Here is a 56,838-nt window from a genome sequence, read left to right as displayed (position 1 = left end):
AATGTCCTGCCTGTCATATGCATTTCCATACCTCCTCACACACGTACAAGCACAGACACACATCATCCGTGTGGTCTGTAAGGCAATGCTGAGTTGTAGACGCAAACCAAACTAATTAACAAGCAACCCGGTTCACATCCTCAGACTCAGTCACTGTTAGATGCATTTCTGAGGTGGTACAGGCAGGGGCGTAGCACCAAATTCTGGGCCCTGTACACTCTCAATGTCAATGGGCCCCCTACACATGGCATTGTACGATGCGGGTTAGCAAAGTGAAAATTCAATTTTGAATGAAATGTATTTTTTTAATTATTTGAATATAAACAAATATAAACAGTGTTTAAATAATAAAATCAGATTATAGTAATGACTGGTTCTTTCATTCACCACCTGAATTGATGCATTTGGCCTACTTGTGCTCAAATACCTTTAAACCTTAGGCTACATCGGTTTTGTGTACTAACATTTTGATCCATGATACTGATGCAAGTTTTAAATGAAAAACATTTATTTTTAAATAGGAGAACACAAGAACACGAGAGACAACTGTACCCTCAGAAACCAGGTTAAACTGATGCTACCAACTTTCTCAGTTGGTCGCATCAGCATTTGATTTCGTCGCGGTTATTTTTTTATTTTTTTTGCTACATGCCATGGGATTAATCAATGCATGCCGATGAATAGTGGTTTTAATGGACCAAAGCCAGCAAAGGCTTACCATAAATACCTGTAATATATTAATTATCATTGCCAAATTTCAGGATTTTCATGGATTTTGGACAGTAATTTTAATCTGTAATTTTAAGAATTTTACATTTGAATTACATTCAATCTATCTATTTACATTTGAATCATAATCTTCTGTGTCTGTCATTTTTCTATTAGCATCATATTTCTATCTTTTAAAAATCATTAAACATTCAAATGTACATTACATTTGAGTATTACAACAAGCTAAAACAGATTTTTCGTTATCAAATTTTATAAGTTAGTTCAAAAATCAGAAATCTCACACTCCTTACCTCCTGCATTTTGTAATAATTTGTTTCCTGAGACATTTTCATTTTTATATTTTTATTCATGAATTCGTAATTGGCGTGTTCCACCATCAGTGTGCAATACGCGCGTGACGTCTATGTGTCTTGCGGAAGAACACTGTTGCCGGAGCTACTTCTCTCCATAATGTCTATGGCGAGTCACGCAGTCACTGGGCAACTTCGCATCCGAGTCAACCCCGGGAATCCGGGATAAAAAAATAGTCCGAATATAAACACTTTTAACAGGCGTACTGTAGTGATTCAGGATAAGTCAAAAACACGGTTTGGAAAATGGATTCATGATGTAGCCTACTCGTTCGTTTTGAACATAAGTTACGGACTGCAGTCTGCAGCAGCTGATACAACGGTCGGTCTTCTTTTGCGCGAGCGTCCACTCGTATATATGCGACGCGACCACATCACATACAATTTTAACTCGCACAATCAAATTCTCAAAAAAATGGTCGCATATGAGACCAATTTGGTCGCAGTCTGGAACCCTGCATTAGCAGCAGCTGTCTGGAGTTGACTAAGTTACGTTAACTTTAATTGGATGTAACGTTAGGTGCATATAGCAAACTCAGTTCACCTTTTGGGAAGAAAGCAGTCATCAGCTGCTTCCCCGCATTCTGCCTCCCATCTTTTTCTTTCATCTCTTTTTTTTAAAGCCCGATTTGGGCTTTTTGCACAGCATGATCAGATCAGGCTCCCGTTACAGGCTCTAGTCTAGACTCACTGCGTTATTACTTGTTTGCCGCCCGCTGCGTCTATGGGCGGTCGACGCGTTGCGGACTAAACCATTTGGAAGGGGGTCCAGAGTGTCTGGCACAGTGGCACTGAGTTCATTTTGGTCAATATTTTTTTTAAATTATTATTAATGACATCAATTGGAGGGCCCAATTAATTCTAATTAGGTTTTAAAAAAAAATTTTTTTAAATTGGTGGGATTTCAAAGGGCCCTCTCCCTAGACGGGGCCCTGGGTAGTCAGGTCCACTTTTCCCCCCACTACCACGCCCCTGGGTACAGGTCAATGCTCTAGTTGTTTATGGTCATTATTATTGTAATGTTATGAGCTTTGAGACATAAGGAGACACTGTGCACGTTTATGTGCTTTGTAGGAGACGTGACTTTGGAGATGCTCTGAAATGAGGGGGGATCATGCGATTTCAAAGCTAGCTTGCTATTGCTAGCCTCTCTGAAATTGCCTACCACACCTTTAAAAGTGTATGAGTCAAACGGCTGACGTCTAGTAGTAGACTGTTTATTGTTTAACTATACACAGGTGGTTTACCAATTTTGGGGGGATAGTGATAGTTATTAGTTGATTGTAATGTAGCCTATTGGTAGTGCAGTAGTTTATATATCCTGGCTAAACTCAAATTAGTTGTTTCCACATTTCTGTGCACTATTTTAGGCTACATAAGAAATATGTAGGCCTACCTCAAAGAAGGTATTTGCTGTCAAAAGTTCAAAACCTAGCTTATGAATTTTACCTTTGAAGCAGGATTTCTAATGTGATTTAGTCTTTTCTATGATGTAGGCCCTGTCTCTGTGATGGAGGTTTGATTTCACACCATACTTCTGTGAAAATTTATATTAGTTCAGGCCAGAGTGTAATGTCAAATGATGATGTTTATAAATTACCAAACAGTTCTATTTAAAGAGCTTAAACCCATTTGTGCCCAAATTTTTCTGAATGGTTTCATGCATATAGTCGTGTTAATAATGTCCTTTGTGAACATGTTCTGCATTTATTTCCTCAGGTTTTTTTTTTTCTTCTTGAAAATCGGATTTGAATGTGCGGCAACTATAGTTGCCGGTGGGCACCCCATCAATGTTAAATATGAATAGGAGGAGAACATTTGGCATCTATCTCAAAATAACTGCTTTCAACAGCTCAATCTTTATTCATAAACACATTTATTGTGTATAAAAGTCGAAGAATGTTTGATGCGAACCCAAAAAAGTGGAATCTATAGCTTATAATGTCTTGAATATAAAAACACAACAAACAACAAATCCATTTGTCTTAAACCTTGTGTGGTGTTTGGGGTTTTTTTGACCCACATTTCTAACTTTCATTTATGGGGATAACATGGATAATTTGACATGGTTTAATGTAAGATTTTTGCCAATCTTTTGGAAAATGCCGTTTTAAAAGCAACAAATTATCACTTTAACCAGTAGATGGCTGCAGAGCTCCACTATTTGCGATTTGCTGTTTGACTAAATGAAAAAAATATTTTCACAAGTTTTTCCAGTTGTATTCATATCTAGATATTATGAAATCACAATTATAACAATAAAAGTAACTTTTTTGTACTGGAAAAAAAACTGTTTTTCAATAATGTTATAGAATCAAATGATTTTTGTCAATGGACAAAATTCATCCTCAAAATCAGAAAGAACTTTTCTCTTTGTAACATCCTGATCAGGTTTGATTCTAATCATAATGTAACATTATTGAAAAACTGATTTTTTTTTTAGTACAAAAACTGCTAAACTTTTACAAAAAGTAACTTATATTGTTATAATTATGATTTCATAATATGTAGATATGCATATATCAAAAATGTAATTTGTTACAAAATGTAACAAATTACATTTGTACAAAATTTGTTACAAAATTACATTTTGTTGCCTGGGCTCTCTGACACCACAAAAGCCTGTAAACCTCAAATGTAAACCTCAAATGAACAGCGCACAAGGGTTAAAGTGGTAGAGTGCAGAACAAAGTGCAGCCATAACAGGGCATTGTGTATCAAAAAGTTAAATACATATAAATAGATTGAAGTAAAAATTATATATATGTATATGTGTGTGTGTGTGTGTGTGTGTGTGTGTATATAACAAAAAAAAACAAATGACAAAATGGCAAAAAACTAAAATAACAGTGCATACAAGGGTAAAGTTATTAAACAAGTCCAATAACCTTGAATTATTAACCTATTAACACAGTATACCCCATTTCCCCATGATATATGTACTTACAAGGCATTTGCCCACCGCTTGGACTTTTGACTAAGTATACAAAAAACTATAGATCTATTGTAAGATTTGTTTTGTTTAGAGGATTCTAGAGACCTTCATGATTGTCTAGATATATATATGTCAACAAAAAATACTTTTTAGTAATATGAAAATTAGCTTTCTTTGGGAGGGTTTGACTTCGCCATGCTTCCTGGAAGTAGGGGTAGGAAGTTGACAGCCTCATGTGACAGGAAGGAAGTGAATACCTTTTTTTTTTCTTGAAATCCTTTATTTGGTTGTTTCCTTGCATGACATTGCGACATACAACATGGAAAACATCTAGAAAAATACTCACACAAGGAAAATGACGACTATACACTGCGGCAACTATAGTTGCCGGTGGGCTTAAATGGGTTAAAGAGCTTTAAAACGAAATATCTACTATCTTAAATGGTCCCGTTTTTCTTGTAGAGGTTGGGAATTAGGCATATCACCGGTTCATTGGGTTGTCATTACCTGCAATCTCAGAGTTCACCTTATGAGGGCAGCAAAACTTACAAAATGAAGAACGATTGGGAAAATACATAGGCTGCTGTATATATATATATGATTATGATTATGATTATTATGACAATATGATTATGTGAAAGTTTATTTAAAATGTCCATGTATTACACTGGATATTAGATGGGCAAAATGGTAAAAAGATATAGCAGATGCAAAAATGCATTTAACAGTTTCTGCTCTTAATAATATTTCCAGAGCATTTTCAGATGAATTATGAAGCTACTTTTCCAGTGAACACTGAAAGATCTGCCTCACCATATTAACATCACGACCTGCTGAACCTTTCCTGGCTCAGACGCAGCATCTCCTTAACTGGCCTCATACATGAGTGTGTCCTTCGAGGCTGCTGCATGACTCAGGGTTTGCATGCTTGACCCAAGAGATGCCCTTAACATGACACATGGTGTTAGCATTTGCATTACCAGCAGTCAACACCAGTCAAGACAAAAGCCTCTCTAGTTTTACTTTTTATTTTGCTTTTTATTTATAACAGAGTTCCGTTTAATTTTAACTTCATACAGGTACATAAACTTTAAAAGTCCAATGTTGAATAGTAAGGAAACCGCATGGCCTTTACATATAATATGTGTAATGGAAACTTGTGGTTTCCTTTGAACAACTCCATCACTCTTTGATCAGTGAACAATGTCTGCAAAGATCTCACAGATAAAACAGGAAGCCCACAGCAGCAAATTAATGTGTTATACGTCTCATATGTAGGAATGTATGATTCCAGATTATCCAGGCAGTTGTGGTGCATCTCAATTTGTGTAAGTGTAGTTTTACTATTTAAACTATATCAGTTGTACAGCCACAGTAGACTGTGAAACCTGAAAAAGTGGCATTAGGAATAAAACATGTTATGATCAATAAGTTATGGCATGTTTTTAGAACCCGTTCTCATCCCAAGGCGACATATACTGTATATATGGGCAAGAAGGCGCCTCCTAGTGGTCTAAACCTAACCCTACCCAAGACCTAAACCTATACCAGTACTCTGAGTGTGTTATATTGACGCTAAAGGGTGGCATGTGGATGCATATGCATTGGCAAAAGCGTCAGCCTTGGGATGAGAATGCGTTGGTCTCCATCAGCTCCATCTGCGCTGTTATCACAGTTGAATCTGGTGCCAATGTGACTGCAATGTTTTTTCAATGAAAACTTTTATATCGTTATCGTCCTGTCCCACTCTTCAATATCAGCAGATCAAAGAAAGGTCTTTCTCTTAGTATCATTAACATCAGTCATTGGGACGAGGGGGTCTATTACTGTGGAGTGAAGATTTTCTCTGAGATTGAGTTTGGAAATTGAGTATTTTTGGCATTAAATGTATCATCCTTTAACTCTACAGGTGATCTCTTGTTCTAGCTGAAATTCATTTCTTTCTGATTTTTAAAAAAGAACATAAATTTACTGTTTGTACTGAACTTGTCAGTTGATTAAAATGAAATGTATGAATTACTTTTTATATTTAATAGGAGTGTAATAATATATTGTGTCACTACATATCGCAATACAAAAATGCAACAATATGTATTGTGGAGACTGGAGAGTGACAATATGTATTGTCTAGTTCACCCAAAATAACTTTCTTTGTGAGGAAAAAAATTCAAGTTCTCAGATTTTTAGTGTCAGCACTACATTAATGTTGAATGTAATGTATAATAATGCATATGTGTGCGTCCTGTTAATGCCAAATGTCTTCCAGAAAAAGTGGCCTACATTGTTTTAAACATATCTGAGTGACAGAGTGCATATTCGTTTAAATAATTCTGTATTTTCAGCTTCAGAATCATTTTATTTTGGTGTCACCATTGTCCTGATGCCAACAGTAAAAGTACGAGTAATGCTTTCAAGAAATTTTAAACCAAAAAAAAAACCCAGAGAGGTAAGTGTCAACGCATTCTCACCCCAAGGCGTCACCTTTGACCATGCTTCAATATTTGACGTTTTAGGCGCCCTTTAGCGTCACTTACATGACGCGATCCTACGGCGTCATCTAACTGACGCTAAAGGAAAGCGTCAGTTAGAGGACGCGGTTAGGTTTAGGTGTGGGGTGGGGGTAGGGTACACGCGATCCTAGGGCGTCATCTAACTGACGCTAAAGGGCGCCTAAAGCGTCAGATATTGAAGCATGTCCAAATGCTTCCCAAGGCCAGTTAGGTGACGCCTTGGGAGTGAGAATGGGCTGTAAGTGTTACTTAACTGACGCCTTGGGAAGCATTTGGACATGCTTCAATATCTGACATAACTCTTCATTTATAATAGGTAAAAAGGCAGTCCTTAATGAGTCCTTAATGATTTATATAAACAAAAAATGATTTATATCTTTGTCTATTTATAGCTTTATCTTCCATTCCCAGGACCACATGTCCATCCATATTGAAATTCCTGATCCAGAGGTAAAGTAAACTTTATGTACTTATCAAATCTCTGAAAGACTTTTTTAAAATACAAAATTTTCTAGAAACAAATGTTTCGGAGAAGCTTGTCATTTTAACCTGTCAATAACATCACAAAAACTGCAACTAATATACAGTACTTAAGTATTTTTTTTAATCGCTGTAAAATCACACCATATTGAGAGCTTTAATTTGAACAGATTTGAAAATGTGTCCAATAAAACAATAATTCCAAACTTTGCACTTATTGTATCTATTTATTTATTTTACAGAGTCATACAACCAGTTTTTGAAGCTCGAGATCAAATCAGACAACCATCACAATCAAAAGACAATCATTCTCAAATGAAACATCCTGGTCAAAAAAAAAAAAAAATAGGTGCAGTAATATAATTTACAAAAAGTTAGACACTGCCAGTAAATGAATTAGCAAATTTAAGTTGCACTACATTTTTTTGTATCTAATAAATTCTAGATATTTTTGTACTCAATAGTATGGTCAGTGGGATTATTGATTTGGTTGAAAACACAAACAGTGTTTGTCTTGAGGTGAACACGGTCCCCATTCCTTTGAACTCTTCTGTTTTTTCCCTCCTTAAAATGCAATGCAGCATAACTCAATTCCACTGCATCATGTTCCTATGAGAGACAGATTTGATAAAAGGAAAATGTTTTTTCATGTTTCAAATGTTTTTTTCATGTTTTTTTTGTTTTTTTGTTTTGTTTTTTTTTTGAAAATGCAGAAAGTTCAATTTCAAAAGCTACTCTCAATGCTGCGCTTTATTTTAAAAAGATAGTCCACCATTTTTTCATTTTAAACTATGTTATTCCCTTAACTATGATGAGTTGATGCATACCTATGTCGTCTCAGTGCGTGCACTCAATCGCTCTGGCGCAAGAGACGCTTTGATAGCACTTAATTAGCCCAGTTAATTCAATATGGGCCAGAGAAGCGACCAAACACCGCCACGTTTTCCCTATTTAAATACAGTTACACAAGTAGTGTAACTCGACCTAGGACGGTGACACAAAATAAAACGTTTTGCTTTATAAGCGTGTAAAGAGGATAACTATATTGTATGGCGGAACACCACTAACTAGTGAATGAGAGACAGCTGAGGAGGGGAAACAAGGATAACAAGGGGGTGTGTGTGATAATGAGGAAATAGCGTAATGTGTGAGTGGGAATGAGAGTAAGAAACAGGATCATGACACTATCCCTTTTGCTAGAAGTTAGTTGTTTTCAGGCAGGAATAAAGCCTTTCTCGCTCACTTTCTTTACAATGAAAAGAAGAATTGAAAAAAATAATCATATCTAGAGAATGGCGAGTGCAAGCACTGTGAGTTGCCCTCCATTAAAGTGCTTCACGCTCGTCTCACATATCGCGAGTCGATCTGGCTGAGGAGCAGGAGATGGGTCCTTCCTTTTCTTTCCTTCTCTTTTCAGATCGGGTTGTCCTTCTGTCTACTGCTGACGCACATCTGTGCACAGAGCCGTTGCAAGGGCTGTGCGAACTGTGAAACCGCACAGGGCCTCGCGCCACTAAGGGGCCTCGCAATCCAGCCGGGTTCCCCCCTCCGAAAAAAAAATTCTGATTGTTCGATTTTTTTTATTTATTTTTTTGATGTGTTAATGGAGGTGTTTTCAGGGCAATCAGATAATTTTACAAAAAAAGATAATGGAAAAAAAGTCGAATGCAAAGTTTGCAAGCAACAGTTTGCATATCGCTGCTCGACTACAAACATGGCATTTCACCGAAAATGGTGAGCTAAAGCCTACATGACTTTAAGCCAGATTTAAGCCCGATTTGCAAATTGTTGAGCTCGCCGACAGGTCAGGGTGTTATCGTGTGCAAACTGTGGGGGATTAGCGGGTGATGAACGCTCGCCAATCTGTTAGTATGAAAGAGCCAATAATGCATCAAAGATGCTCGCAGACGCCTCAGGGCATTTAAAACTATGTATTCGTGTCTCAGCCGCGACGCTTCAGGCTCTCTCTGTATGAGAGTATGTCAGGAAATTACTTTCCATCACTTTCAAAGAGTTCTACTGATGATACTTGTGGCTCTGAGCATGGGTATTTCTTCCAAATGGCTAATCGCCAGACGCAAATAAGGGTAAGGGCACACGCAAATACTTTGTTTCCTTTCTAAAATCCATGCTTATGGTAAGCACAAGCGCTGATTGCTGCGTCCACTTTATAAAAGTTCCTGTCCCTCAGGACGATTTACATTCCTAAAAGCATGGGAGCAGATATTGTCCACAAAAAGGGATTGGAGGCTCCATCCCATGGTAGTCAATCAGATTTGGGAAAGATTTTACGAAGCAGAGGTGGACCTCTTCACTTCACGAAAAACGTCCCCTGACTCCTTCAGCCCTCCCTGGGTCTGGACGGCATGGCCCCATACCCACGAGGTGTCTAAACACATTTCCACTGATCGCCCTGCTCCCAGAAGTCCTGGCTAAGGTCCATCAACAAGGCTCATGGCTATTACTGATATGACCTCGTTGACCGACCACAGTCTGGATCTAGAATAACATTTCTTCTTGGCGGCTCGCTGTGGGTGATGTCGAACAGGAGGTATCTTAGGGACCGGCTAAGAGATGCTGGACTTTCAGTGGATGTAGAGACCATTCTGAGTGCTAGGGCTCCCTCCACTAGAAGATACATGTGTATCGTCCTTAAGTGGTGTGTCTTTGAAAGGTGATGTACTATACATTATGCAGACCCAGTCCACTGCCAGATTGTTTTAGTGCTGGAATTTCTGCAGGAAAAGCTGTCAGCAGGCACATGTCCTGCTACTCTCTGAGTACCTGTGGCCGCCGTCTCAGCTTGCCATGCTCTGATTGACAGGGTTTTAGTGGGGAAACACCCTCTGATCGCCCATTTCAACCCCATTTGAACCACTAAAGTCAGCGCCGGTCAAGCTTCTGACTCTACATATGTTTTTCCTTATGACTATCTCGTCACTAGAGAGGGGATTTTCAGGCTCTGTCTTTTTCACCATCTTGCTTAGACTTTGCCCCTGGGCTATTTTGCAATCTCACCCAACTTCCAAAAGTTCAATTTTCGACCCCACATTTGGTCGTTCTTGAAGCCTTCTGTCCTCTGCCATTCACTACGCTGGAGGAGGAGACACTTCACTTACTGAGTCCAATTCGTGCAAAATAGTCAGAGTAGCTGTTAATTTGTTCTGGGGGCTGCCACAAAGGAAAATATGTCGCATTGGGTGAGGGATGCTATTTCTCTAGCCTATAAGGTGTGTGGTCAAGCTTTGCCTCTAGGCATTAGGGCTCATTCTACCAGGGGGGTTGCATCCAGCAAGAGGCGCCCCCTTGCAGCAAGTATGTGAGGCGGCAGGCTGGTCCTCTATGCACACATTTATTAGATTCTATAGTTTGGATGTTCACATACTATGGGCTCTCAAGTCCTTGAATAGACATCCCAGGCTCATGTCTGAGGCCGTTCTCGTGTTTGTGCGCACACACAACACAACCTTGAGGGGTCTAGACACTTCCAGTGTGGCAGCATTGGTATTCTTGTTCCCCATAGCGCTTAAAATCATGCACAGCATTGAGAGTAACTTTTGAAAGGGAACATCTCGGGTTACTTGACTGAAACCATGTTCCATGAAAAAGCAGGGACGAGCTGCTGTGCTTCATTGCCGCACTGAGATCGTGTTCAGGACATTCTTTAACCCTCCTATTATCCTTGGGGTCAATTTGACCCCATTCAATGTTTAACGTCTGTAAAAACATAATTTTATTTTTATTTTTTGCTTCAAATTTAATGACTTGTCCTAATTTAATGGGGACAACTCTGAAAACATAAAATTTACCTGCTAATATTTTTTCAAAGTCCTGTACAAATTTTGTAGCATCGGTGTTCCTTGGGGTCAATTTGACCCCAGGCTCTTTTAGTTGTATAATAAAACAGAAGAAATATTGAAATTTCACACACATTTGTTTTGGTTGTTATATTGAGGTCATTATAACATGTTATAATTTGAATTTATAATGTTCATTGTAATTTTACATATTCAATATCATTTTCAAAAAACGTCCCTCTGTTTTAGGGCCCTAACCAAACATAACCATATCTGTAGTATTGCGAGAACTACTAGTAGTTCACATGACATGTGACATAATTCTCAAGATAACTAATAATTCTTCCCTGTGTATTTGGGAGGGGAAAACATCATTTTTGTGAGAACTTGGATGTTTCCCGTGCCATGGGGGAGGAGAAAAAATAATTTTTGTGAGATTGACCCCAAACATAACTCGTGTTACTATCCTTGATAAAATAAATAGTTTTTCTTTCCAAATTTTATAGATTACAAAAATCTATACTTAGAAATATTATAAAACAAAATAAAACACCAGATGTATTTATACTTTTCCAATTTTAGGTAAAATCAGTAAGATTTTATGTTGATTTGTAAATTTGTCCATAGTCGTACAATGGGTATTCTGGATGTGTAAGGGGTTAGGTGGGGTTAGGTGGGGTTAGGTGGGGTGGGGAGGGGGGTGGTGGGTGGATGTCAACTTAAAACGTTACTTAAGTAGTCAACAAAGACATAAACTAACTAAGACAAAACTTTGTAAAAAAAATACACATATTGTGGAGGTTTAAATTACTGGGGTCAAATTGACCCCAGAGGGTAAAAAGTGTTATCAGATTTGAGGGTAACAGGAGGGTTAAACAAAATTACCTGATGAGCGTACCTGTCACACGTTTATTTATAGACCTTATATGCACCAGAGAAACGTGGGCACCGTCATCTTTAGAATATTGTCTTTGAACTTTCGTTTTTGGCGGTCGTCTTGCGGAGATTTCTATATTTCTATGGCATCGCTGTCGAGGAGTAATTAGCTGGTGAAGTGGATTTACTTATTGTAGAGTTAACAAAAGTTATCATGAGCATTGTAATATGTATCATAAGCATTGTAAAGCAGATGTCTTAACAAATGTCGACCAGGATTTTTTTTTTTACGAGCAGTTCATTCATACCTATGCAGGATCACTGTGAAAAAAGTCAAAAGACAACAAGTGTAACGCTGAAAAGGGGCTTATGACTAAAGGTCGCCTCTGATGTGCACATTCGAAAGACATCAGCCTCAGAACTTATTTAAGCCAAATTCTTTAGTGTGTTCGCCACACACGTTCACAACAGTCAAACAAGGACGTTTTTCCCTTTAATCGATTTCTTTTGATTATTTTAATTTCTTCTATGTAAAGCACTTTGAATTGCCATTGTGTATGAAATGTGCTATATAAATAAACTTGCCTTGCCTTGCCTTTAACACTTAAAATCAAGTGCAGCAAATCATTCCCGCTATTTCAGGTACCAGGGTTACAGTCAAGTAACCCGAGATATTTTCTGTGAGGGGTTTAGAGATAGGGTTAGTGTAAAGGAATAGAATCTAAAGTCCCCATAAAACATGAAAACCCAATGTACTGTTTGTAATGTAATGTACAATTTGTCCAAAATTTTATTAAATTAGAAAATTAAAATTCAATAATTGCATAAAACAGTATCGGTAACACTTTACAATAAGGTTCCATTTGTTAACATTAGTTAACTATTAGTAAACATGAACTATATAAATACTTTAATTAATTAATTAATTAATACTTTTAATTAATGTTAGTTAATATTAACCTCAACATTTACTAATACTTTATTCAAATCAAAAGTTGTATCTGTTAACATTATTTAATAGACCTGAGCTAACAATAACAAGAAACAGTTGTCCTTTTATTAACTAACATTAACAAATAAAAAAATAATACTGTAAGAAATCTATTGCTAATTTTTAATGTCAGTTATTGCTAATTTTTAATGTCAGTTATTGCTTATTTTTCAATGTCAGTTAAAAAATAAGCATCAACTAACATTAATTAATGGAAACGTATTGTAAAATGCTACCATATTATCATATTAAATACATGAAACAATTAATTAAAATTCATTTATCATGCACACCTGACTGGTGGGGTGTTCTTTTTCAGTGTCTTCTAGCCCTTTTTCTGGTTAAAAGACGAAAAAACATATGTTATAATGGAAGTCTGTGGTATTAAAAAAAAACAACAAAAAAAAAAAACTTTGCACCATGTGGTAATTAAGATTTGAATAGGTCAGACTTACCTACAATTGTGTTTTACCAGCCATTATACAAATCATTTTAGGAGACAAATGAAATCAAAACACTCACCTTTGTTGCAGTAATATTTTTCCTTTTTATGACTTAAAATAGCTTGTGCAGTAATCACAACCACACAGGCACCCAGTAATACACCCAAGATTATCACCATAGGATCAATTGGCTTTACTGTAGAACAGTAAGACAAAATGCATTGTGTAGTATGTGATGTACATTTATCATTTCAAGACTTGCATGAATATACTATTACATGCATTTAAATATAACATTTGCTTTGTGGTATAAACAGACATTCCCCATATTCTGTGAATTGCCATAAAGAGATCGTCAAAGAGCACGTGCAAAAAATGATATTCTTTAAAAAGAGCAACTCCAACATTTATTATGAAACTAAATATTATAATGTTCCATACAAAATATTAAAATGCCTGAAAAGAAAATAATTAGGCACTTACCCATATTTAATTTTGTCCCATTTCCAAACAGAATTTTTCCACAAGTGACTACAGCACAGTAATAAGCGCCAGTGTCCATTGGGCTCACTATGTTCTTGGACAGACTGAATGTGCAGTTCCGAGCAGAATCAGTCTCACAATGATTACTCTGATTCTGAGTGTAGAGGATTTCTGATTTTCCGAATTCAGATCTGAACCAGAACATTCTGATATCTGCGGTGTTGTATTCAGACAGCACAGAGCACATCAGGGTTACCGTGTCTCCAGAGTGGACAGTCTCTGATTCGGGATGCTGAAGAACAGACACGTGGGGTTTATATTGGTTGTTTTGTGACCCTAAATAGACATGGAGACAATTTATGCAGGGGATTATATCTGAAATATACAAAGTCACAAGTCAAATCAAAATGTCTTATTTTCTGATGATTTTAGAATATAAAATAATTTAGAGTATAATATTGCACATAATCATATGTAACAAATAATCTCTCAAATAGACTCTCTGTTCATAGTGTCCAAATGTATTTGTTTACTGTGGATTTTTTTCCCTTAAAATAATGGTTGTAAGAAATACAATTTAATTTGATTCTTTAATAAATTTACTTGAGGATGAAACACATACCTTTTAAAGCTAAATATGTGCCTTCAGCAAAAATAGTTTCATATTTTCTCCAGCCACAGTAATACATTGCTTCATCAGATGAAGTGACATTTGAAATCGTTAAATGACATTTGCTTGAGTCTGTCTCAATGCTAAAACGTGAGGATTCAAAAGGGTTGAAAAAATTTGGGGTTTTGACTAATTTCTGCACCATTGCAACTGCTTGTGGTTGTTGTCCAGATTTTTGCTTGTACCAAGTAATTGGATCACTGTGATCTTCCAGAAAAAAGCAATGCAGAGTAACATCATCCCCAATAGAGACCAACATTACTGGATCAGGTTGAGAAACAACCTCTGAGAGTGTTGAGTCTATAGGGAGAAAAAGAGTCAATAAAATATTGTTAATTCCTCTGTATGAAAAGGATTTATATTAGTCTCATACTTCAGAAAACTAAGTCCAAAATACTTAAACCATGGAATTAATTTATGAGATGCTTATTGCTTAACATTATTATTTTTTTTTCAATAGGCAAATAAATACAATAGGCAACAACAACAGAATAGTTGAAAGTAATAAATTCTTAGAATAAAATCATTGCGGAGGACAAAAATTATTATGTAGAAAAGATCTATCCAGGGAAAAAATAGTATTTAAATAAGTATCTGAAAATTTGAGGTGACTTAACATAAATAAAATCTCTGACAATCAGGTAATGTACTTACACATCTCACTTAGAAGCATGACAGAAATCCAAATATTCATCATCTTCACCACAGTCTTTGGCTTGTCTTGATATACTGCAAGATTATACTGTACACCTCTGTCTTTCTTTTCGTGACAGCACAGACTTCCTGTAACCTTTTCTTGAAAACATGTTCACAGACCACAACAATTGAACAGCCCCATATAATGGTAAAAAATTGGATAACTGCTAAATTAAGACAATCTACAAACTACAAATTAAAACAATGGGATGGTCAACTAAATCACTTTGATTTTGTGAGAATTGCAAGTGTTTATTACAACAACAAAAAAATGAAATGGTTAATTTATTTAAGATGCTCTTGTTTCAGGGTAATTATACATTTAAGCACTACTGTAAGTAATGTTAAAACATTTTACGGTTTACTATACTGCCCTACAAAGCAAAAAGGCAGTAACTGCAGTTTTGGTAAAGCATTAATTATTACAATTTTCATGACATTCAAGACATCCTTTGTTATGTGACAAAACATCTTATCTTAAATGCGTGTCGTTTTAGAGAAAAATGGTAGTCGTTTGTAAAGTAACTGCAAAAAGCCCTAGCAAAAGTCATTTTTCTCAGTTCTGCACTCTGCGTAGTGACTGCCTTTTTGCTTTGTAGGGCAGTATAGGGTTTGGGATTGTTGCATGTAATTATGCATAATTTATAGTAACTAGTGCAATGCCCATGACAAAATCATTTTTTGTGTTTTTAGTATTGTTGGTTTGGCATGTTTGAGTTGCTTAATAGCCTAGGCTACTATTATTACACAGGCGCCTAAGCTCTGAGAAAACGATAACGTTAAGCGCACCCGAATAAAACATGATATTCTGAATTAAACAGTCTAGATTTACCAACCCGATCTCACGACCAAATCGTACGAATTCGACGAATGATTAAAAAGTGGCTAATTCGTAACAATTCATACGACCTCACTCGTTCGAATTAATACGATTTTGCTAAATCGTACATATTTTACGAATTGGCCAATTCGTATGAATTCGTACGAATGACCTACCCCTGACCCCGCCCCTAAACCTAACCATCACGTGGGTTTAGACAAATCGTACAAATTAGTACGAGTGAGGTCGTACGAATTAGTACGAATTAGACACTTTTTAATCATGCGTCGAATTCGTACGAATTGGTCGTGAGATAGTGTTGGATTTACAGGTTCAGTTAAATCGCTACTTTTTTTTTTTTTTTTTTTTTTACAAAAAGAATCTGTACTTTTTCAAAATGAATCACTACTTTTTTCAAAAAGAATAATGTAACAAAATAATTAATAACGTAAAAATTTTAAAACACTAATAAAAAGAATCACTACTTTTTTCAAAAAGAATAATGTAACAAAATAATTAATAATGTAAAAACTGTAACATTGTAATAAAAAGAATCTGTACTTTTTTCAAAAACAATAATGTAACAAAATAATGAATGTAAAAAAATGTATAACACTGTAATAAATGTATAACTGCATTGTAATAAACGTATAGGCCTAATGCTGTAAAAAAGTATAAATACATTGTAAAAAAAAAATAACTTAATTACATTGTAAAAATGTATAACAAATAAAATTATATTGTAATATAATAACACTGTAATAAATGTATAACTGCATTGTAATACACATATAAATACATTGTAATAAATGTCTAAAAACACTCATTTATAATAAAAAAAAATTACAGTCATTTTTTCAAAAGAAACGCTGTATACTTTTTCCTAAAAAAATCGCTACTTTTTCCAAAAAGAGTTGTTACTTTTTTCAAAAAGAATAATGTAACCAAATAATAATGTAACAAATGTATAATCACAATAGTGTAACATGTATAATAACACTTAAATAATTGTATATTGTTACATTATTATTATAATACATTTCAAATACATTCCAATTCGAAATATATTCCTGTAAGCTAGATCAACATTTGAATACTGATCGAATTCTAACATTTCATCATGTTGTCGAGCTATATAACATTTGTTTTATGTACATTTGCTCACCTGTCTTATAAAGTACGTGCAAGAGTGGTGTCTCATCAAGATAATAAATGAAGTTATACATTTATTACAGTGTTATAATAAATGTGATTTTTTTTTTGGTATTTTATTACAAAAATCTTACATAATAAACGCTGGAAAAGTGACTCCTATGTGATTTTGTGAGAAAGGGTTAAAATTCAGTCTTGACTTAGGCTCCGCCTCCACCACTGTGCATGGCTGAAACACTAATTTTGGTTTCTAGTGTTTCAAAGTCTGCTATTTGTTAGCCTGATCTCAGTTTCTCAGACAGGCCATTAGTATTTGTCATTTTCAAGAGAGAAATAAAAACAACATTATATAAATGAAGAGTTCAGATGCAAAAGCCTCTAAGTGTCATTTGAAATTTTCTTCTAGAATGATCATTTTTATCAAGCTTGTATATTTTAGTTAATTACTTTTACTTAAATGGGGATGAAGATTACCTATGAATTGTCATTTAAGTGAAATCACTGAACTTAAACATACAAGCTTGATAAAAATTATCATTCTAGAAGAAAATTTCAAATGGCATTTAGAGGCTTTTGCATCTGAACTCTTCAAATATATGATAATATATTATAAACATAACACTAGCAGTGTTGGTAAAAAGTCTGTCATATATTATGAATGTCATTAGTTCTGACCCCAAAACACACTAAAAGAGAGCAAAACATGATTTTGTGTTTCTTGGGACCATCAAATGTAAATTTCTGTTAAAGATACGAAATGCATGCATGTTTTAAAATATCAACTTGTGTTCGGGGTGCGCTGTTGAAGTGGCCTTGCATGTGTGAATTTTTGTTTTTATGTGCATGGCCTTCAGAAGGAATCTGTGCAGGAGTGCATCTGTGCTTATAAGTGTGTGTGTGTGTGTGTGTGTGTGTGCGCGTGTGTGTGTGTGTGTGTGTGTGTGCGGTTTTGCAGATCATGAGACCTGTTAAAGCGATTTCATTGTACCGCTCCTGTCCTCCTGTCACCCATACCTTCGCTTAAGTTTCCCATGACCACTCATCTCTACCGACTAACACCATCCTCAGTGGGTTTCTCAGTAAACAACTCACTTGCCACAACAACTTTTAAAGTTTCCACAGGATGTACAGCTATATTTTTGTCACAGTTAAATTTAGTAGTGCTCAAATACATGCTGTAATTTAAGGCAAAAGTAATCTCTTAGAAGCACTTTTTATAGTTTTTAATTAGAGTATTATTAGACTGTATGGGGTAAGTTTAGGGTTAGTAATTAAAAAGTTAATGACTATAGTCATTAGTAGAATATCTGTTGGGGGACCATCAAAATAAAGAGTTAGTAGATATTAGGCAGACAGTCTACTAATACTCTAATGAGAGTTAGTTGACATGCACTGTAGGTGCAACGTTACTTAAAGTATGTGTTGAAAATAAGAAAAAAAAATACATTTTTACCATTATTATTTGTCATTCGCATGTTGTTGACAATCCGGAAGGCAGCTTGTGAGACCTTACCTTTCATTAATGATGCCTAGGTTTCCAAACCATGCCAGAGACAAGAACTGCTACTCAATAATGCAAAACAAAGGTTAAACTATACTGCACCATCATACCAGGACTAGTTGTCACACATGGAACATGTTTGTCACATAATTGAATATCTTTTCTGTAACTTTTTTTTTCTAGCATTCCAAAATCCATGCATTTTGTGAATTATGAAACTCATTATAGTTACATAGTAACACAAACCCACCACAATAGTGTCCATTTAGACCAAAATAAACAATAATGTTTTTTTATATATTTTAACCCATTCAATTTAAACATTTTAGGGGTATTTTTCCTACGTAGAGTTGGGGTAAGTTTTCACTTTTTCATTTTATTTTAAAAGAAATAAATGAATACAACTTACAATTGTGTCATTTTGCAGTCATCATGGCACACTGTAAAAAAAATATTGTGATTTCAACAGTAAAAACCTGATAATTTGTTTACAGAAGTTTCCTTGCTATATACGCTAAATAACTGTGATATATGGTACATTTAATAAATCACCGTTAAATTTTCAGTTTTTGGAAGTGAAAAAGAACAAGTCATTGTATAATTTACAGTGAAGAAATTCCCCGCGTGACACGACATTTAATATTTTGTTTTTTGTAAGTAACTGTTTATTCATAATTTTCTTAGTGTTTTTCAAATCAGTTATGTGCATTAGGGTTTAATGTTACATTTAATGTTGTTAAATTAATGCTAAATTAATAAATTTCAACATGTTACCATGATGGTGTTTAATGTTTGTGTGAATGGCACTGTGCAGTGTCTATAAATTTGAAAAAGCTTTATTGTGGAAGAACTGCTTATGATAAGCATATTGATCATTCGACTCTCATTACTGCTGTGATTATTGGCTGTTGGTGTATATGGAACAAAACAAATATTATTAATTCAAAAGGTCAGTAAGTTAACACTACATCACATAATAAAATACAGTTTGTTGCTGTAAAATTACTTTAAACATCTGTAAAACCTAAAATGCCTAAAATAAGATATTTTATACCTAAAAAAATAAGATATTTTAAAGAATATTGGTTAACAGACAGATTGTAGCCATTTACTTGCATAGTATTTTTCTTTTCCTATTGTGGAAATCAATTGCTACAGTCGACAATCCAGTCTGGAAATCTCTAGCGCCATCTTTTGGTGCAATGTCTTTTATCTGTCCTGACAAAACCAATTTTTATTTGCATTTAGACAAAACAAAACAAAAACACATAGTAGATGGCTTCGATGTAGATAGTTATAGGCCTAGGTTTTGTTTGTTTTTATCATGTCTCTGGGGTGTCTTTCTCATCGCAAATTGCACCTTCGTAACATGTTGATTCTTATCTTGAACTTGACTAAACTCACAGGATATGATTGAGGATTAAAGGGCGTGTGTTAACGTTTCCTTTGCAGGTAAACATTAACTTTCTTTACTGTAGTACAGTTGGTCTTATCCACGCCCTGAGAACATAAATCAGCCAAGGCTATATATTTGTCAAATCGCCTCACCCTACAGTGATATTTTTTTTCTTCTGGAATAGATCTCTTAGCTCATTTCCAGCTCCAGAGAGGTCCATCATCATCATGTTGTTCAGTCAGTGGAGTCTCCTCCTGACCGCGTGGATGTTTCGGCCACCGCAGGTTTCTGCTTTTAACCTGGACACACAGAACGTGATAAAGAAGCGTGGAGAAGCAAACACTTCGTTTGGGTTTTCTATGGCCATGCACCATCAGCTCAAACCTGCAGAGGAGCGCGTGTGAGAAACATTTTCTTTTAAGCGAACACGTGATAATTGTTTAAATAACTGGATATATATATCCAGTATATATACATGCATTCGTATAGGCTACAATTTGTAGCTATGAATTTTAATAATTAGATATTGTTAAAATTCAATATTATTAAATTCTATAAAATCTATCTATCTATCTATTGACATTACTTGCATCTTCAGATTGCTGATTGGAGCGCCTCGTGCTAGAGCATTTCCCGTTCAAAATGCCAATATATCTGGAGGTCTGTACAAATGCAAATTCACAATACAATCTGATGACTGTGAACGCATTGCTGTTGATACAGAAGGTTTGTTGTGGTTTACTTGATTTATGTTTTGTTTCTTTATTTCTCAATCTTGTAATGATCAAACACTTTTTTATTATGTGTATTATTTAATAATACAAGCAGTTTAAGTATCCCTAAACTCACTTTTCTATACCGGCAGCTCGTCCTAAGGATAGGACAGGAGTAGACTATAGAGAAAACCAATGGCTAGGTGTTCGTGTCCAAAGCCAGGGCCGAGGAGGCAAAGTAGTGGTAACGTGTGCTTTTCAGTTTAACTGGTTCTAATTTATTGTGAAACTATTTTAAGGTGACACCTCAAAACTCTGTATTTGTGGACATATGTTATCATATGTTTTAATATGTGTAATGAATATGCTCTGTTTTATTTAGACTTGTGCCCACAGGTACCAGGATTGGAGTTTTACCAACCAGCGGTTATTGGGTAGATGTTTTGTCCTGGAACAGGACCTTACATTGGTGAAGGATGGATTGAGCACAAGATCAATTTGTAGGAATCGGGAATCAGATAAGCGCAAGTTTGGATACTGTCAACAGGGTCTCTCTGTAGCGTTTTCCAAAGACAGCAAATATCTTGTGTATGGAGCTCCAGGAGCCTATGACTGGAAAGGTATTGCAAAGCTTTTTTTATTTATAATGTTTTACTTCACACTTACATTAACAGGAAAGTCTGTAATATTGAGTATAACCTCACAACCTATCGTTTATAATGATGACTTCTCACACTTAAGGCATTGTGCATATGGAGCCTGTAGATGACTTCTCTCTAGAGATCTATGAAACAGGAGATCATAACCAACAACAACACAAGCTTATTCCTGTGGACATCAGCAGCTTTTTAGGTGATCACTCATCACAGTCAACCTGTGTACCAGAGGCCAATCTATAGCACAATTGTCTAGAATGCAGATCTGTTCAAAATAAAATATTACTGTAAATCTTGATGCAGTAGTTAGCAATACATTAGCAATTATAAAATGAGGAATACATTTTTAGTCATACTGTAACTTACTAGTGAGTATTAGTGGACTTCAGGGGAAACATTTAATGATAAAATAAGTATTTTATGACTCTTAAATCTGATAGCATCTATTTATAAACAGTTTTCCTTCTGTTATTTCTCAGGCTTTGCTTTAGATACTGGGATGAACCTCACGAAGAAAGGAGAGTTGAATGTTGTGGCGGGGGCTCCACGCTCATACCACAGTGGGGAGGTTTTGTTGCTCAGACCGGATGAAAAGGCAGAAATGAGAAACTTGAAAGCTGAACATATCCTTCGAGGTCCAGGTTTGGCCTCCTCCTTTGGCTATGACCTCGCTGTTCTTGACTTAAACGCAGATGGGTGAGACAATTATGACTAAACAGAATGTGATTGTAAAGTTTCTTATGTAATCACAGGTAGTTATTGTTTTACAAGTTTAGTCTTTATTGGAAATGACAATGTTCTCATTGACTCAGGTGGGATGACATTGTGGTGGGTGCACCTGAGTTCTCTGCGAAAAACATGGATGAAGATGTTGGAGGGGCCGTGTACATTTACATCAACCAGGCCAATGGACAACGCTGGAACCAAATCGAACCAGTGTGTCTGTACGGGAAAAGGGACTCCATGTTTGGACTAGCAGTGGCACACATTGGGGATATAAATCAAGATGGATACCAAGGTTGAACAAAACGTTTTATATATACTTCAGTCTTGAGCCTCAGTTTTATAGTACATCTGATAGATGATCTTTTCTGATGAACAGATTTTGCAGTGAGTGCTCCCAATGAGAATAAAGGGAGAGGCCGAGTGTACATATATCATGGTTCAGCTGCAGGCTTTCATAAGAAACCAGAGGTCCGTGAAAGGACTTGCATAATTATAAACTCTACAATATACATTTTTATCATTTATTTTGCTTTAAATTTAAATTATATTTAAATTATATTTTTAACACTTTTTAATTTCATAATATTATATTTACAAAATATTACAGATTATATGTTATAATATTTTATATCATATTATAATAATATAATAACTTTTTTCAAAGTGACTTCAGAGTGTTAAAACAATCTCTGTTTACAGGTTTTAGAGGCTGGAGACCACGGTATTAAATTGTTTGGCTATTCCATGGCTGGAAACATGGATATGGACGGTAACGGCTATCCAGACCTTGCTGTGGGTTCACTTTCAGATACTGTGCTGATTTACAGGTTGGATGTTTTCCACTCTGCTATATATATATATATATATATATATATATTCAATCTTTTGCTTTCAAAAGATCATTCATCGCATCATATGAAGTGTCTCATTCATCATATGAAGTGAAAAAATAACCAGACACACCCAACAAATATACTTTCATTAAATATCATTTTGTAGGATCTGTACATTTTAGAATTCTAAATGAATTAAGTTAATATTATTAATAAATAATATGTTCTTATTTTTAAGGACTAAACCAGTGGTAAACATAGAAAAGACGCTGACATTAACACCGAATAAAATTGACTTCAAGGCACAGGACTGCAAGAGATATCCATGGTGAGAGAACAGCAAAATCTATCACTAAGATTAACACACACACACACACACACACATATATATATATATATATATATATATATATATATATATACACTACCGGTCAATTTTTAGATCAGTAAGATTTTTTATGTTTTTAAATGAAGTCTGTTCTGCTCATCAAGGCTGCTTTAATTGATAAAAAAAAAAATGACAAACAGTAATATTGTGAAATATTATGACAATTTAAAATGACTGTTTTCTATTTTAATATATTTTAAAAAGTAATTTGGAAGCTGAATTTTCAACATCATTACTGTTGCTGATTACACATCATTTTTCAGTGTCACATGATCCTTCAGAAATCATTCTAATTGCTGATTTTATGCTCAAAAAACATAAATTATTATTTTCAATGTTGAAAACAGTCGTGTACCATTTCCCCCCAAAATTCTATGATGAATAGAAAGTTCAAAAGAACAGCATTTATCTAAAATATAATCTTTTCTAACATTATAAATGTCTTTACTGTAACCTTTGATCAATTTAACTCATCCTTGATGAATAAAAGTATTTTCTAATTTCTTTCCCCAAAAAATAGTAAATAAATTCTTACTTACCCCAAACTTTTGAATGGTAGTGATTAATGTTACAAAAGCTTTCCATTTCAGATCAATTCTGTTCTTTTGAACTTTCTATTCATCATAGAATCCTGAAATAAAAATGTAAAAAAACTGTTTTCAACATGGATAATAATCAAATGTTTCTTGAGCATCATATTATAATAATTTATGTAGGATCACGTGACACTGAAGACACTGAAGAATGATGCTGTAAATTCAGCTTTGATCACAGGAATAAATTACACTTCACTATATAGTCACATATAAAACCGCTGTTTTAAATTGTAATAATATTTCACAATACTACTGTTTTGTTTTTGTTTGTTTTTTTGTTTTGTTTTTTGAATTTTTATCAAATAATTGCAGCCTTGGTGAGCAGAAGAGACTGTATATATATATATATATAAAATCCTAATTTGAGTTACAAATATTAACACACAGTTATATACATATGTTATACACACACACACACACACACACACACACACACACACACACACACACACACATATACAGTATAATTTTAAAAACATATTATTTTTTTATCGTTATTTCTTTTTGTTTCTTTCATCTATTTTTTTTTGGGGGGGAAATCTTTTAGCATTATTACAGCTCAGTCCTGTTTCACTTACACTGCCCAGCCAGCTGCATACAATCCCAAACTGAGTGAGTCTATTTTCTGTTCTACATACTGCATTAAATATCAAAACAAGAATGAATGTCCCACAGCAATCTGTCATTCCAGCTGGGTGTGTTTGATTAGTTATTATAACTTGGCAAGTTGGCAGACAGCAGCACGTCAAAGCGATTCCTTGAAATTTTTGCATTTAATAGTCACCTTTCTGTAGGGATCGAGTACAAGCTAAAGGCTGATACAGTGCGCAGAGAGAGGGGTCTTCCTTCACGAGTGGTCTTTGTGAATTCTGAGTCTGCGCAGGGAGACCTGGAACTGCCTGGCCAGGGCAAACGAGAGTGTGTCCAGACCAAGCTCAGGCTGCTGGTACTATCTACTCATACTCTGATTTGCTGGTTTAAAGAACTGAAAAGTGAGAATGTATGATTAAAAAACATTGTACTGTGTTTTAGGGAGATATCCAGGACAAGCTGACCAGCATTTCCATCAGCTTATCTATTTCTTTGCCATCTGACAATCCAAAACAGACAATCAGAAACCTCCCAGATTTGGAGCCAGTTCTAAACGCTCTACAAGAAAACACAACCAAAGCAGAGGTATATTGCCATATCACTTCCTTTATTTCTGTAAAATCCCAGTGTCTCAAACACAGCTTTCTTTTCCACAAACCTCTTATCTCCCAGGTCACCTTTATGAATGCCGACTGTGGAAGTGACAACATCTGCCACAGTAACCTGCAGCTCCAGTATACCTTCTGCACCAAAGACCAACAACAAGAAAAATGTGACCCTCTATCCATGTAATATAATTATCTATGTGGCTTGTGCAAGATTTAGAACAGCACACTACTATTTTTATTTTATTTTTTTTTACATTTCAAAGACCATATGATTGATATTTGGGCATGCACTTTGTAGCCAAAGTTTTGTTGCTGTAACTGATCATCATCATGATTTTAAAATCATGATTTTAAATATATCGGAGGTCTAGTGTGCAAATCCATTGCATCAAGTAATAATCATATTGTGTAATGCATATTGCATATTAGCTAAATATTTGGCAGGTGTTTGGCCTTCTTGTGATATAGACTTAAGAAGCCTTCCTTGGAATTGCTGAATTTGGTTGTATCTTTGCGTGTTGAAGGGAAAATGGTGTTCCTGTCATTTCTCCTGGTGATGAGAACGTCGCCCTGGAGGTCACTGTAACCAACATAGGAGGAGAAGATGCACACCAGAGTCAACTGTCTGTGACGTTTCCAGAATTTCTGCACCTATCATCAGTCGTGCCAAAGAAGAATAGTGTGAGTGTCCTATTTCATTAAAAAAATATTCTTACCAACTTTATATCAACAAGTCTGATCGTGTTTTGCCTTTTACTGTAATATTTGCATAATGCTCTGTTTAAAAGGAATGCCATATAATTCAAGCATATACTTGTACACTCGAAAAAATAGAAGGTTGGATTAAAAAAAAAAAAAAGTCTCAAGTTGTTCAATACAGCTGTGTAAAGTTGTATGGTACATGTTAGAATGCCAAATATAAGTTAATGCATTCATTGTTTTGGTTCTTAAAATGTAAAATTTTACAATGTTGCTCACTGTGATGTTCTCATTCTGTCTTATATTTATCATTTCACTCACTAAACACTGACTGGACAAACACTTGTCAAGTAAACCTGACAAAACACTCGATTTCATTCAAGTACATTTTTAAAAGTAAATTCACTTGATTATGCACCTTTTTTGTGTACACTGTTTCAGATTTTGCTTATAGATGTTTTCAAATATCATTTGTTTTTGATTTTATCACTGTGTAGGAAGCCCAGGTGCAGTGTAACCCCAATGAGCACAAGACACAGGCTGACTGCCAACTTGGAAATCCTTTTAAAAGAGACTCGGAGGTGTGAAGAGTAATTCAAATTCTATCAACCCCTAAAGCATGCTTTCACTATAATCAAATCTGTCAGTCTCCTAATCTAGGTTATTTTCAACACTTTCAGGTTTCTTTCTACCTGATACTAAACACGGAAAGGCTTTCCTTGAAAGTGACAGGCGCTAATGTGACTATGTCCCTTAAAACGTAAGAAGAGTCTAGCTCTGATGGTATCTTCTAGGTATCTCTAGTTTAACATTTAATCACCTCTATACATTTATCGAAGTGTTACTATAGAGTTTTATTGCAAGAAAAACAGTTTACAAGCTAATGAAGTTTTAGTGTGTGTTTGTTTCTCCTGGTAAACCCTGACAATGATTCACAGGTGGGTGTAGAGTTAGATGATAAAATACAAAGTTTGATTAATATATAAATCTGTGGAAAGTCCCATTAAAGGATTAGTTCACTTATTTAAAAAAAAAAAAAAAAAACTTTTGCTGATAATTTGATAATTTACTCACCCCCATGTCATCCAAGATGTCCGTGTCTTTCTTCCTTCTTCAGTCGAAATTCAAGTTTTTGATGAAAACATTGCAGGATTTTTTTTCTCCATATGATGGACTTCCAAATGAGGTCCAATGGTCCAAATGAGAGTTTCAGTGCAGATTCAAAGTGCTTTAAACAATACTAGACGATGAATAAGGGTCCTATCTAGTGAAACGATCGCTCATTTAAAAAATAAATTAAAAAGTTTAAGTTTTATAAGCACAAATGCTCGCCTTGCTCTGTTCTGTGATGTGCATTCGTGACTCTCCTGTTCGAACTCGTTCATCAAAATCTTTTTTCGAGTCATTTTGTTCATTTCGTTCGTTCTGTCATTTGGACCTTGGAACGGTTGGGGCCCCTATGGAGAAAAATTCTGTAATGTTTTCATCAAAAATGTATTTTCGACTGAAGAAAGAAAGACATGGGGGTGAGTAGATTTTCAGCAAAAGTTGTTTTTTAAAAAAAAAAGAGAACTAATCTTTAAAACCTGGAAACCCAATATGTGTTCATGTTAATTTTTTTAATTTTTTTTTTTTTCAATAGGATTAGCATTCAAGATATTCCAATAATTGTTGCAGAAGCAAAAATTATCTTTGAACTGCATCTGAATGTCACTGGGTAAGTCTAATTAATTGTCTTAAAAAAAAGATAATGTCTGCATGAAAATGTTTGCATTTTTTTTCGCCTTTTTTTCGCCTTTTTTATTTAGCCAGAACGCATTAAATCGGTCAAAAGATTTCAAATTAATGTTGTTCCATTGAACTTTTGTCATGTTTTTGGTTTGTTCATGTCATGTTCCATGTCTGTCATGTGTTTCCCTGTTTGTCATGTGATCCTGCCATGTGACTTGCATTTCTTAAAAACACAAAAGCATACTGAATAGTTGTTTTATGATGTATTTTGTCTTTGCAGTGTTGCCAAACCTTCCCAGTTGTACTTTGGAGGAAAAGCGAAAGATGATAAATCAATGAAATCAGAAGATGATATTGGCTCTTTGGTCCAGTATGAGTTCAGGGTTGGTGTCTCAGTCCCCCTAATTTTACAGTGACGAATTTCTCTGTTTTACTATTCATTAACTGTAATTTAATCCGGCATAATCCCTTGCTACAATTGCTAGTTGCTAGGTTTACAAAATGAATGGTTATAATAATGAATGGTTATAATAAATGTAGATATTATCATATTTATATCTCCAATCAAAAATAATTCAGTAGCTTATCACAAAGAGTGCTATTGCATTTATGTCTGTAAATATACAGTATTTAGATGTATATTATACTCATTGGGTCTAGCACAATTAAAAGCCTGCTGATTTTGTGCATTTTGTGCTTGTACTTTCATCAGATTATTAACATTGGTCGGCCTCTAAAGTCCTTCGGTTCTGCAGTGCTGAACATTCAGTGGCCAAAAGCAACCACGGAGGGAAAATGGCTCATGTACCTTGTGCAAATCAGCGATCTAGGAAAGAATATTATTCACTGCACACCATCAGAGGCTATAAACCCACTCAGATTTATCAAGGTAATTCCTTTATGGGATATAAAGTTAAATAACTATCAATTATTAACATCAGCTCCCGCTGGTTCTACTTTGAAGCTTTTTGTATTTGATGAATGATAAATTCTTGAGACTCCGACATAATATGACTTCTGGCACTGTGGGAGAGGTCACTGATTCTATGTGCTCACTTCTTAGGCGTCATCCAGAGGAAGGCGTGAACTAGAGCGTGAATCAGGCCAGAAGGCTCTTGCCTCCACTACTGATTTTTTTCCCTTTTTGGGCAACAAAAGAAAGTATAAAACTCTGGTAATTTCACTTTACACGTGATTTTATACAATTCCACTGACCACTGCTTTATTTTCATTTTACTATTATCACTAGTTATGTACTATATCTTGTAACTTTAAAACGTATATCAAAGGTTTTAAAGTAGAGTTCTTGTAAATGTATCTCTACCTTTCATGTTGCCGCCCCAGACGTGTGCTGACGACTTAAAATGTGTGGAGATAAAGTGCCCTCTTGAGGCACTGGACAGCACTGCAGGCATCGTCCTTCATGCTCGCTTATGGAACAATACTTTTCTTGAGGTACACTTGCTGACATTCTTTATTTAGTTCTGCACTGTAAGACTTAACAGTGAAATTTACAGAATGAATCGATGTTCATTTGAATAATATTGAATGTTTATTGCACGTAATAGAAAAAAATAACTCGAACTGAAAGATACGTTTTATTTTCAATTCAAATGACAGCATTTCATTTGGTTTAGTAGAATGAAATGCTACAGCATTTCATTTGGTTTAGTAGCATATGTGTAAAAAATGCTGCTTGCTCAATCTATGTAGATTAATACAGCATATTCCTTAATATTTGAAAGTTGTGGTAGCATATGCATGTGTGCTATTTCCAGATAATAATTTACAAGATTTTTTTTAAGTGTTAGTTCACCCAAAAATGAAAATGATACTCTTGCTTGTTTTTAAAAGTAAATTCACTGTTTTATTATTGTTTTATTATTGTTGCATTTTTGTGTTTAATACTTACAATAATACCTCTGAATCTATGCCTATGCCTGATCTACCCTCAATCAAATTAATTTTTAACACAGTTCCAGTAGTGGGATTGAATGTGAGATTGAATAGGTTCACTCAACAATAACGTCCACAATGGTTTTGGACACCCAAATGGCTGTTCCCTCAAATAGTGCCCTATTTAAATTTTTTGGGCTTTTAGTATAGGCTATGTTCCTTACTCTTATCTAAAAGCTAGTGTGCTCCAAAACAATGATTCCCATTTAGACGACCAAACCCAACAACCCCTGCAACCAAAGTCATATACTTTGAATGACGTTACCACTTTCTACTCAAGGAACTTGACAGAAATGTAGTGGAGTAAAAAGTATTATATTTGTCTTTCAAATGTAGTGAAGTTAAAGTAAAAGGTTTCCAGAAAAAATAAAAATACTCAAGTAAAGTACAGAGACTCAAAAAGTGTACTTTAGTACAGTACTCAAGTAAATCCACTATGTTACTGTCCACTGGCAACAAATGTATTATAACTAAGATAATTGACCACATGGCTTCTTTTACAGGAGTATAACTTGTTGAACTACTTGGATATTGTACTGGATGCATCTCTGACCCTTAATGGGACTCAGGAGAATATTGGGATTCAGCCATCCAATACTAAGGTAACGTGTCATGTAGATATTCTACTACATCATTCTATTTGATGTAGTAGTAGTAGTGATTAATAAAAAGTGTATTAGGCAAAGCTCACTCAGTGTTTTTATGACTGATATAGGTGAAGCTAACTGTTTTCCGTGAAAGCAAGCCTGCTCTGCTCAGTCGAGTCCCGTGGTGGGTCATTCTGCTCAGCATTCTGACAGCACTGCTGTTTCTAGCTTTGCTCTTCTACTTGTTATGGAAGGTAAGGTGACTATTTTCATACAACATCTTAATTAAAACTAATATTTGATTTACCAGAAGCAATTAATACTGTTACATTTTAGATACAAATAACAATAAAAAATAATAAAAAAATAATAAATAATAATAAATAATAAAAAAAAACAAGTGTAGTTTTTAAAAAGGTGTTAAATACTGCTGTTTTTGAATGAACCGTGTTGTATTTTTTTGTGCTCCTCAGTTTGAATGCTTTAATTATTCCACATGTGCCAAAGAGAAGAGTGGTTAAAAATTAAGAGAGGAAAGTATGACCAAACAGAGGTGTGTCTTTTTAAAGATGGACAAAAAGATGGTCTTCTGATTCTGTGGAATTGTTTTTCTGCACAGGTCAACAAAAAATATTAGCTTTTTTTTGTAAACTGTTTTTTAATATTGTCTATAAATAAATAAAAAAAATAATAATAACTGAATTATCAACAAACAACAGATGTCTTACAAAATAAAGTTGTAAACAGCATATTGAATCACTTAGGACAGGTGATGCTACTCTGCACATTATTGGGCATCTTATGATGTTAATCATACATCTGATTATTTAATGCAGTGAAAGAACAAATTACTTCTACATAGTAATGTGCACTGTCTTCACTATTATTGGAAGCACAATAATATTCCCTTTTGTAATGTGATGGATTTGACTGTAATTCTGGACGTCTCATGGAGAAGGAGGTGGGGGGGTGCTCAGGAACATCTTCAGGGCAGGTGTAAAGATGAGAATGGTGCCAAGAACAGATACAGTGAGGAATGCCCAGAGGAAAATCCTGTCCAGCACCTGGGCCACAAACTTCCAGTCCTGTACTACCTGCAAGAGCCAAAGGATTCACTAACACTTTACAATAAGGTTCCATAAGTTAACAGGAACTAACCATGAAAAATACTTTCTAAGTATTACTAAGTAAATACTAAAGCGTGTATTAATCTTGGTTCATTTCAACCACTATATTATTCAAATCAAAGTTTGTATCTGATAATATTATTTAATGGAAGTGAACATGAATTAACAATGAACAGTTGCATTATTATTATTAATGCTGTAACACATGTATTTCTCAGTGTTATTTAGTGTTAGTTAATGCAACTATTGGGACCTTATTGTAATATGCATTGCATCATAACTGTCACGACTGGCATAACCCTTGATTAGCATTAACATTTTTATTCCTGACTTTATCCTTTGCATCAACAGTATATGCAAGAGGAACCTTATTACTGCAAAACATCATTAACTTTATAAAATAATATATTTTCTGGCCAAAATATATGGTAAATATATAAAGTATTCAGTGCAGCTTAAGATTTTTTTTTTTCAAACAGAAAATAGTTTTATACATTTTTTTTATATTTTTTATTTATAAATTTTCAAATGCCAAAATATACTACAGAATGTTATTGAATAAAGATTCGATTAAAAAATTTTATAATTTTGGGCAAATGCAAATTGCACTTTTAAATATGTTTAGGACAATATAAATATATTTAGATTTAAACACTATACTGTTAAACTTGTGGTCATTTTTATGTTTTTAAAATATTTTAGTGGAAAAATTCTTTAATAGATAAAGGTGAAAATAACAGCATTTATTTCAAATAGAAATCTTTTATGTCTTTACTGTCACTTTGAACAATGTATTGCATCCTTTCTGAATAAAATGTTTATTTGTTTGTTATTTGAAAGTTTGTGACAACTGAACTTAAACTATAAGGTATATCTAAAAATAGCTTTGTTTCTATTAATATTTGCAGTCATTCATTTTACATTCATCTTAAGACATTTTCAAGTCCTTACCTCTCTAATAAAATGCTCCTTCTTAATGTGACTTGAGATGTAGTGAACCGAGTTGGTGGCTTGCTCCAGCATATTGATCAGAGCCTGCCCTTCTCCTTCAGGGCCTTTCTTGTTCCTGGGTTTCAGGTCAGGGCTGTGGGGCTCCAGCTCTGGGTTCTGATAGCGGTCCGTGTTCCCCCTCATGCAGAGCAAATGTGGCAGTCGCTGGAGGAACAGCGTACGCACCCATGGAGACATCGGATGGTAAGAAGCTGAAGAGCGGTGGTGCACGTTGATGACAAACACTGTCACGATGATGGAGAGAGTGACAAAGATCATGATAAAAAGCAGGTACTCCCCAATCAGCGGGATGACCTTAGAGGAAGAAGGGATGATCTCATCAATGACGAGGAGGAAGACGGTGAGAGACACCAGGACGGAGGTGGAGAGGGAGACCTTTTCCCCTTCGTCGGATGGAAGGTAGAAAACCAGCACTGTTAGGAAGGACAAGCCGAGGCATGGAATAATAAGAAAGAGTGTGTAGAAGAGAGGAAGACGTTTCAGGATGAACGAATACGTGATGTACGGGTAGAAGAGGTGGCCATCTCGCCGGCTTCCTTTGACCCCTGTCGCACTGAGAATCTCCCATTCGCCATTATCGAAGAAGTCCCTTCTGTCCACCTGCTGGTTGAGGAGCACTAGTTCAACCATGTTTCCATCATATGTCCAAGAGCCAAACTTCATAGAGCAGTTCTGGCGATCGAACGGGAAGAACGTCACATCCATGGTGCAGGCTGATTTGTAGCTAGAAGGAGGGGTCCAAGTGATCATGCCATTGTGCCTCACAATGACTTTGGTCATAAGTGAGCCTTCAAAACGTCCATCAGCGCTAAAAGTGAGTGGAGAGGAAGACATGTTAAATATTCCAAATTGATGAATTATTGTTGTATTAGATAGCCACACAAACTTACTTCTCATATAAAACAATGTCTGGGAGCCAGACGGTCTCTGACGGGACTCTGATAGAGGTGATGCCACTATAATTATCAGGGTTCCAACGCAGTTTATAATCCAGCCATTCCTACAAAGAGTTTCTTATGACAAACATATCCAATTTTCCAATGTTTGTTTCATCATTACATTTAGTCTTTTCCATCATATGCATGTTTCTAGAAATAAACACATAATATGTATGTTTGGGGATTTGTACCATCAGAATTTGAAGAAATTATTTTATATTTTTCAATATTTTAAATAAGAACAGAACACTTAACTTGGTTTAGGTATTTATCTGCTAAAATTATTTGACAAAAAAGGGTAAACAACAGCTACAGGTTTTATTCTATGCAACAGCAGAATGCAAAGAAAAGCTAAATGCTCACAGGAAAAAGCATACATTGACTATAACATAATTTGTTGTTTACATTATCGTCCCCTTGAAATTATAAGGTTGTGTCTATGTTCTGAGCAGTTTTGAGATATTGAGCTTCAAAGTTTTTGCACTACATATAGGAAAATTTATATGGGGAACAAGTTTCATTCAAACATGAAAATAACAGGGACCCTAAATGTATTCTAAACATACAAAATCCTCTCAAATTTCTAAATGGGGATTTTTGGATTGGGTCAAATGCAGATAGAACCTTCTAATTCTAAAAAAAAAAAAAAAAAAAAAAAAACACTTTTCACTTAGAATTATAAGGTTCTATCTGCCAAAACATTATTTGAACATTAAATTAAAAAAATAATGTTGTAACAATGTCTCAACATGTGTTAGAAAGTAAAATTGTATCCTTTCTATGACATTTATTTAATATTTTTTAGCACTTCCATGTACATTTCAAATTAAGCTAGGTAGGTCTAAATATTTTCCCCAGTGCATAATCTTCATTTTTGAGACCAATTTGGTTGGTAATTAAACACATTATTGCAGAAATTATACTTTAATCTTTCTTTTGCTTAGACAGAAAGCAGCCACATCCGAGCAGGACTTTATTCCAGCAAAAGTGGGCCAGGTAAAATGGCTTTCTCTCTTTCAATATTGCTGAAATAACATGCAAACGTTTATTGTTGTAATTAAGACCCCATTAATTAAATTGTTAAATATTTGACTTATAAGCCTTAATATGGTAAAAATTAAGACATTTTAGAACTTTAAAAACTGCAAGAAAATCGACATGCTTCAGCAAATTAATTCATAAAGTTTAATAATCATTGAAAAATTATTCACTAACTATATAATTGTCACAGTCTTTGTCTGCACCATTCTGTCTTCGTCAACTTCACTACACTTCCCAGCATCCTCTTGTCTCCACACCTGAACTCACTCCCTCAATCATCCACCTGTTCATCGTCCTGATCATCTGTGTCACCTGTCGTCACATTGTTAGTGTTCATTTTGTATCTGTATTTAGTTCTCTCTGTTTCATTCTGTGCTTGTCGGTTCTTGATTATGTTTCATGGATAGTGTGTGTAACCTTCTGTCTGTCTTCCTTGTACCTGTTTGGAGTTTTTGAGTAAATGTTTTGTATTGGAGCTTTGCGTCAGCCTCAGCCTGTCTTCATTCCACACTACACTGTGACAGAAGAACTGACCAAACATGGATTTCCCTGCAGTAAGTCTAATGTGCCTTGAGCAGGGAAACAGCTTTCTTGAGGAACACCTGGAGGTTTTCCTGGATTTGGTAACTCAAACCAGTTTCCCAGATGACTGCCTCTGCACGTGTGGGACTGAACAACACCACTCTAGCGCAGTTGTCTGGGGAACCATCTCAAGGAAGTTTTGCCCAATTTGTGGAGTGGGTGCTGGTATCCTGCGGATCATCCTTCACTGTCGATGATGTCACCAGCCCCACTCCAACGCCCAAGACCGTCCAGCCAGAGGCCGCCTGAAGGGTCTTCACCATCCTAGCAACGCTCTCAGCCTGCTCCGCCCTGGAAACGCCCTCAGCCTGCTCCGCCATGTCCCCGTTCTTCTCTGCCCTGGTCATGCCCTCAGCCTTCTCCGCCCTGGCCACGCCCTCAGCCTGCTCTGCCACGTCCATGTCCTGCTCTGCCCTGGTCACACCCTCAGCCTGTTCTGCCACGCCCACATCCTGCTCTGCCCTGGCCACGCCCTCAGCCTGCTCTGCCACGTCCACGTCCTGCTCTGCCCTGGTCACACCCTCAGCCTGTTCTTCCACGCCCACATCCTGCTCCGTCCTGGTCACGCCCTCAGCCTGCTCTGCCACGTCCACGTCCTGCTCCGCCCTGGCCAAGCCCTCAGCCTGCTCTGCCACGCCCTCGTCCTGCTCCGCTCTGGTCACGCCCTCAGCCTGCTCCGCCCTGGAGGCTTCCTGCTCTAATTCAGCCATGCCCTCGTCAGCTTCCAGGGCGCCCCCCCCCCCCCCACCCCATTGATGTTCTACGGCACAAAAATGTGAAAATGTGACTCCCTTTTTAATCACTCTCTCACTCACTCACACACATTTAATTTACTGTAAATCTATAGCATTATGCCTTTATGGGGTTTCTTCTTGTCTTCAAGGAAAAAGCCGGCGACCCGACATATAAAGTTGATTCTGATTGGTCCTGCATTCGAAGTGCTGATTGGCTCATGCAGATAGAACCTTTTTGTTTTTTCAATAAAAAAGTCCCACAATGAACACAACTTAAAAAAAAAAACACATCATATAACGAAAATAAGTTGTCACAGAATAAGAATATGTGAATAACTCAATTTTGACAAATGTCAGATAGAACCTTATAATTCCAAGGGGACATATGTCATTGGTTCTATCTTGGTTTTGCATGTGTTCATAATTTCTTTGTATAACATCAAGGCAAAAAATACTTTTGACTTGAATATAACCAATTAATTTATCTGTTCAGCAAATTATTAATTTACCATGCAAAACGTTTTTACAGGGATGTTTGAGGTTATTTACCTGCCATAGCCACACATTAGTGGTCATGAGTTGGTTTTTCTCATCCTGAATTCATAAAAAGAGAAGAATGAAAGAAAACACCATAAACAACTGAGATATAGACCTTATGCACCAGAGAAACGTGGGCGCCGTCATCTTTAGAATATTGTCTTTGAACTTCCAGTTTCGCGGTCGCTCTGTATTTTTCTATGGCATCGCTGTCGAGGAGTAATTAGCTGGTGAAGTGGATTTACTTATTGTAGTTAACAAAAGTTATCATGAGCATTGTAATGTTTATCATAAGCATTGTAAAGCAGATGTCTTAACAAATGTTGACCGGGAATTTTTTTTACGAGCAGTTACCTGTGCAAGATCGTTGTCAAAATACAGACCGGAAGTCAAAAGACAACGAGCGCAACGCTGAAAAGGGGCGGGGCTACATAAGGTCTATATACACTGTAAAAATGAATATGCTTTATCTAATCAAAAAATTGTGGCAACAGATTACAATCAATATTATTAATTAAATTTAACAAACTAGAATTGAGTAATAATTAATCAAATTAAAAGTTAACCATTTAAAATGAGTAAAATTTACAACAACCAAAAAAACATAAATTGAAGTCAATATTATGGTGATCGGTGTTTGTTTTAGGTTTGTTTTAAAATGAGTTTTCTCCTTAAGTGATTCTATTTGTTAACATCAGGTGTCTTCAATGTTGGCAATATAAAATAAAGAGTTCTTAATTAATCTTTGATCTCTGTCTGTTAGTGAGATATTTTTATTATTTTTTAGTGTAAAGTTCACTCATTTTAAATGGTTAACTTTTAAGGAATAATTTCATTAACTATTACTCACTTCTAATTTGATAAATTTAATCCATCCATCCATCCATCTTCTTCCGCTCATCCGGGGCCGGGTCGCGGGGGCAGCAGTCTAAGCAGAGATGCCCAGACTTCCCTCTCCCTAGACACTTCCTCCAGCTCTTCTGGGGGGATACCGAGGCGTTCCCAGGCCAGCCGGGAGACATAGTCTCTCCAGCGTGTCCTAGGTCTTACCCGGGGCCTCCGCCCAGTGGGACGTGCCCGGAACACCTCCCCAGGAAGGCGTCCAGGAGGCATCCGGAACAGATGCCCGAGCCACCTCAGCTGACCCCTCTCGATGTGGAGGAGCAGCAGCTCTACTCTGAGCTCCTCCCGAGTGACCGAGCTTCTCACCCTATCTCTAAGGTATCGCCCAGCCACCCTGCGGAGAAAGCTCATTTCAGCGGCCTGTATCCGGGATCTTGTCCTTTCGGTCATGACCCAAAGCTCATGACCATAGGTGAGAGTAGGAACGTAGATTGACTGGTAAATCGAGAGCTTTGCCTTACGGCTCAGCTCCTTCTTTACCACAACAGACCGGTACATCGACCGCATTACTGCTGAAGCTGCACTGATCCGTCTGTCAATCTCCCGTTCCATCCTTCCCTCACTCGTGAACAAAACCCCAAGATACTTAAACTCCTCCACTTGAGGAAGGATCTCTCCACCAACCTGAAGTGGGCAAGCCACCCTTTTCCGGCTGAGGACCATGGCCTCGGATTTGGAGGTGCTTATTTTCATCCCAGCCGCTTCACACTCGGCTGCAAACCGTCCCAGTGCATGCTGAAGGTCCTGGTATGAAGGGGCCAACACGACAACATCATCCGCGAAGAGCAGAGACGAAATCGTGTGGTCCCCAAACCTGACGCCCTCCGGCCCCTGGCTGCGCCTAGAAATTCTGTCCATAAAAATTATGAACAGAACCGGCGACAAAGGGCAGCCCTGCCGGAGTCCAACATGCACTGGGAAGAAGTCTGACTTACTACCGGCAATGCGAACCAAGCTCCTGCTTCGGTCATACAGGGACTGGACAGCCCTTAGCAAAGGACCCCGGACCCCATATTCCCGGAGCACCCTCCACAGGCCGCCTCGGGGGACACAGTCGAATGCCTTCTCCAAATCCACAAAACACATGTGGACTGGTTGGGCAAACTCCCATGAACCCTCCAGCACCCTGTAGAGAGTATAGAGCTGGTCCAGTGTTCCACGGCCAGGACGAAAACCGCACTGTTCCTCCTGAATCCGAGGTTCCACTATCGGCCGTATTCTCCTCTCCAGTACCCTGGCATAGACTTTCCCAGGGAGGCTGAGAAGTGTGATCCCCCCTATAGTTGGAACACACCCTCCGGTCCCCCTTCTTAAAAAGAGGAACCACCACCCCGGTCTGCCATCCCAGAGGCACTGTCCCCGACCGCCATGCGATGCTGCAGAGGCGTGTCAACCAAGACAGCCCCACAGCATCCAGAGACTTGAGGTATTCGGGGCGGATCTCATCCACCCCCGGTGCCTTGCCACCGAGGAGTTTCTTGACTACCTCGGTGACCTCAGCTAGGGTGATGGACGAGTCCACCCCTGAGCCCTCAGCCTCTGCTTCCTCAATGGAAGACGTGACGGCGGGATTGAGGAGGTCCTCGAAGTATTCCTTCCACTGTCCGACGACATCCCCAGTCGAGGTCAACAGCCGCCCACCCCTACTCTAAACAGCATTGGTAGGGGACTGTTTCCCCCTCCTGAGGCGCCGGACAGTTTGCCAGAATCTCTTCGAGGCCAGCCGATAGTCCTTCTCCATGGCCTCACCGAACTCCTCCCAGGCCCGAGTTTTTGCCTCCACGACCACCCGGGCCGCAGTCCGCTTGGCCTGCCGGTACCTGTCAGCTGCCTCCGGAGTCCCACGAGCCAACCAGGCCCGATAGGACTCCTTCTTCAGCTTGACGGCATCCTTTACTTCCGGTGTCCACCACCGGGTTCGGGGATTGCCGCCTCGACAGGCACCGGAGACCTTACGGCCACAGCTCCGAGCAGCCGCTTCGACAATGGAGGTGGAGAACATGGTCCACTCAGACTCAATATCTCCAGCCTCCCTCGGGATCTGGTTGTAGCTCTGCCGGAGGTGAGAGTTGAAGATCTTTCTGACAGGAGATTCGGCCAAACGTTCCCAGCAAACCCTTAGAGTACGCTTGGGTCTGCCGAGTCCGTCCAGCCTCCTCCCCCGCCATCGGATCCAACTCACCACCAGGTGGTGATCAGTTGACAGCTCCGCCCCTCTCTTCACCCGAGTGTCCAAGACATACGGCCGCAGGTCAGATGAAACGACCACAAAGTCGATCATCGACCTACGACCTAGGGTGTCCTGGTGCCACGTGCACTGGTGGACACCCTTATGCTTGAACATGGTGTTCGTTATGGACAAACTGTAACTAGCACAGAAGTCCAATAACTGAACACCACTCGGGTTCAGGTCGGGGGGGCCGTTCCTCCCAATCACGCCCCTCCAGGTGTCACTGTCGTTACCCACGTGAGCGTTGAAGTCCCCCAGTAGAACAACGGAGTCCCCAGTTGGGGCACTTTCCAGCACCCCTCCCAGAGACTCCAAGAAGGCCGGGTACTCTGCACTGCCGTTTGGCCCGTAGGCACAAACGACAGTGAGAGACCTATCCCCGACCCGTAGGCGCAGAGAAACGACCCTCTCGTTCACCGGGGTAAACTCCAACACATGGCGGTTGAGCTGGGGGGCTATAAGCAAGCCCACACCAGCCCGCCGCCTCTCACCATGGGCAACTCCAGAGTGGTGAAGAGTCCATCCTCTCTCAAGGAGTGTGGTTCCAGAACCCAAGCCATGCGTAGAGGTGATTCCGACTATCTCTAGTCGGAACCTCTCAACCTCACGCACAATCTCGGGCTCCTTCCCCGCCAGTGAGGTGACGTTCCACGTCCCTAAGGCTAGATTCTGTGTCCAGGGATCGGGTCGCCGAGGCCCCTGCCTTCGACTGCCGCCCAATCATCTCTGCACCAGCCCCTTACGGCTCCTCCTGCAGGTGGTGAGCCCACGGGAAGACGGTCCCACGTCGCTTCTTCGGGCTGAGCCCGGCCGGACCCCGTGGGGAGAGGCCCGGCCACCAGGCGCTCGCATACGAGCCCCAACCCCGGGCCTGGCTCCAGGGTGGGCCCCCGGCTGCGCCATACCGGGCGACGTCACGGTCCTTGAATATATTTGCATCATAAGGGGTTTTTGAACCGCTCTTAGTCTTATTTATTTATTTATTTATTTATTTATTTAAATTTAATTTAATATTGCTTGTAATCTGTTGCCACAATTCTATTGATTAGATAAAGCATATTCATTTTTACAGTGTATGTGAAATTCAATACATGAGATTGTTTTGCATAACTCAAGTCTAAATTCTCATTTCCAAAGTATGTTGTAATACACCAAAAAAGAGCACAAAGAACTACAGAAGACACACCAATAAAAAAATAAATAAATAAAAAAATTGATTTATATTAATACCTATTTTTCTTAGATTATGAGACAGTTGAGTCAGAGTGGTGTTAAGAGTGGTGACTGGAGCCCACATAATAATAGCTGTCTTTATTTATTTGCCATAGCCCTCAAAATCATTGGCCATATCTTTTGATAAACATCCAGCAAAACCACTTTCAAAGCCATCTTCTGAATTACAAGGCACTTGGGCACCTGTGCCTTCAGGCAGTTTTTAAATCAAAAACATCAAACAGACACATCTGAGCCCTTATCAAGTAAATCGAATTGCCAGGTGCACATGTACTGTAACAACAGTAAGTTGGCGTCATCTGTTTTTATTATCATCATTGAGAGAAACAATAAGCCCTAATAGTGCACCTTTGTTTATTATTACCGATTTGTTTTGTCGACACATTAATAAAATGCACATTGAAGCTGACTGATTTCACTCAGGACTGCCAGAATCATACATTGAAGGTTTTGGTAACACTTTATTTTGATGGTCCCATTTGAACGTGCTGTTGACTATAAGTAACTTTGCAACTATATGTCAACTTACTATCATTAGAGTATTAGTAGACTGTCTGCTTAATTTCCGCTGACTCTTTATTGTGATTCTCCTCCAACAGACACTCTACTGAGTATAACTTTGCAACTACAGGTCAACTTATTCTAACCCTAACCGTAGCAGTCTACTAATACTCTAATGGCCACTAATACTCTACTAATACTCTAATGGCTGCAAATAATGTGCTCTATGGATAAAACCTTGGTTTCACTTTATTTTGATGGCTCTTTAACACATTCTGTGCAAATCATACTGCTTTTGTGTATGTGCATTTGTTTGAACTAGCAATCACGAGATGAAATTAATACCTGCAGTATTCACTTAGCAAATATAATTTCTTCAGGCTGAATTCTTGTCAATTTATTTTGTATAATTTAATAACAAAAGGTACACTGAGGGAGTGTGTGCACTCTGTTAAAGATGTGAAAGCACACTGGATCTCTGCGCTCTTAATAATTCAGACTCCCATCATATGAGTCTTCAGAACAGCAAAACCCTTTCAGAGAAAGAGCAAAGCAAAATAAAACCAGGAGAATGTGAAAAAAAGTTGGAGGAGGGGAGCAGCAGTAAGACAATATTTCTTTTTATAGACTCTAAGGAATCAGATGCCCCTAATATATGCCTAATGTAGAGAGATGTATTGACTTCATAAGTAGCATGGACAGCTCCTGCTTCGGTATTTCAGCACCATGGACAGATACCAACGGCGTACCGTCACAGTTAGGCTTCCAAATGAAGTTTAAAATAGCTGGATCTGTATGTTTGTCTTACCACATCCACTAGCTGAGATATCTTCAAGCCAAAGCGGACCTTCACAGAGTGGTTTGCATGCAGAACAGGCCTGACCCAGCGCTGGTACCCCTGAAACAAGTCCCTGAGCAGAGCATCTTCTCTTTCTGCCAGAGATACAAACTCTCTAGCTGCTAATACACACAGATAATACATTACATTATTGATATATTTTCTACAACAATCAGTAATAAAATTGAGAGTCATAGACTAATAAGTAAACTAACTGTATGACACACACAAGGACATACAGAAACCAGACACTTTCATAGACATAGCAGTCAGCAGAAGTCCGCTTACTGCGTCCTTCACAATTTGTTTACTGACCTCAACTGAGGACAAGTGCACTCATCAGCTACATATAGCAAACAAATAGAATTTTGAAATACATTATAGTAGACTAAATCAAATAATCCATCTATAAGATTTTTTATAATTTAGAATTTTCTTATTGCTGATAGAACGAAACGAACTTTGTTTAGACGCAATCGCCTCTGCCATAACGACCTATTGGTTTTCATTAAACCGAGAAAAATGGAATTTTGTTTTATTGACGATCACTGAGAAATGTTCTATTACTTACAACTGAAAAAAAAAACATTTATTATTTTCAAGGTGAAAAGGATTCATTTGCCTTGATCCACGCCGAAAAAAACGTCTAAATGTCACGTTTTTAATGAAGTAGCTTAACGAGTAAAACGTCTATTTTCCGGCGTCCGCCAGCTCCTCGTTTTGTTATGACAGAGGCAATTGCGTGTAGAAGAGGTCAACATCCGGGTATCTCTCCACTAGAACGTGTTAACGCAAACGTGTAAGTTTCACGTTTGAGGGGGTTAAACCGTGACATCTACACGTTTTCCAAAGTGGACCAACGTGATTATTTCACGTCTTGTCGTGATACCGGGTTGTTTAATATGTGCGGTATGCAAGGCATAAACATGGATCATTCTGATAATAAATGAAGAGTTCAGATGCAAAAGCCTCTAAATGCCATTTGAAACTTTCTTCTTTAATGATGATTTTTATCCAATTTGTATATTTAAGTTCATGAATTTCACTTAAATAACAATTAATAGGTAATTATCATTGCCATTTAAGTGAAATTACTGAACTTAAATATACAAGCTTGATAAAAAATGATCATTCTAGAAGAAAATTTCAAATGGCACTTAGAGGCTTTTGCATCTGAACTCTTCAAATAATTAACGATTACAAATAGGTTTTAGATAATAAAATAACTCATCTCTAAAGTAACACACAATGTAGTCTATAATAACTCATAAATAAACTATAAAAAGGGTGCTAAACACACTAACATTATCAAGAAAGTACTTAACAGGGCAGAGAGACGAGGATTGGTTTGCACTTACCACACTGTAAAAAGTCGTTCAGTGCTATTGTTCTTATAACTTAATTTTAAAAACTATATTTATTCAAATAAATTAACTTATTTTTCTTTCTTTGTTTTTTGAGTTTTCAAAAAGTAAAAAAGTGTGAATATTTTCGTAACCTAATATTTTCTATAATAAAATTAATTTAATTGGACTTCACAAAAAATTGATTTTACAAAACTCATTTTAAAAGTTTATATCAGACGTATCAGACGTGAAAAGACACGACCCGCCCACTACCTGCAGCAACAGAAGAACAAGCCCGGGCAAATTCTTCATTCTCGTCTGTTCCAGAAGTTTATTTGAACGAGGTTTTCTACGGAGCCGGATAATACTTCACGTACCTCATGTAAGTAATTCTTTGTATTGTTAAAATTGAGATTTTGCCCTAATTAATGTCTTTCTGCTGCACAATCGCTCTGTCGAATAGCGCCAATTTCGAATGTGCTCTAACGTTAACGTTACCTCAAACAGTTTGTTAACTTGAGCCACACAACTTACTGTATTAATCTACGTGTGTGTGTGCGCGTTGTATAAGTAATGTTATCTTTGACTGATAGTTTAATGTTTCAGAGGTGTTTGTAACTTCTTCATAAACATTGAGTCCACTGCTAACGCTGTCGAAGTTACGACAGACGCACGTAGCCACAGCTAAATTTTAGCTAAGTTAAGTGATTACTGATTATCGTCAGTTGGAGATGAATGTAAATGTGCCAGTGCAGCAGTTACTTTAACGAGTACACAATCTAACCAAAAACACATCGATGAGGGAGTACCCATTTGCAACTATGAGTGTGGGCACTGTTAGCTAATGTGGATTAGCACATAGCCTGAAATACACCCACACCGCCCGCGGTTAACACACCTCAACGGTGGTGCTCAAGGTGCAGGCCAATTTCTCCTCATCCAGCGTGCTTTACACGTGTTTGTCTTAACAGGAAAACTTTGTATTTGACTGTGGCACATTCACACATCTCACACCAACACACTTTGCAGTCATTCCAGTTGTTCCACTAATATTTTGGCAAGAGAGGTTAACTTACAAGTATTTTAGGCTATCTAACCATATTAGTCAAAAGCTGTTTTATCATGGTAAAGCATAGTTAAGGCAATTATCCGGCATAGTTCCTCTTTCACAAAATTGTATTTTATGCATTTGTATTTTACTCATAACCCAAATTTCATATTTATATTGCTCTGTAATTATTTGGTACAGATGTCTAACTTGATATATTTATATTAATTTTGTGGATGCATTTAAAAAATATTTAAGAGAGAACAGTAGTAGACATGATGTTTCAGATTATTTTCAAAAATTCTGTGATGAACTAAAGTTAACCATTCTTGTCTTGTCCAGCAGGATAATCTTCATTTGTATTTTAAGTGCATTTTTTGGTTTTTTTTGTATTTTAAATGGATTTTATCAGGCTTGTATTCAAAAGGCTAGATGTAAACTAACTTTATTTATTTTTATTGACAGATGGGATGGCCCTGTAAATTGTGCAACACTGTGGTACCAGGAAAGAGGGCCATTTTAAAGCATTATAGACTGCATCTATGTCTGCATGATGCAACATGAGCATCTATGTCTGCCGTGAGCCAGATGCAGTAGGAATCATCATTGAGGGAATACCAGTCCTTATCAATCTTGGAAACCTGGCCAAAGCATGCTGCTTCCTGCTTGGGTTGACATGCACTTAATCTTGAGTGTCCATCCAAGCTTTCCAAAACATTTGAGGTGTTTCAAACGCTTTTTGTGGGACTTGACACACTGCGCCCAAAACCAAGCCCCAAGTTCATGACCCTGAAAAACTGTCACTGCACTTGTGAACAGCTGTTTTCTTTGTCTGTTCAACATCATTGCAGATTGGACATAATGAGTGTTATGTCCAATATAACATTGGTCCAATATAACTGAATGGGACATTCAGGGTGTTGTAATGGTTTATCCTTGTCATGTTTTATCTGCACAGGTCATACTTCCTAGTGTAAAAAAGTAATTATATTTTATACACACAAAATAGACCTGCTGTTAAGCTGCTCTTTAAAAACTGGTCAGTAGGTGAGATCAATGAGATGTTTGACTAAAGATGTTTCAAAATATTCACACACGCTGTGAAGGTATTATGCCAAGTTGAGGTCAGATGGTCATGCTTGTGGACCTGTAATGTTAGTGTTAAAATGTTTCAATGTTGTGCTCACACAGTTCACTTCAAAATGAAAATTCTGTCATTTACTCACCCTCAAGTGGTTTTAAACCTGAATGAATTTCTTTCCTCTACAGGACACAAGGAAGATGTTTGAAGAACGTCAGTAACCAAACAGTTAACTTGACCCATTGACTTCCATATTAGAAAAAAATAAAAAGACTACGGAAGTCAATGGGGTCCATTGACTTAACTGTTTAATTACTGACATTCTTCAAACATCTTCCTTGTGTTCAGTAGAAGAAAGAAATTCATACAGCTTTAAAACAACTTGAGGGTGAGTAAATGAAGAGTTCAGATGCAAAAGCCTCTAAGTGCCATTTGAAATTTTCTTCTAGAATGATCATTTTTATCAAGCTTGTATATTTAAGTTCGGTAATTTCACTTAAATGGCAATGATAATTACCTATTAATTGTTATTTAAGTGAAATTACTGAACTTAAATATACAAGTTTGATAAAAATCATCATTAAAGAAGAAAATTTCAAATGGCATTTAGAGGCTTTTGCATCTGAACTCTTCAAATGATAACAGAATTTTCATTTTGAAGTGAACTATCCTTTTGAAGTGTTTTACTAACCTACTATTTACAAGCAGCTTGAAGCTGAGGTCATGTTTTGTTTAATACATGAATACTGAAGATCTTGATTGGTTATACTATCCAGCTCATTCCCACTATTTGGATATGGCATGTGAATTGTTAGAAAAATAGCAAGTGCCTGTTAACTTGATATTAAAATGTTTTAATATTATGTATGTACACACAGTAAATACTGTGAAGGTGTTCTTCTAACCTGCACTTTATAAGTTGAGGTCATGCTTTTTTTTAAATGCATGAATAGATGTTATTGATTAACACCATCCTGCTCATTTTGAATTGTTCCTTAATTTTTAAAATTTTGTAACATTATGAACACCGAACTGTACTGTGAAGGTGTTCCACTAACCTGCACTTTATTTGCTGAGGGCATGTTTTCTTGAATGCATGAATACCAATGTTTACTGTCTAGCTCATTGCTACTGTTTTGGATATGGCAATGATTTAATAAATGTTGGAAATTGACACAGAAGCATCTATTTATTTGAAGCTATTTACACTTTCAAAACAAAGAAAGGGCAAATTGATCAAAATTAATAAATCAGAACATTATCTACTTATTTTTTTCATTTAAAAGTTACCTATTTTAATTAAGTCTAATGTGTATAAAATGACATTTTCTACATTGATAGTACTCAATTTATTGGCTTTTTCTGAAAATGCTACTTAATATTTTTGCATACATTGAAATTCACATTATTAAGTTGACTTTACTCAAAATATCAGTTAGTTCACTAAACTTGAAAAAAATAGTTGGAAAATGTTGTCTTAATTTTATTGAGTTAGATCCAAGTAACAGTTTTAACAGTGCAGGCGTGGTGGCGATGATGCTGATAAACAGGGTGAAACCAACGACTGCCAACGTCATTTCGAAAGAAAGTAATTTATATTGGCGTGACAGATGACAACGCATTAATTGCTCTTTAAAAACAAGTTTTCATAGCAAGAGATAAAAGTTTATAGTTGTTATTTGCTGTTAGTAAAAGCAGAGGATGGGAGCGAATCACTCCCAATGAGAATCCATCCAGGTGCGCGCGCCCGTGCTGGAGGGGAGGAGGAGCGCGCACCGTGCCAGTTTAAAGGGACAGCGAACCAAGTAGATCCCCTCCATCCACAGGAAAAGCAGCAGTGTCATTTTTTGACCAGCAAAAAAAAAAACCCACAATTCAAGTGAACGTAAATTGCATTAACCCATTCAGACACTGTGTCCATTACAATGGACATCACATGTCAGCCCCCCTTTTTAACTTCTGGAGCATTTCACCTAGTTTAAAGCCTGCAGTCCATGAGATGCAAAAATGGATGCTTTATACCCTTACTGAGCTGAGATATTGAGGTGCACGTAGAATTTATGCCATTATAAATATCTCAATATCTCAGCTCTGGAAGGGTCTAGAGCCTCCATTTTTGCACTCAGGTCTACGTCTCATGGCCCTCTATCAGAATCCAGAGTTTCAAGAAGATTGGAGAAACTTAATTTCTTGCCCTGAAAAAAACGACAGTACCCTTGTCATTTTTGAGTTTCTCTGATCTTCTTGGAACTCTGGATTTTGAGAGAGGGCCATGGGACTTAGACATGAGTGCAAAAATGGAGGCTCTAGACCCTTCCAGAGCTGAGATATTGAGATCCCACGTAGCAAATGACATTGTAAATATCTCAATATCTCAGCTCTGGAAGGGTCTAGAGCCTCCATTTTTGCACTCAGGTCTAAGTCCCATGGCCCTCTATCAGAATCCAGAGTTTCAAGAAGATTGGAGAAACTTATTTTTTCGCACCCAAAAAAAACGACAGGGGTAACACTGTCGTTTTTTTTTTTTTTTTTTTTTTGGTCGAAATTTTGAGTTTCTCTGATCTTCTTGGAACTCTGGATTTTGAGAGAGGGCCATGGGACTTAGACATGAGTGCAAAAAAGGAGGCTCTAGACCCTTCCAGAGCTGAGATATTAAGATATTTATAATGGCATAAATGCTACGTGGGATCTCAATATCTCAGCTCTGGAAGGGTGTAGAGCCTCCATTTTTGCACTCAGGTCTAAGCCCCATGGCCCTCTATCAGAATCCAGAGTTTCAAGAAGATTGGAGAAACTTATTTTATCGCACCCAAAAAAAAAAAACGACAGGGGTAACACTGTCGTTTTTTTTTTTTTTTTTTTGGTCGAAATTTTGAGTTTCTCTGATCTTCTTGGAACTCTGGATTTTGAGAGAGGGCCATGGGACTTAGACATGAGTGCAAAAAAGGAGGCTCTAGACCCTTCCAGAGCTGAGATATTAAGATATTTATAATGGCATAAATGCTACGTCTCAATATCTCAGCTCTGGAAGGGTGTAGAGCCTCCATTTTTGCACTCAGGTCTAAGCCCCATGGCCCTCTATCAGAATCCAGAGTTTCAAGAAGATTGGAGAAACTTATTTTTTCGCACCCCAAAAAAAAAACGACAGGGGTAACACTGTCGTTTTTTTTTTGTTTTTGTTTTTTTTTTGGTCGAAATTTTGAGTTTCTCTGATCTTCTTGGAACTCTGGATTTTGAGAGAGGGCCATGGGACTTAGACATGAGTGCAAAAAAGGAGGCTCTAGACCCTCCCAGAGCTGAGATATTAAGATATTTATAATGGCATAAATGCTACGTGGGATCTCAATATCTCAGCTCTGGAAGGGTCTAGAGCCTCCATTTTTGCACTCAGGTCTAAGCCCCATGGCCCTCTATCAGAATCCAGAGTTTCAAGAAGATTGGAGAAACTTATTTTTTCGCACCAAAAAAAAAAAATGACAGGGTGTTACTGTCGTTTTTGTTTTATTTATTTTTTTGGTCGAAATTTTGAGTTTCTCTGATCTTCTTGAAACTCTGGATTTTGATGGAGGGCCATGGGACTTAGACCTGAGTGCAAAAATGGAGGCTCTAGACCCTTCCAGAGCTGAGATATTGAGATCCGACGTAGCAAATGACATGATAAATATCTCAATATCTCAGCTCTGGAAGGGTCTAGAGCCTCCATTTTTGCACTCAGGTCTAAGTCTCATGGCCCTCTATCAGAATCCAGAGTTTCAAGAAGATTGGAGAAACTTATTTTTTTCGCACCCAAAAAAAAAAACGACAGGGGTAACACTGACGTTTTTTTTTTTTTTTTTTTTTTGGTCGAAATTTTGAGTTTCTCTGATCTTGTTGAAACTCTGGATTTGATAGAGGGCCATGGGACTTAGACCTGAGTTCAAAAATGGAGGCTCTAAACCTTTCCAGAGCTAAGATATTGAGATACCACGTAGTAGGGATGGGGAAATGAAGCTTCACGAAGCAATGAGGCTTTCCCCTGACTGTTCCGGGAAAAGATTCAAAGCTTCGAGAGTGTCGGGAACAGCGCCATCGGGTGCTTATTTAAAATAAAGCAGCCAGAAACTCTGGCAGATGAAGCAACCACAACACACTACAGAGTTTCAATGTTACGTATACAAATAAAAACCTTACATTTTTGTGTTTGATTTGTTCATTTAATAAATTAATTTTCCCATTAAAGTGTGACAATAAAATATACTATAAGCTTATATGATTCAATAAGATTTAATGTAGGCCTACTCTATCTCTCACTCTGCACACACACACACACACTCACACACACATAATGAATAAGAACATTGTCTGATAGGATCATCTGCTTTAAATGTATGACACTTGGCAGTGACAGTGCTTATGTAACTGTAGGAATGACAGAAAGGTGATGAAGTTTTTAGTTATTTTTATTTAGAAATAAAAGCTGTTTCACAGTGTTGGGGTTAATGAATTATATTTATTAACTATCAAAGTACAGCACTCTCCTCAAACACCCATCAACCAGACTGAGGTAACATTGACTTGTTAAATGAGATCTGGAGTTCGAGCCTTCTGACACCCAAAGTGAAACTGGCACGTGATTGGACAGAAAGTGAGGCTTCATTTGTCATCGATCACATGACTCTGGGAAAACCAATACACCCCCGATACGGGGCTTCACTAGAAATTGTGTCGCATATGTGATACGCGCATCGAAGCTTCAGTGTCATACGTAACATCACTACTACGTAGCATTTATGCCATTCTAAATATCTCAATATCTCAGCTCTGGAAGGGTCTAGAGTCTCCATTTTTGCACTCAGGTCTAAGTCTCATGGCCCTCTATCAGAATCCAGAGTTTCAAGAAGATTGGAGAAACTTATTTTTTCGCACCCAAAAAAAAAAAAACGACAGGGGTAACACTGTCGGTTTTTTTTTTCTGGTCGAAATTTTGAGTTTCTCTGATCTTCTTGAAACTCTGGATTTTGATAGAGGGCCACGGGACTCAGACATGAGTGCAAAAATGGAGGCTCTAGACCCTTCCAGAGATGAGATATTGAGATATTTATAATGGCATAAATTCTACGTGGGATCTCAATATCTCAGCTCTGGAAGAGTCTAGAGCCTCCATTTTTGCACTCAGGTCTAAGTCCCATGGCCCTCTATCAGAATCCAGAGTTTCAAGAAGATTAGAGAAACTTATTTTTTCGCACCAAAAAAAAAAAAAACGACAGGGGTAACACTGTCGTTTTTTTTTTTTTTGGTCGAAATTTTGAGTTCTCCGATCTTCTTGAAACTCTGGATTTTGATAGAGGGCCATGGGACTTAGACATGAGTGCAAAAATGGAGGCTCTAGACCCTTCCAGAGCTGAGATATTGAGATACCACATAGTAGGGATGGGGAAATGAAGCTTCATGAAGCAATGAGGCTTTCCCCTGACTGTTCCGGGAAAAGATTCAAAGCTTCGAGAGTGTCGAGAACAGCGCCATCTGGTGCTTATTTAAAATAAAGCAGCCAGAAGCTCTGGCAGATGAAGCAACCATAACACACTACAGAGTTTCAATGTTATGTATACAAATAAAAACCTTACATTTTTGTGTTTGATTTGTTCATTTAATAAATTACTTTTCCCATTAAAGTGTGACAATAAAATATACTATAAGCTTATATGATTCAATAAGATTTAATGTAGGCCTACTCTATCTCTCACTCTGCACACACACACACACACACTCACACACACATAATGAATAAGAACATTGTCTGATAGGATCATCTGATTAAAATGTATGACACTTGGCAGTGACAGTGCTTATGTAACTGTAGGAATGACAGAAAGGTGATAAAGTTTTTAGTTATTTTTATTTAGAAATAAAAGCTGTTTCACAGTGTTGGGGTTAATGAATTATATTTATAGCCTTCTGACACCCAAAGCGAAACTGGCACGTGATCGGACAGAAAGTGAGGCTTCATTTGTCATCGATCACATGACTCTGGGAAAACCAATACACCCCCGATACGGGGCTTCACTAGAAATTGTGTCGCATATGTGATACGCGCATCGAAGCTTCAGTGTCATACGTAACATCACTACCACGTAGCATTTATGCCATTCTAAATATCTCAATATCTCAGCTCTGGAAGGGTCTAGAGCCTCCATTTTTGCACTCAGGTCTAAGTCTGAGAAGATTTGAGAAGATTGGGGAAACTTAATTTTTCGCCTCCCAAAAAAAAAGTAAGGGGTAACACTGTCGGTTTTTTTTTTTCTGGTCGAAATTTTGAGTTTCGATATCTCAGTTCTGGAAGGGTCTAGAGCCTCCATTTTTGCACTCAGGTCTAAGTGGCATGGCCCTCTATCAGAATCCAGAGTTTTGAGAAGATTGGGGATACTTAATTTTTCGCCCGAAAAAAAAAACCGAAAGGGGTACCACTGTCGTTTTTTTTTCTAGTCGAAATTTTGAGTTTCGATATCTCAGCTCTGGAAGGGCCTACAGCCTCCATTGTTGCACTCAGGTCAAAGTCTCATGGCCCTCTATCAGAATCCAGAGTTTTGAGAAGATTGGGGAAACTTAATTTTTCGCCCCCCCCAAAAAAAGAAAGGTGTAACACTGTCGTTTTTTTTTTTCTGGTCGAAATTTTGAGTTTCGATATCTCAGTTCTGGAAGGGTCTAGAGCCTCCATTTTTGCACTCAGGTCTAAGTGGCATGGCCCTTTATCAGAATCCAGAGTTTTGAGAAGATTGGGGATACTTAATTTTTCGCCCAAAAAAAACAAAAAACACGAAAGGGGTACCACTGTCGTTTTTTTTTCTGGTCGAAATTTTGAGTTTCGATATCTCAGCTCTGGAAGGGTCTAGAGCCTCCATTTTTGCACCCAGGTCTAAGTGGCATGGCCCTCGATCATAATCCAGAGTTTTGAGAAGATTGGGGATACTTAATATTTCGCCCGAAAAAAAAAACGAAAGGGGTACCACTGTCAGTTTTTTTTTCTGGTCGAAATTTTGAGTTTCGATATCTCAGCTCTGGAAGGGCCTACAGCCTCCATTGTTGCACTCAGGTCTAAGTCTCATGGCCCTCTATCAGAATCCAGAGTTTTGAGAAGATTGGAGATACTTAATTTTTCGCCAACAAAAAAAAACGTAAGGGGTAACACTGTCGTTTTTTTTTTCAGGTCGAAATTTTGAGTTTAAATATCTCAGCTCTGGAAGGGTCTAGAGCCTCCATTTTTGCACTCAGGTCTAAGTCTCATGGCCCTCGATCATAATCCAGAGTTTTGAGAAGATTGGAGAAACTTAATTTTTCGCCCGAAAATTAAAAAAAACGAAAGGGGTAACACTGTCGTTTTTTTTTTCGGGTCGAAATTTTGAATTTTGATATCTCAGCTCTGGAAGGGTCTAGATCCTCCATTTTTGCACTCAGGTCAAAGTCTCACAGCCCTCGATCATAATCCAGAGTTTTGAGAAGATTGGAGAAACTTAATTTTTCACCCGAAAATGAAAAAAAACGAAAGGGGTAACACTGTCGTTTTTTTTTTTCGGGTCAAAATTTTGAATTTTGATATCTCAGCTCTGGAAGGGTCTAGAGCCTCCATTTTTGCACTCAGGTGAAAGTCTCATGGCCCTCTATCAGAATCCAGAGTTTTGAGAAGATTGGAGAAACTTAATTTTTCGCCCGAAAAAAAAAATGAAAGGGGAAACACTGTCATTTTTTTTTTCGGGTCGAAATTTTGAGTTTCGATATCTCAGCTCTGGAAGGGTCTAGAGCCTCCATTTTTGCACTCAGGTCAAAATCTCACAGCCCTCTATCATAATCCAGAGTTTTGAGAAGATTGGAGAAACTTAATTTTTCGCCCGAAAACGAAAAAAAAACGAAAGGGGTAACACTGTCGTTTTTTTTTTTCGGGTCGAAATTTTTAATTTTGATATCTCATCTCTGGAAGGGTCTAGAGCCTCCATTTTTGCACTCAGGTCAAAGTCTCACAGCCCTCGATCATAATCCAAAGTTTTGAGAAGATTGGAGAAACTTAATTTTTCGCCCGAAAATGAAAAAAAACGAAAGGGGTAACACTGTCGTTTTTTTTTCGGGTCGAAATTTTGAATTTTGATATCTCAGCTCTGGAAGGGTCTAGAGCCTCCATTTTTGCACTCAGGTAAAAGTCTCATGGCCCTCTATCATAATCCAGAGTTTTGAGAAGATTGGGGATACTTAATTTTTCGCCCGAAAACGAAAAAAAACGAAAGGGGTAACACTGTCGTTTTTTTTTCTGGTCGAAATTTTGAGTTTCGATATCTCAGCTCTGGAAGGGTCTAGAGCCTCCATTTTTGCACTCAGGTCTAAGTCTCATGGCCCTCGATCATAATCCAGAGTTTTGAGAAGATTGGAGAAACTTAATTTTTCGCCCGAAAATTAAAAAAAACGAAAGGGGTAACACTGTCGTTTTTTTTTTCGGGTCGAAATTTTGAATTTTGATATCTCAGCTCTGGAAGGGTCTAGATCCTCCATTTTTGCACTCAGGTCAAAGTCTCACAGCCCTCGATCATAATCCAGAGTTTTGAGAAGATTGGAGAAACTTAATTTTTCACCCGAAAATGAAAAAAAACGAAAGGGGTAACACTGTCGTTTTTTTTTTTCGGGTCAAAATTTTGAATTTTGATATCTCAGCTCTGGAAGGGTCTAGAGTCTCCATTTTTGCACTCAGGTGAAAGTCTCATGGCCCTCTATCAGAATCCAGAGTTTTGAGAAGATTGGAGAAACTTAATTTTTCGCCCGAAAAAAAAAATGAAAGGGGAAACACTGTCATTTTTTTTTTCGGGTCGAAATTTTGAGTTTCGATATCTCAGCTCTGGAAGGGTCTAGAGCCTCCATTTTTGCACTCAGGTCAAAGTCTCACAGCCCTCTATCATAATCCAGAGTTTTGAGAAGATTGGAGAAACTTAATTTTTCGCCCGAAAACGAAAAAAAACGAAAGGGGTAACACTGTCGTTTTTTTTTTTCGGGTCGAAATTTTTAATTTTGATATCTCATCTCTGGAAGGGTCTAGAGCCTCCATTTTTGCACTCAGGTCAAAGTCTCACAGCCCTCGATCATAATCCAAAGTTTTGAGAAGATTGGAGAAACTTAATTTTTCGCCCGAAAATGAAAAAAAACGAAAGGGGTAACACTGTCGTTTTTTTTTCGGGTCGAAATTTTGAATTTTGATATCTCAGCTCTGGAAGGGTCTAGAGCCTCCATTTTTGCACTCAGGTAAAAGTCTCATGGCCCTCTATCATAATCCAGAGTTTTGAGAAGATTGGGGATACTTAATTTTTCGCCCGAAAACGAAAAAAAACGAAAGGGGTAACACTGTCGTTTTTTTTTCTGGTCGAAATTTTGAGTTTCGATATCTCAGCTCTGGAAGGGTCTAGAGCCTCCATTTTTGCACTCAGGTGAAAGTCTCATGGCCCTCCCCTTTAGAATCCAGAGTTTTGAGAAGATTGGAGAAACTTAATTTTTCGCCCGAAAACGAAAAAAACGAAAGGGGTAACACTGTCGTTTTTTTTTTCGGGTCGAAATTTTGAATTTTGATATCTCAGCTCTGGAAGGGTCTAGAGCCTCCATTTTTGCACTCAGGTCAAAGTCTCACAGCCCTCGATCATAATCCAGAGTTTTGAGAAGATTGGAGAAACTTAATTTTTCACCCGAAAATGAAAAAAAAAAACGAAAGGGGTAACACTGTCGTTTTTTTTTTTTGGGTCGAAATTTTGAATTTTGATATCTCAGCTCTGGAAGGGTCTAGAGCCTCAATTTTTGCACTCAGGTCAAAGTCTCACAGCCCTCTATCATAATCCAGAGTTTTGAGAAGATTGGAGAAACTAAATTTTTCGCCCAAAAACAGAAAAAAACGAAAGGGGTAACACTGTCGTTTTTTTTTCGGGTCGAATTTTTGAGTTTCGATATCTCAGCTCTGGAAGGGTCTAGAGCCTCCATTTTTGCACTCAGGTCAAAGTCTCGTGGCCCTCTATCAGAATCCAGAGTTTTGAGAAGATTGGAGAAACTAAATTTTTCGCCCAAAAACGGAAAAAAACGAAAGGGGTAACACTGTCGTTTTTTTTTCGGGTCGAAATTTTGAGTTTTGATATCTCAGCTCTGGAAGGGTCTAGAGCCTCCATTTTTGCACTCAGGTCAAATTCTCGTGGCCCTCTATCAGAATCCAGAGTTTTGAGAAGATTGGAGAAACTCAATTTTTCGCCCAAAAACTGAAAAAAACGAAAGGGGTAACACTGTCGTTTTTTTTTCGGGTCGAAATTTTGAATTTTGATATCTCAGCTCTGGAAGGGTCTAGAGCCTCCATTTTTGCACTCAGGTCCAAGTGTCACAGCCCTCTATCATAATCCAGAGTTTTGAGAAGATTGGAGAAACTCAATTTTTCGCCCAAAAACGGAAAAAAACGAAAGGGGTAACACTGTCGTTTTTTTTTCGGGTCGAAATTTTGAATTTTGATATCTCAGTTCTGGAAGGGTCTAGAGCCTCCATTTTTGCACTCAGGTCAAAGTCTCGTGGTCCTCTATCATAATCCAGAGTTTTGAAAAGATTGGAGAAACTTAATTTTTCGCCCAAAAATAAAAAAAAAGAAAGGGGTAACACTGTCGTTTTTTTTTCGGGTCAAAATTTTGAGTTTCGATATCTCAGCTCTGGAAGGGTCTAGAGCCTCCATTTTTGCACTCAGGTCAAAGTCTCACAGCCCTCTATCATAATCCAGAGTTTTGAGAAGATTGGAGAAACTTAAATTTTCGCCCGAAAACGAAAAAAACGAAAAGGGTAACACTGTCGTTTTTTTTTTTTTTGGTGGAACTTCTGAATTTTGATATCTCAGCTCTGGAAGGGTCTAGATCCTCCATTTTTGCACTCATGTCAAAGTCTCACAGCCCTCTATCAGAATCCAGAGTTTTGAAAAGATTGGAGAAACTTAATTTTTCGCCCAAAAATGAAAAAAAACGAAAGGGGTAACACTGTCGTTTTTTTTTCGGGTCAAAATTTTGAGTTTCGATATCTCAGCTCTGGAAGGGTCTACAGCCTCCATTTTTGCACTCAGGTCAAAGTCTCGTGGCCCTCTATCATAATCCAGAGTTTTGAGAAGATTGGAGAAACTCAATTTTTCGCCCAAAAACGGAAAAAAACGAAAGGGGTAGTAACACTGTCGTTTTTTTTTCGGGTCGAAATTTTGAATTTTGATATCTCAGCTCTGGAAGGGTCTAGAGCCTCCATTTTTGCACTCAGGTCAAAGTCTCACAGCCCTCTATCATAATCCAGAGTTTTGAAAAGATTGGAGAAACTTAATTTTTCGCCCAAAAATGAAAAAAAACGAAAGGGGTAACACTGTCGGTTTTTTTTCGGGTCGAAATTTTGAATTTTGATATCTCAGCTCTGGAAGGGTCTAGAGCCTCCATTTTTGCACTCAGGTCAAAGTCTCACAGCCCTCTATCATAATCCAGATTTTTGAGAAGATTTGGAGAAACTCAATTTTTCGCCCAAAAACGGAAAAAAACGAAAGGGGTAACACTGTCGTTTTTTTTCCGGGTCAAAATTTTGAATTTTGATATCTCAGCTCTGGAAGGGTCTAGAGCCTCCATTTTTGCACTCAGGTCAAAGTCTCACAGCCCTCTATCATAATCCAGAGTTTTGAAAAGATTGGAGAAACTTAATTTGTCGCCCAAAAATGAAAAAAAACGAAAGGGGTAACACTGTCGTTTTTTTTTCGGGTCAAAATTTTGAGTTTCGATA

At 37.4% G+C, this 56,838-nt stretch overlaps 3 protein-coding genes across 3 annotated transcripts; 1 reads left to right on the top strand and 2 right to left on the bottom strand.

Annotated features, from left to right (window-relative positions):
• Positions 1-7,224: 7,224 nt before the first annotated feature.
• nitr13 (novel immune-type receptor 13) lies at positions 7,225-15,022 on the bottom strand. Its single transcript, XM_039648517.2, has 6 exons — positions 14,922-15,022; positions 14,220-14,567; positions 13,598-13,933; positions 13,194-13,310; positions 12,965-13,008; positions 7,225-7,616 (listed from the first exon to the last, which is right to left on the bottom strand). The coding sequence occupies exons 1-6, from the start codon at positions 14,962-14,964 to the stop codon at positions 7,449-7,451; spliced, it is 1,056 nt and encodes a 351-aa protein (XP_039504451.2). The 5' UTR covers positions 14,965-15,022; the 3' UTR covers positions 7,225-7,448.
• Positions 15,023-19,937: 4,915 nt separating this feature from the next.
• itga6l (integrin, alpha 6, like) lies at positions 19,938-32,080 on the top strand. Its single transcript, XM_039649132.2, has 25 exons — positions 19,938-20,232; positions 20,431-20,558; positions 20,698-20,789; positions 20,928-21,165; positions 21,287-21,397; positions 21,681-21,897; positions 22,014-22,219; positions 22,304-22,395; positions 22,627-22,754; positions 22,999-23,088; positions 24,292-24,356; positions 24,539-24,690; positions 24,777-24,920; positions 25,008-25,123; positions 25,468-25,624; positions 26,140-26,223; positions 26,323-26,402; positions 27,285-27,359; positions 27,654-27,756; positions 28,086-28,262; positions 28,437-28,547; positions 28,718-28,828; positions 29,833-29,931; positions 30,045-30,170; positions 30,390-32,080. The coding sequence occupies exons 1-25, from the start codon at positions 20,060-20,062 to the stop codon at positions 30,435-30,437; spliced, it is 3,123 nt and encodes a 1,040-aa protein (XP_039505066.2). The 5' UTR covers positions 19,938-20,059; the 3' UTR covers positions 30,438-32,080.
• On the bottom strand, positions 29,838-46,794 carry chrnb3b (cholinergic receptor nicotinic beta 3 subunit b). Its single transcript, XM_089134949.1, has 6 exons — positions 46,588-46,794; positions 41,562-41,715; positions 35,899-35,943; positions 32,945-33,054; positions 31,995-32,862; positions 29,838-31,010 (listed from the first exon to the last, which is right to left on the bottom strand). Exons 1-6 carry the CDS (start codon positions 46,686-46,688, stop codon positions 30,864-30,866), a joined length of 1,425 nt encoding a protein of 474 aa, XP_088991075.1. The 5' UTR covers positions 46,689-46,794; the 3' UTR covers positions 29,838-30,863.
• Between the last annotated feature and the right edge of the window lie 10,044 nt (positions 46,795-56,838).

Source organism: Pimephales promelas, chromosome 9 (genome assembly GCF_988280905.1).
Source record: "Pimephales promelas chromosome 9, fPimPro1.hap1.1, whole genome shotgun sequence".
Lineage (NCBI taxonomy): Eukaryota > Metazoa > Chordata > Actinopteri > Cypriniformes > Leuciscidae > Pimephales > Pimephales promelas.
The sequence above is the reverse complement of the archived record's forward strand: the minus strand, read 5'-3'. Positions and strand labels throughout refer to the sequence as shown.

Bases quoted from the DNA above. Each gene is read 5' to 3' on its own strand.
- itga6l (XM_039649132.2), top strand. From the start codon at position 20,060: ATGTTGTTCAGTCAGTGGAGTCTCCTCCTGACCGCGTGGATGTTTCGG. The intron at 25,124-25,467 runs GTAATATAATTA...TGCGTGTTGAAG, and splicing joins AAATGTGACCCTCTATCCAT to GGAAAATGGTGTTCCTGTCA. The intron at 28,548-28,717 runs GTAATTTCACTT...TTGCCGCCCCAG, and splicing joins AAAGAAAGTATAAAACTCTG to ACGTGTGCTGACGACTTAAA.
- chrnb3b (XM_089134949.1), bottom strand. From the start codon at position 46,688: ATGCGTTGTCATCTGTCACGCCAATATAAATTACTTTCTTTCGAAATG. The intron at 41,716-46,587 runs TGCACTGTTAAA...TCTGTGTGTATT, and splicing joins AGCATCATCGCCACCACGCC to AGCAGCTAGAGAGTTTGTAT. The intron at 35,944-41,561 runs GTAAGACAAACA...TTATGAATTCAG, and splicing joins TATCTCAGCTAGTGGATGTG to GATGAGAAAAACCAACTCAT.
- nitr13 (XM_039648517.2), bottom strand. From the start codon at position 14,964: ATGATGAATATTTGGATTTCTGTCATGCTTCTAAGTGAGATGT. The intron at 13,934-14,219 runs GTATGTGTTTCA...ATGTCTATTTAG, and splicing joins CACATATTTAGCTTTAAAAG to GGTCACAAAACAACCAATAT. The intron at 13,311-13,597 runs GTAAGTGCCTAA...ACTGTTCTACAG, and splicing joins TGGGACAAAATTAAATATGG to TAAAGCCAATTGATCCTATG.